The sequence below is a fragment of the Bufo bufo genome, chromosome 4 (assembly GCF_905171765.1).
Source record: "Bufo bufo chromosome 4, aBufBuf1.1, whole genome shotgun sequence".
Taxonomy (NCBI): Eukaryota; Metazoa; Chordata; class Amphibia; order Anura; family Bufonidae; genus Bufo; species Bufo bufo.
The window spans coordinates 319859742-319931830 of NC_053392.1; positions in this window are offsets into that span (position 1 = coordinate 319859742).

Genomic DNA, 72089 nt, shown 5'->3' on the forward strand with positions numbered 1-72089 from the left:
AAAAAAAAGCATGGGGAAGATGTACATGAGGTAAGCATCTACGTGAGCATATCTGTTAAAAACCATAGTAATCCTGGGAAACCCCTTTAAATTCTTGAATAATCTGCATGTTCATGGCAACATCGCGAATATTCTAATCGCCAATTTTTATCGCGAATATCGGCACTTCGAGAATTCACGAAGATGTAGAATTTAGTGATATATATTCGTAATCCTAAACATTCTAGATTTTTCTTCATCAGTACTCTCCCTTCTTGCTTGTGGGCCAATGAGAAGGCTGCAATATCTTTGTCAGAGCTTAGCAACATCCGTAGCAACAATAGGAAAGTTGCCTACCCCTTACTATATAAGAACTGCCCCAGCAGCCATTTTCTGCTTTTTTATGCAGTTGTAAGAGAGAGAGCAGTGTCATTGCTGTGCTCTGTGCTTTTCAGACTCATCTGGATCATTATTCAATTACATTAGATAGTTAGTTAGATAGCTCATATATATAATACAGATAGTTAGTGGGAGATGGTCAGTGTAGGTTAGATAGTGATATAGTGTAGCTGATAGGTTCCAGTGCAGGGTGTTAGGTAGTGTGATAGGAATTACTGTTTCTCTGCTGTCCATATATACATGCTACAGACATAGTGCTGTGATGTCACAATACTTAGTGCACCAATTAGTATTATCTACTCAGACCTGATAAAATGTGAAGTTGCATGTATTGCGCAAAAAATATGCTCATCATTAGTGCTGATTTGTGCAATCGCAAAAATAATGACTGGAGATCACTAATTCTATAATTTGCAAATTTATTGTGAATATTAAGTGAAAAATTTGCAAAATATCGCGAAAACTAATATTACCTATGCCGCTCATCACTAAAGAAAACATTTACAAAAAAAAGTAAGAGAAAGCGTCCTTAAATAGAGAAAGAATTGAGGAACTAATTGAGGAACTATCTGGACATTAAAGATCAAATGTCAGGAGGTGTAAGAGTGATAGACCTTTTAATTATATCCTGTGTAGGATCAGAAAACTGTAGATAGATAATGATGGAAAGCAGTTTGGCACTTACGGTATATATCAGAGCTGGGAAAAGCTCCAACAAACTGGAGTGAGAAAGTATGTTAAGTGGTAAAGACCATTCAGGAGATTATTATAGTAAGTAAGCCAGGATATGACATCTTTCAATATTTTACCAGTACAGTGTATGAGAAAAGAATAGACGCAATAGAACGTAGTCAATAGAAAATCGAAAGCTGTTAAAAGAGCAGCACAGCAGTCAGGTGCAAAACCTGTGTAGCGCTGCTTAGAAATAATGAAAGCTTCAACAAATCAATGACACTGGAACTCAAATAATTGAATATGTTGTCCTAAGCCGTGTAAGTAGAAATGGCAAATGGATGATGAGACATGGTTGTAGGAGGCCGGGTTGTACAAAGACTGGTATGGCATCAGGCAAGATAGCGACAGAAACACTAGAGGAGGTGAGTGTAGTATTTTTTTATTTTTAAAAGTTTCTTTTTACTATTTAGAACCTGTAGATTTTGCAATTTTTTATTTTTTTTTTACCTTGGATTTTGTTTCGTTCACTGAACTCATGGGGAAAATCCATAACAAACCAGTGGAAATTCCGTATCAGAAATTGACAACGCAGTTCATTTTCTGCACAGTGTGTGTTTGTACAAACCTCATTCACTTAGCTGGTTCTATAATCCACTGTGTATTTTCTATCCCCAAATCCAGAGGGAAAATTCACTGAAATTCCATTTAGGATGAACAGACTTTTCTTTAGATGATGGGTGTAACTACCATTATAAGCAGGCACAGCAGCTACTATGGGTTTCAGAAGCCAAATAGGGCCAACTCCACATAAAGGTGAGCAGTAGTTACTAATCACTGATGAATAATGGAAGAGGTAGTGGAAAATCAAATGAAGATTATTAGGAGAGCAAGGAAAAACAATAAGGGACAGATTCAAAGTACCCATAAGTTGTTGATGTCTTGAACTTTTGCTGGTGGTCATGACAGAGTGGGACCTTAGTCTCAGTTTTATTAAGGGGCCATGTATTGTTACACTCCTGCTTGCAATGTGACATGTTCTGATGTCGGGTGTAACAGGGCGCCGAAGGCGCACTTGGTCTCCCATCAGCCGCAGACCTGCTGCTTAGCTTCGGCAGCGAGGATCTGTGTTCAGCTTCGTTCCCAGGGCGGCTTTTGATAGCTGGGAGGCTCCCTGCTTCTAGGTCTGCCTTGAGCGCCGAGCTGATCACTCGGTGCTCGACTTGTTTGTCTGTCAGTCATGTGACGCTGGCCATGTCACATGACCCTCACTCCCCACTATAAATACAGGCAACCTGCTGGCTACAGGTTGCCTGTGAATTTGGTCCCTTAGGCTGTGTTTATATTGTTATTTAACTTACCTTTGGATTTGACCCTTGATCTGCTTCCTGACACCTCTTCTGCCTGCTCCCTGAACCTTGACGCTACCTCTCGGATTTTGACCTCGGCTTGCTTTTGGATTTTGTCTTTGCCTCTTCTCTTGTACTGACGTGACCTCCTGGACTGACCCCGGCTAGTTGACCCGCCTCGCCCTTCTGTTTTTGGTGGTACCTTGCTTGTTCCACCTCTCTGTCCGCTCTAGTGCTACTTCTCATTGGCTGTCCGCTTCCCTGCTATCTCTATCTCTCTGCTTGCACTTACTCAGGTCAGGGACTGTCGCCCAGTTGCGCCCCGTCACCTAGGGCGGGTGGTGCAGGTAGGCAGGGACAGGGGACCAGGTGGCAGCTCAGGGGGTGCACCTCCGCTCTATCTTTATACCCGTGACTCTACCCCGTGACATCGGGAAGCTGAACAGACACAAACTATATGTAAAAAAAACATAAAAAGGTAATATCTATAGTTTGCACATTTTCCACAACTGATAAAGGTTGCTTTGAAAATGAAGTAAAATGACAAAAATCTGTGAAATGGAATTTGAAATACAAAATACCAAAAATGTAGCAAACAATAATAGCAGTTGTTGTAAAGCAAAAGTAAGTGCATATGAAAATGTGGACCCTATTTGAAAAGTTTCGCTTTTGAAAACATAGAAATGAAGGATTGATCGGCCTTTTCTATTTACTGCTCCATGCTTCATTTTCATCCCAAGGTTAGAGCATTCATTCTCTGCATACTTAAAAAAGGCCACCCCAGGATTTGAGGCACCAGTCAGAGGCAGAAAATCAAAATCACAGCATGGGACAAATGTATGAAAGAACACAGGCAATAATAATAACAAAAATATATTGCACTGCTTTGAGAAAGCTACTTAAAAGGCATTAAGAAAAAAGAGGCATGGAGAAGTTGACAGTGATTTTACTCCAAGTATTTTTGGAATCTAGAAACATGGGAGAAATTCTCTCTTTTTCTAAACTTACAAAGAAGATTTACAAAACTGGGGTATGTATATTATGCATAAATGACACTGTCAAAGGACAATGAATCCTGATGAGACATCAATAGACAGGGTGGGGTAAAACGCATCAATTATCTCCATGTAGTCCCAAGTGCATATGCTCAAACATCGTGCAGTACTTGTTCATGAACAGTTTTACCATTCTTTCACATGGAAAGCAAAATGAGAAATATATTTGCAGTGGGTGTAGTATAGTGTAACATGTGCTTCTCTTCCGAGTATTTCAGTGCCAGCTACAGGTACATTCCCATACAGTGTCAACCACAACCCTCTCCATGGTCTTGCGTTCTCCATAGTCTTGCTTTTCTTGCTGTCACGAGGGTGTCAAGAGCCACGTCTGACTCCGTTATACCCGGGGTCAGGAAGTCGCAGCGGGTGCCTGCGTGTTCGATGTACAAAGACAGTGCTGTTTCGTAATGGTAGCTTTCTGGGTTTGCCTTGCAATCCTTTTTGGCTCACTCAGGGATCCGTAGCTTCTCCTCCTCAGCTGTTTCTTGTCCAGCAATCCCAACCTCCTTATATTCCCATCTCCCACTTCTCTGGTTGCCAGATATAGAGCTTCCTGCCTGGACTTCTATACTGACCCACTGGAGCTGAGTAGCTGAGATCCCTGGTTGTTGTTCCAGAGTGTTACCCTCCGGATCCCTGTTGGGCCTTGGTGGTCTGCTGTTGTCACCCACCTGGGATTATATGTTTGTCTGTATTGTCTGTCCTCTCCTTGGTGTTTTCCTCTTAGTGTCAGTGGTGCGGACTAGTGATCCCACCGCCCCGTTCACTACATAGGGCTCATCTTAGGGAAAGCCAGGGTTTAGGCACGTGATCGGCGTACGGGTGAGGAACCCGTCTAGGGACGTCAGGGCAGTCAGGTGCCAGCCGCAAGGTGAGTCAGGGGTCACCACCTTTCCCTCTCCCTTGGACAGGGCCTTCCCATTTCCCTCCCTTTGCGTGATGCCGGTCATTACATTATATTTGGCCCTTATTTTGTGTAAGTAAAAAAAAATTAAAATTTTTTCTTTCTACCTACTTAGAATCCAGTATGGATCCAATTGCTGCTTTGTCAAAGCAACTTCAAGGCCTGTCTTTGGAGGTGGCAGGATTGAAGGCGTCGGTCCTCCAGCAACAGCAGCAATTGCAACAGACCGCAAGCCCAGCGGTTGCTACAGGTAACCAGGTTGTTGCGGAACCCAAGGTTGTTCTTCCTGACAGATTTTCTGGGGGAAGGGACAAATTTGTGACGTTCCGTGAGGCCTGTAAATTATATTTTAAACTGCGCCCTTACTCCTCTGGTAATGAAGAACAGCGGGTGGGGGTTGTTATTTCCCTGCTGCAGGGGGACCCGCAATTCTGGGCGTTCTCTTTACCCACTGATTCCCAGGCTCTCCGGTCAGTGGATGAATTTTTTGGGGCCTTGGGTCTCATATATGACGACCCTGACCGAGTCGCACTGGCTGAATCAAAATTACGGAGACTCCTACAGGGAGAGCGGCCAGTAGAGAAGTATTGCGCAGAGTTCCGTAGGTGGGCTACGGATACCCAGTGGAACGACCCGGCTCTCAGGAGTCAGTTCTGCTCTGGGTTATCCGAAAGGGTTAAGGATGCGCTTGCGCTGTATGAGACTCCCTTTTCCCTTGATGCTGTCCCTTTCTATCAGAATAGATAGACGTCTGAGGGACAGATTGAAAAATCCGGAGCAATTGGTAACCCCTCTCAAGCAGCAGTTAGTCTGTACGGACTTAGACGAGCCTATGCAGCTAGGAGGAACTACTCGTCAGGTCCATCCTCCTGAGGCTCGCCGTAGGCGTGGGGTTTGTTTTTTCTGTGGGGAGAGGGGTCATTTTATTAATGTCTGTCCTTCCTTCCTCAAAAACAAAAGACCGTCGGAAAACTACTAACCCCAGGCTGTGTGGAGGATGTCAGCCGGGGGGTATGCGTTTCCTCCATACGAACATCGCAATTTGTGTTGCCAGCGGTTGTTGTTTTTGGCGTTAAGACGGAGACTATTTCTTTTTTTCTAGACGGGGGAGCAGGAGTAAATTTGATAGATGCCCATTTTGCCCACACTATGGGTTTGTCTCTCTGTACGCTACAGAGACCTATTCCCATATTCGCTATTGATTCTGCTCCTCTGTCTCAGAGAAACCTCACTCACATTGTCCATAACTTACACCTTCGGGTAGGGGACCACCATAATGAGTTGCTTTCATGTTATGTTCTGGAGGGGCTTCCCACTCCGGTGGTGTTGGGTCTTCCCTGGTTGGTAGCGCACAATCCAGTGGTGGATTGGCAGGCCAGGGAGATATTGGAGTGGAGTGAGCAGTGCAGAGAAAATTGCTTAAATAGCAATTGCTTAGTCGCCTCCATAGCTACGCTACCCACATTTGTTTCGGACTTTGAGGACGTTTTTTCTGAAAAGGGTTGTCAGAAGTTATCACCTCACCGTCCTTATGATTGCCCGGTTAACCTGATTCCCGGTGCAAAATTACCCAAGACCAGGTTATATAATCTTTCGGGACCAGAGAGACAAGCCTTGAAAGATTATATCTCCGAGAGCTTGGCTAAGGGACACATCAGACCCTCTTCTTCACCCGTGGCTGCAGGGTTTTTCTTCGTTAAAAAGAAAGATGGGGGCCTGCGTCCTTGCCTAGATTTTCGCGAATTAAACCAGATAACCATCCAAGACCCATACCCTCTTCCTCTCATTCCTGACCTGTTTAATCAGATTGCGGGTGCTAGGTGGTTCTCAAAACTTGATCTTAGGGGGCCTACAATCTGATTCGTATCAAGGAAGGGGATGAGTGGAAGACAGCCTTTAACACCCCTGAGGGGCATTATGAAAATCTAGTCATGCCTTTCGGTCTGACCAATGCTCCTGCTGTCTTCCAACATTTCGTTAATGACATTTTTAGTCATCTTATCGGCCGGTTTGTGGTGATATACCTAGATGATATTTAAATTTATTCGTCGGATCTGAAAACACATGAGGTGCATGTCAGACAGGTACTGCAGTCCTACGGACGAATAAATTATATGCTAAAATTGAAAAGTGTGTTTTCGCCGTTCAGGAAATACAGTTCCTAGGGTATTTATTATCTGCTTCAGGTTTCCGTATGGATCCTAGGAAGGTCCAGGCAATTTTAGATTGGGATCTTCCTGAGAACCTCAAAGCACTGCAACGGTTCTTGGGCTTCGCAAATTTCTATAGAAATTCATTAAAAATTATTCGGTGATTGTAAAACCCCTTACTGACATGACTAGGAAGGGGACTGATTTTTCTAAATGGTCTGACGCCGCTAAAATTGCTTTTTCCTCTCTAAAAGAGAGGTTTACCTCGGCACCTGTACTAATCCAACCTGATGTCTCCCAGTCTTTTATTGTTGAAGTAGATGCGTCAGAGGTGGGAGTGGGGGCTGTGCTGTCTCAGGGTCCGTCTCCTGGCAAATGGCGTCCTTGTGCTTTCTTTTCTAAAAAACTATCTGCAGCAGAGAAGAACTATGATAATGGCAATAGGGAACTATTAGCTATTAAACTAGCGTTTGAAGAATGGCGTCACTTTTTAGAGGGGGCAATCCACCCCGTCACTGTGATTACGGACCACAAAAACCTTCTGTACCTCGAATCAGCTAAGCATCTCACCCCTAGACAAGCTAGGTGGTCGCTATTTTTTACCAGGTTTAACTTTGTTATTACCTATCGTCCTGGGGCAAAAAATACCAAGGCAGATGCATTATCGCGTTGTTTCCCTGGAGGGGGTAATGTGAGTGATCCGGTACCCATTTTACAAAGAGGAGCGGTTGTCTCTGCGGTACACTCTGTTCTGGAGGGGAAGGTGTTAGAGGCCCAGGGGGACACTCCGGTCTCTTGCCCCTCAGAGAAATAGTTTGTACCGTTGAACCTGCATCTCGAATTATTAAAGGAACATCATAATTCGGCACTTGCTGGGCACCCGGGTAGTAAAGCAACCTTGGAGCTATTGTCTCGTCATTTTTGGTGGCCAAGGTTGTGTCAGGATGTAATGGATTTTGTGTCTTCCTGTTCTACTTGTGCACGCGCGAAAGTCTCTCATACACGTCCTGCAGGGTCTTTATTGCCACTTGTCATTCCCAATAGGCCATGGACACATCTGTCAATGGATTTTATCACTGACTTACCTTTGTCTGCTGGTAAAACAGTTATCTTGGTAGTAGTGGACAGGTTTAGCAAAATGGTACACTTCATTGCGTTACCCGCACTACCTAATGCTAAGACTCTTGCTCAGGTATTCATCAGTGAAATCGTGAAGCTTCACGGGGTCCCTTCCGATGTTGTTTCGGATCGGGGAACCCAGTTTATTTCTAAGTTTTGGAAAGCTTTTTGTTCCCGTTTGGGGGTACACTTGTCCTTTTCCTCAGCTTTCCATCCTCTGTCGAATGGACAGACTGAGCGTACCAACCAAAACCTTGAGACATATCTAAGATGTTTTGTGTCTGAAAACCAAGAGGTGTGGTCATCATATTTACCGTTAGCCGAGTTTGCCATAAATAATCGCCGTCAGGAATCTACTGGCAAGTCACCATTTCTTGGTGCATATGGTTTTCATCCCCAATTCTGTACTTTCAAAGAGGGGGGGTCTTCTGGGGTTCCCGAAGAGGAACGGTTTTCGTCGTCTCTTTCATCTGTATGGCAGAAAGTGCAAGCTAATTTGAAAAATATGGGAGGTAAATATAAATGCATGGCTGATAAGAAACGGTCGCCAGGTCCGGACCTAGGAGTGAATGACTATGTGTGGTTATCTACTAGGAATATTAAATTAAAGGTTCCCTCTTGGAAACTGGGTCCTAGGTTTATTGGTCCTTACAAAATAGTAGCCATCATTAACCCCGTGGCTTTTCGCCTGGAGCTACCTCAGACTTTTAAAATTCATAACGTCTTCCATAAATCGTTACTCAAAAAGTATGTTCCACCTCTAGAACCATCACCGCTGCCACCCCCTCCTGTTATTGTGGATGGTAATCTAGAGTTTCAAATATCCAAAATTGTTGATTCTCGTTGGGTCCGCCGTTCTCTTCAATATCTGGTGCATTGGAGGGGTTACGGTCCCAAGGAAAGAATGTGGGTTCCAGCATCTGAGGTAAACGCCGACAGGTTAGTTCGGGTTTTTCATGCCTCTCATCCTGAGAGACCTAGTCCTGAGTGTCCGGAGGCCCCTCGTGGAAGGGGGGTACTGTCACGAGGGTATCAAGAGCCACGTCTGACTCCGTTATACCCGGGGTCAGGAAGTCGCAGCGGGTGGCTGCGCGTTCGATGTACAAAGACAGTGCTGTTTCGTAATGGTAGCTTTCTGGGTTTGTCTTGCAATCCTTTTTGGCTCACTCAGGGATCTGTAGCTTCTCCTCCTCAGCTTTTTCTTGTCCAGCAATCCCAACCTCCTTATATTCCCATCTCCCACCTTCTCTGGTTGCCAGATATAGAGCTTCCTGCCTGGACTTCTATACTGACCCACTGGAGCTGAGTAGCTGAGATCCCTGGTTGTTGTTCCAGAGTGTTACCCTCCGGATCCCTGTTGGGCCTTGGTGGTCTGCTGTTGTCACCCACCTGGGATTATATGTTTGTCTGTATTGTCTGTCCTCTCCTTGGTGTTTTCCTCTTAGTGTCAGTGGTGCGGACTAGTGATCCCACCGCCCTGTTCACTACACAGGGCTCATCTTAGGGAAAGCCAGAGTTTAGGCACGTGATCGGCGTACGGGTGAGGAACCCGTCTAGGGACGTCAGGGCAGTCAGGTGCCAGCCACAAGGTGAGTCAGGGGTCACCACCTTTCCCTCTCCCTTGGACAGGGCCTTCCCATTACCCTCCCTTTGCGTGACGCCGGTCATTACACTTGCCCTCAGTGAGCATCATTCCTATGAGACTCACATTGAGGCTGTCATGGGACTGAATAGAGAAACTGACTCCCTGTCCACAAATAAGGTGCTGTGTCAGTTTAAGAATCAAAATGTTGGTCACATGACACATTTGGAGGCCAGAATTAAGTGGACAACTCACACACTCACTTCACCACAGCTCTAACAGGCTAGAGAATACACATTTTTGTAGGAGTGCTTCTTTAAGGCCTCATGCACACAACCATTGTTCTGGTTCGCATCCGAGCCGCAGTTTTTGCGGCTTGGGTGCGGACCCATTCACTTCAATAGGGCCGCAAAAGATGCGGACAGCTCCGCAAAAAAAAGATAACATGTCCTATTCTTGTCCGTTTTGCGGACAAGAAAAGGCATTTATACAATGGGTCGCCTGTTCCGTTCCGCAAATTGCGGAAGGCACACGATCGGCTTCCGTATTTTGCAGATCCGCAATTTGCGGACCGCAAAAGAACGGAACGGTCAAGTGCATGAGGCCTAAGACTGGGGAAACACAGTGACTTTGGCTCGTGACTAAAGATTGCAGAAATGTGGTACTGTATGTTATTGTGCTGCAACTCGCAAGTGGCCCATGCAACATGACCCCAATTCTCTTTCACTAATTGCAATGTAGCATTGCATTGCTATCATCTGTGGTCATGCAATGTGTGTCACGGGTCAAAGTTGCCATGTAACCCCAGCCTAATGGCATTGATGTATTGATGAGTATCCGTGCATATCAACTAAGTTGTGTAAAGCAAAATGCCTGGCATTAGCCATAAAAGGGACAAGAAGATAAGGTAGAGCATTCTCATTGCTCTGTCCATCAACATCTACGGGAGTTAAGGGGTTTGTCCCACAAAAAATATTCTACATTATTAAAACCAGCATCTGAACCTGAAAATTTTTGTAATTGCACATAATTAAAAATTTAATATAGCTACTGAGTTATTCAATGAAATGTATCTGTATGGCGCCACCTGTTTGCTTTTTTCTAATTTCTCAGTCCTGCTTACTGGCATGGAAGCACATGCTCAGTTCCATCCTTCAACTGCTGCCAGCTGCAGTAGAAAGGGAATGCCCCCTAAGCTGCCAGCTTGAAATAAATCTAGCAAAACAATTGCAGCAACGAATGTGGAGAGCTATGGATTCATGTGAGGTACAGGACTGGTTCTAAATTTGTTAGAAAGAGACTGCTATGTACTATATAATATTGGGATTTCATTTTTTACATTAATCATTGGATAACCCCTTTTAATTGAACAGCCAAGCTGATGTAGACTATGTAAGACTGGAGTCTGGAGATTTGTAGACATGTGTAGAGAATAGAAGATTGAGTTTTATGTTTGTTAATATAAAATATATTGCACCCAGAATTTTCAAATCCACCACTTCATGTCTAATCTGAAATACTATCGACCTCAGCCTAGTTAGTCAGTAGGAATATTGCCTCCTATTATACATATTAATATGCCATATTAAGTGAATAATAAACTTACACTGCATTGTTCAAATATTTCAATTGTTCTTGTCTCAGAAAAGATGTGTGAAGTGTCTAGATTTATTTAGGTAGCATTGTTTTAGAAAAGGCATTCTCACTTCTATAAAAAACGTATTTGTGTTAATGAGTTCAATAAACACCATAACAGTCTGTGATAGCACACTTTACTTTAAGCTGAATTGTGCATGCCCTAGATGCCCGCCTGCAAAGGTTTATTCAAGCTCTGTAGTGCTGGTGGTTAAGAACAAATCGATATAGACAAATATTACTTACATATCTTTAAGTAATTACATATCTTTAAATTATCCAATTTCTAAAAAAATAAAAAATTTGTGATTTAAAATATTTTGATGACTAGACACACCTAGAAATTTCACTTGGGGTAAATTCCTAAGCTACCTACAGCTGCTGTCCTCCTCCAGTGCCCAATAGATTCCCAGTCCATCTCTGTCCAACTCAGCGGCCAGTGCAGTTAGTTAGCAGACCTGGTTCATCTTGCTATTCTTATCTGATAGGATGGGGAGGTTCAGAAGGAGAGCTAGGGATGCACACTGCCGAAGCAGGTTGTACTCTTGTTAGACTCTTTTATTCTCTTTACTACACTCTTCACTAGCATGCTGTCATGAGGGTGTCATGACCTATCGCTGACCCTGTTGTGCCTGGGGTCAGAAGGTGGCTATGCACTTAGTTTCTCAAGGGATTGCTCCATGACCTAATGGAGAAAATTGGATTCCGGTCCAGGTTTTCCTGCTTAGGTTTGCAATCCTTTTTGTCCCATTAGCTTTCCCTTTCAGCTGTTCTCTGTCAGCCACTCCCAGCTACTATATATTCTCACTTTCTGCTTCCCTTGTTGCCAGATATAGACCTTCTTTTCAGATCTTCTATTCTGACCTCAGGTGGACAACTGTTGCTGTGGAGCTGTTGGAACTGGAGCTGTTGGATTTCCGGTTCACTCCTGTTGTTGTCTCCCTTCGGGGATTGTTGATTGTATTTGTGTTGTTTGTCCTTTCCCTGTTGTTACCCTAGGTGTCAGTGATGAGGACTAGTGCTCCCACTGCCCTATTCACTACCTAGGGCTTATTTAAGGGTAAGCCAGGGTCAAGGCACTTGATCGGCGTACAGGTTAGCAGCCCATCTAGGGACGTCAGGGCAGCCAGATGCCAGTGCCAGGTGAGCTAAGGGTCACCACTCCTCCCTCTCCCTAGTGGAAGGGTTCTCCTCTGACCTCCACTCTGCGTCACACGTGTGTTACCTGCCATATCAGACGTGATACATGCATTTCTCCTCTTCAGGCTTTGCTAGCTGGCTGTGCCCCTACTGTGACTTGCAGCTCTCAGGAGACAATTAACCCCTTAGGGATACTGCCTGGTTTTGTGCTTAAGGCAGTGAAATTATAAGTAATATAATAATGTTATTATGTTATAATTTTAGTAATTTTTTTCTGCTTTTGCACAAATAATTTTTTTTTGTGTGTCACTGCATTCAAATATCCATAACATTGTTACCTTAATATTAATGGAGCCGTATGAGTGTTTGTATTTTGAGGGACAAGTATGAGTTTTCATTGGTTCCCAGAGGATTGGCGCATAGCAAATGTGGTGCCAATATTCAAAAAGGGTCCAAAAACAGAGCCTGGAAACTATAGGCCGGTAAGTTTAACATCTGTTGTGGGTAAACAGTTTGAAGGTCTTCTAAGAGATGCTATGTTAGAGCATCTCAACGGAAATAAGCAAATAAGGCCATATCAGCATGGCTTCATGAGGGATCGGTCATGCCAAACTAATTTAATTAGTTTCTATGAGGTGGTAAGTTCTAGACTTGACAGCGGCGAATCAATGGATGTCGTATATCTGGACTTCTCCAAAGCATTTGACACTGTACCACATAAAAGGTTAGTATATAAAATGAGAATGCTCGGACTGGGAGAAAACATCTGCATGTGGGTAAGTAACTGGCTCAGTGATAGAAAACAGAGGGTGGTTATTAACGGTACACACTCAGATTGGGTCACTGTCACTAGTGGGGTACCTCAGGGGTCAGTATTGGGCCCTATTCTCTTCAATATACAGGGAGTGCAGAATTATTAGGCAAGTTGTATTTTTGAGGATTAATTTTATTATTGAACAACAACCATGTTCTCAATGAACCCAAAAAACTCATTAATATCAAAGCTGAATATTTTTGGAAGTAGTTTTTAGTTTGTTTTTAGTTTTAGCTATTTTAGGGGGATATCTGTGTGTGCAGGTGACTATTACTGTGCATAATTATTAGGCAACTTAACAAAAAACAAATATATACCCATTTCAATTATTTATTTTTACCAGTGAAACCAATATAACATCTCAACATTCACAAATATACATTTCTGACATTCAAAAACAAATCAGTGACCAATATAGCCACCTTTCTTTGCAAGGACACTCAAAAGCCTGCCATCCATGGATTCTGTCAGTGTTTTGATCTGTTCACCATCAACATTGCGTGCAGCAGCAACCACAGCCTCCCAGACACTGTTCAGAGAGGTGTACTGTTTTCCCTCCTTGTAAATCTCACATTTGATGATGGACCACAGGTTCTCAATGGGGTTCAGATCAGGTGAACAAGGAGGCCATGTCATTAGATTTTCTTCTTTTATACCCTTTCTTGCCAGCCACGCTGTGGAGTACTTGGACGCGTGTGATGGAGCATTGTCCTGCATGAAAATCATGTTTTTCTTGAAGGATGCAGACTTCTTCCTGTACCACTGCTTGAAGAAGGTGTCTTCCAGAAACTGGCAGTAGGACTGGGAGTTGAGCTTGACTCCATCCTCAACCCGAAAAGGCCCCACAAGCTCATCTTTGATGATACCAGCCCAAACCAGTACTCCACCTCCACCTTGCTGGCGTCTGAGTCGGACTGGAGCTCTCTGCCCTTTACCAATCCAGCCACGGGCCCATCCATCTGGCCCATCAAGACTCACTCTCTATTCATCAGTCCATAAAGCCTTAGAAAAATCAGTCTTGAGATATTTCTTGGCCCAGTCTTGACGTTTCAGCTTGTGTCTTGTTCAGTGGTGGTCGTCTTTCAGCCTTTCTGACCTTGGCCATGTCTCTGAGTATTGCACACCTTGTGCTTTTGGGCACTCCAGTGATGTTGCAGCTCTGAAATATGGCCAAACTGGTGGCAAGTGGCATCTTGGCAGCTGCACGCTTGACTTTTCTCAGTTCATGGGCAGTTATTTTGCGCCTTGGTTTTTCCACACGCTTCTTGTGACCCTGTTGACTATTTTGAATGAAACGCTTGATTGTTCGATGATCACGCTTCAGAAGCTGTGCAATTTTAAGAGTGCTGCATCCCTCTGCAAGATATCTCACTATTTTTGACTTTTCTGAGCCTGTCAAGTCCTTCTTTTGACCCATTTTGCCAAAGGAAAGGAAGTTGCCTAATAATTATGCACACCTGATATAGGGTGTTGATGTCATTAGACCACACCCCTTCTCATTACAGAGATGCACATCACCTAATATGCTTAATTGGTAGTAGGCTTTCGAGCCTATACAGCTTGGAGTAAGACAACATGCATAAAGAGGATGATGTGGTCAAAATACTAATTTGCCTAATAATTCTGCACGCAGTGTATTTATTAATGATCTTGTAGAAGGCTTGCATAGTAAAATATAAATTTTCGCAGATGACACTAAACTGTGTAAAGTAATTTACACTGAAGAGGACAGTATACTGCTACAGAGGGATCTGGATAGATTGGAGGCTTGGGCAGATAAGTGGCAGATGAGGTTTAACACTGACAAATGTAAAGTTATGCACATGGGAAGGAATAAGGCAAGTCACCTGTACATACTAAATGGTAAAACACTCGGTAACACTGACATGGAAAAGGATCTAGGAATTTTAATAAACAGCAAACTAAGCTGTAAAAACCAGTGTCAGGCAGCTGCTGCCAAGGCCAATAAGATAATGGGTTGCATCAAAAGGGGCATAGATGCCCGTGATAAGAACATAGTCCTACCACTTTACAAATCTCTAGTCAGACCACACATGGAGTACTGTGTACAGTTCTGGGCTCCTGTAAACAAGGCAGACATAGCAGAGCTGGAGAGGGTCCAGAGGAGGGCAACTAAAGTAATAACTGGAATGGGGCAACTACAGTACCCTGAAAGATTATCAAAATTAGGGTTATTCACTTTAGAAAAAAGACGACTGAGGGGAGATCTAATTACTATGTATAACTATATCAGCGGTCAGTACAGAGATCTCTCCCATCATCTATTTATGCCCAGGACTGTGACTGTGACGAGGGGACATCCTCTGCGTCTGAAGGAAAGAAGGTTTGAACACAAACATAGAAAAGGATTCTTTACGGTAAGAACAGTGAGACTATGGAACTCTCTGCCTGAGGAGGTGGTGATGGTGAGTACAATAAAGGAATTCAAGAGGGGCCTGGATGTATTTCTGGAGTGTAATAATATTACAGGCTATAGCTAAACTAGAGAGGGGTCGTTGATCCAGGGAGTTATTCTGATTGCCTGATTGAAGTCGTGAAGGAATTTTTTATTCCACTTAAGAGGGGAAAATTGGCTTCTACCTTTTTTTTCTAGTCATCTTTATTAAAATACAGCACAAAACGAGAAATAATATTCAGAATTTAAATTCTTGTTTTCAATATCAAAAATAAATTCCTACCCTACCCAACCACCCACTAGTAATTCCTGGGAGTTTTTGTTTCTTTAACTTGATTTTTGCTGGCATCCCAGCAATGAGGCCTCATGCACAATGCACGGGCAACGTCCGTGCGGCGGCCGGGATGTATCGAGACCCATTCAACTTGAATGGGTCCGTGATCTGTATGCACCGCAAAAAAATAGAACATGTTCTATTTTTTTGCGGTGCGTAGGCACGGACAGAAACACCACAGAAGCACTCCATAGTGCTTCCGTGGGGTTCCGTGCCTCCGTTCCGCAACGCAGCTCCAGATTGCAGACCCATTCAAGTGAATGGGTCCCCATCCGTGATGGAGCTGCATTGCGTGCCGCAATACGGCCACGGCCGGGCGACGGCCGTGTGCATGAGGCTTGACACTGAGATTCCCACTTGTATAATACAGCTGGCTCCCATAAGTGATGATATGGGCATACAGCACCTTACATGTACAGCCGCATAAGTAGGAAATGTAGGATGGGCACTTATGAGATATTAAACCCCATATCAGACACCAAAATGAATACAGATCTTAGACTACACCACTAAATAAACTAAATAAACTTAGATCTCAGACCAGACACTGTGAACTAATAAGACCCTAGACCCAAAAAGGAATTCAGACCACAGACCAAAAGATTAATTAAATAGAGACCTCCAAATAAGACCCCAAAGTAATTTTAGAAACAAGAGCAAATTCTTAAACAAATAGGGACACAGACACCAAAATTAATTCAGACCTCAGGCCATACTCCTAAATAAATCCAGACCTCAAACCAAACCTCTAAAATAGTTATTAATAACTAATACACACCTCAAAGAAGACCTAAAAAACTAAATTATTTCAGACTTTTGACCAGACCCCTTAAACATATTCTGCCATGAATCCCAAAATAAATACAGAACCCAAACCAGGGCAAAAATTTTAAAAAATCAGACTAGAGCACAGCAATTACTTAGCACACCTTGCTACCAGGTTCTCCTTACCTTTAGGGCACCGACAGATTAAGTAGAACATAGACCATGGAATCTTCCTCAAACTTGGGCCTCCCACCCTCTCTACCACATCCTCCTATCTATGCAGTCAGCACCATTTTTCTGTGTTAAGTTTAATTCTTATTGTAGGAAAATTGACAACTGGATGTTACCATTCCTTGATTCCTCTTGACGGATAGAATGGTGATGTACTTGATTGAGTGATAGCTGCAGTCCACAAGATTGTATGCAGTTCATTGTATTACTTGGCACTGCAGCGGTAGTTCCATAGTTAAAATCAGTTATTTGAGCTACGGGAAGTTTCCATTTTTGCCATTCACACATTTCTTATCACAAAAAAAATGAACCTACTTAAAACTTAACTTTTCTATTTAATTCCTAAGATAAATCACACAAAATTTATTGTTATGAATCTTATAAATATACTGCAGGAATAATATCATATTGGAATGGTAGACTGCATATATGGATTGCAAATTCCAATATTAATGCTACATTTGTAGCCACTCACGGTTTTGATGCTGGTTGAGTCAAGAATAAATGGCTCCACGCTCTAAAGTTAGAGAGAAAATAACATCTTTGTGGATCACCCTGTTTTCAATTTTCACCTTGCTGTCGTTCACTTGATTGTTGAGTCGACGCTGTGGAATATGGTGGTTCCAAAGGTTTAGAATACAGGGATCTTTGTCACTAGTACTCCACGTTCCACGTGTCACTTTTACATCTTATAGGATATAAGCTTTTGGCTGGGTGGTGGGAGATGAATCCCTACTTGGACTGTCACATCCTGCCTAAAAGCGGAGGAATCGCCCACCTATATGCAGAGGAATCGCCCCAAAAAGGAATGGCCCCACTTATCAGTGGCTTACCCTGGCAATAACTTTCCCTTCCTAGATGTGATACTCCCAGACAAAATCAATAATATTTTCAAAGCATACCATCCCGACGCGTTTCCCCTGTCAGAATAGAGGACAGGTTCATCAGGGGATATAGATGATAAAGTGAAGCTCGATAGCTGCAGCAATGTGCCGACTGGATGATCAGCAGCCATTCACACATTTCCCAGGGAACTAACAAGGAACAGCACAACACATACAGTAATTTTAAGAATAGTGCTATCTCATAGGCAATACAAGTACTTACTAAAAAGACATGTCGCTACGGTCTCATTGCATCTGGATTGATAAGTATTTAAACTTCCTACATTGGACATTGTACTTTATTAGATACTGGACTTTACTGGTCTGATTTGACTATTTAAAATAGTTAATGTGGATGCTACACAAAATTGTTGAAATGTATAAAACGCATTGTGCTGAATTATGTGTCTTTTTGGCTTGATGTCAGAACACTTGACAGGTCCTCATTAAATCCGGTGACTCAGAGATGATTGGAATAATTATCTTTCCCTTTCTTCCCTATCCAGTCTACACCGATTTGATGACTACTCTTGACCTAAGAGTCTATAGCAACACCAGACAAGTAAATTAATCCAGACCATAGGCCACACCCTTAAATTAATGCAGACCCCAGACCCCTAAATTAATTTGGACCCTATACTAGATTCCTAAATAATTTAGACTTTAGACTGAAACCCTAAATTCAGATCCGATAACAACCCATAAATAAATTCAGGCATATACTAGACTGCTAAATTCAGACTGCAGACCAGACAAGAAAAAATATTTAGAAACGTCATGGCTCTCAGACTTCTCTTCAGATCCAGGAGCCATCAGCATTAGGACATTGTGCCTACCGCAGTACATAATGACATCAGGACCTGGTGCTGTGCTGCTTGGAGATGAAGAGGAACCTAGGAGTATGGTTAAGTATAATTAGCTGTTATCTATTGGATTAATCCAATAGACAATGGCTGAAGGAAAAAAAGACTGCTGCCAAAGCCATCCATATTATAATCCTTCACTGTGTCAGAGCACCACTCTACTAGGTCCTGATGATTCTTCAAAGAAGGACTAGGTAAATAATACTTATGCCACATTCAAGATTTAGGCCAGACAATGAGGCTGTATTTTAGTTTCCGTATTATATTATAGGCTTGGACCTCCTATGGTTAAAGCACTCATTGGGTCACCATAGAATTCTATACTGTTTCTAGTCTCTGATTTTTGTTCATTTGAAATGCAGACAGTTTGGATCTTATAGTCATAATATGAATGCTAAAATGTAACTGCATTATGGTCATTTAAATGTGGCCTTACACTTTGAGGAAGATTTACAAGTGCAAGGAAATACTGGAACAATCATATTCCACCTCTAATTTTTCTGAGGCCTTTGCCTCAAAGCAGTGACCTTAAAATAATTGTTTGGTTTCAGGAGGAAACCAGACAACCCCTGAAATAATGAAGAGGTAAGTACTTACCTCATAGATCCTGCGCTACCACTCAAAGATTTCACGCCACCCCTCCAGTATATCCGGATGCAGATGTGACATCATGTTGACAAAATATGACTGCTGTAGCCAGTGATTGGCTGTTGTGGTCACGTGTTGTCAACATGACATCACTGCTGCAGCTGGGTAAGTAGAGCCCTGCCAGAAGGTTCAGAGCCAGGTAACTACTTACCTCTTATTTATTTTAGGTGGATCCTTGGTTGCTCACTTTCTCCCTGAAACTGGACAACCCCTTTAATGCTTGCTATGGACAACTAAACCATTTGATAAATCTCCATCTCTTGGCTTTAAATTTGAACCAAGAATTGATCCCAAGAGGAAAAGTGTTCATGAGATTTGTCCCTAAGGCCTCCTGCACACGAACGCGTGGTTCCCGTTGCCATTTTGCGGACCGCATTTGCTGATCTGCAATACACGGGCGCCGTTCTGTGGCCATTCCGCATCACCGATGCGGGCCCTTTTACTTCAATGGGTCCGCAAATCCAGAGATGCGGAATGGTGCAGAACGGAAGCACGGAACGGAACCCTACGGGAATGCTTCCGTGGGGTTTCGTCCCGTACTTCCGTTCCGCAAAAAGATAGAACATTACCGGATCCGCTGCGGCTGCCCTGCGGAAGGTGTTCGTGCATTGCGGGCCGCAGCACGACCACGGGCACACACGTTCGCGTACAGGAGGCCTAAGGCTGGGTTCACACGGGCGAGATTTCTGCGCGTGTGCAATGTGTGAGGTGAACGCATTGCACCCGCACTGAATCCGGACCCATTCACTTCTATAGGGCTGTGCACATGAGCGGTGATTTTCACGCATCACTTGTGCATTGCATGGAAATCGTAAAATGCTCTATATTGTGTGTTTATCACGCAACGCAGGCCCTATAGAAGTGAATGGGGCTGCGTGAAAATCGCAAGCATCCGCAAGCAAGTGCGGATGCGGTGCGATTTTCACGCATGGTTGCTAAGATGACAGTCTATTCACTGTATTATTTTCCCTTATAACATGGTTATAAGGGAAAATAATAGCATTCTTTAATACATAATGCTTAGTACAAGGTCAATTGAGGGTTAAAAATGTTTTTTTTTACTCACCCCCTCCTCTTGATCGCATAGTTGCCGATCTCTTCTTACTTCTTTAATCATGAGCTGCCTGCTAAAGGACCTGTGGTGACGTCACATCACATGGTCCAATCACATGGTCCATCACCGTGGCGATGGACCATGTGATTGGACCACGTGATGAGCTCAGTGACGTCACCACAGGTCCTTTTACGTCTACACAAGAAGTTCGGGTCTGGGTACCACATTCAGTTTTTTATCACGCGCGTGCAAAACGCATTGCAACCGCGCGATAAAAGTTGAACAACGGAACGCAATCGCTGTCAAAACTGACTGCAATTGGGTACCTACTCGCGCCGGTTTGCCGCAATGCACCCGGGACGCATCCTGAGCCAAAACATGACGCCCGTGTGAACCCAGCCTAAGTCCCTAAATCACTTCCACAATACATATGTGATATGCCATTTAGCCCCATGTATACCTCACGCACCCATACGTTTAAGAATACTGCTCTTCTATTGATCTCAGAATTGTGCACTTAATTTCTTAAGCATCGGGTCCTGTAAATGCATTAAGGAAATGCTCAAAGGTTGCATATATTCACTTAGGAGAACAAAGAACTATTCTGTTAATTAGTGTGCTTACTTCCACATTCAGTAGTGTATGCAAAAGACAAAAGTTGTCATTTCCTTCACCGGTAATTATGTCAGTTTATTACTGCGGACCTCCAACATGCTAACAAGCTAGGACGCCGTTTTATTAGAATTCACTCTGCTCTGCCGTCCTATGCATATTTATTATGTGAGAGAATGGGATTCTCTTCTTCTATCCTTCACTAATTTAAAAAGAAGATATCCTCGATGAAATGTATTCAAATATTTTGACATTTTGCTTCACCTCACTTACAGAGCAGAAATTGTTTCTGACAGTTATTATACAGTATGGAATCCTGCTGCTTCCTTCTGCTGCAGCACAGGTTCAAAAGACATAGAAATTGCGTTTTGTTCAAAGAGAGAATATCTTGGCCCAGAAATAAGAACACTGTCAGCTGTGATTCACAGAAAGTTTAGATATGATCAGCTTTCAAACTTAACATGTATTTGGTCCTTCAAGCTGAGAAAGAAGCTGAGCGTTGGAAGGTTTGCCATTTTCTTGCTGTTAAACACAAAAGCTTTATTGGGAGAAGGAGGCGTTCAATCATTGCATTCATTTTGGCAAGTATATCATCCAGGCATTTAAAAGGTTAATATCACGCTTCCTTCTCACTGCATGACAGTACTATGTCTTTGTTACTGAACTGGACTTATGTTTGTTAGACGCTAAAGATCTGAGGGCCGTTGCTTTTAAAGCGACTGAAAAAATGATTTAGAACTAGATATCTTTTTGTGAGAAGCCCAAAATACTCCGCGCAGTTATAGGAGAGCCACGGTGCAGCTCAAGGGCCTGACACATAACATGGCACTTACAGTAGAACTAAGTAAAACATCACTGGCAAGAGATTTTAAAAAATCATTTACACTTTTCATGTCATTGTAACTCCAATGGTTCACACTGCATTGATTCATCAGGGCTCATTTTTATTCTCTTTCGAGTGGAAAGCTGTAGATCAGAATTTTAGTGGGACTTGTTATAAATATATTAACATCCAGATTTCATATATTTACATCTGGTGTACAGCAGACTATCCCTAATGTCCATTAACTCCTTCAGCCACAATGACGTACCTGTACCTCATTGTGGCTGAGGGAATGTATGGAGCGCGCTGCTGCGTTCAGCCCACTTCATACATGGCCTGTATTATACAACAGGAACGCGGCCGCAAGGGCCCGGGATTGGCGATGATGCTGAACCCGCACATTCAGCCCCTCAGATGCTGTGGTCAACAGCGATCGAGGTATCTGTGGAGTTAGGCAGAGGGAGGCCAATCGGAGTCCCCGCAGTGAAATTGAGGTGCTCTGATCGGTAAACCATGACAGCCTGGGGCCTTCTGAAGGTTCCCGGACCTTTCAAGGTAAAATGTCTGTAAGGGTACTTTCACACTTGGGGCAGAGAATTCCAGCAGGCAGTTCTGTCGCCTGAACTGCCTGCCGGATCTATCAATCCGGATGCAAACTGATGGCATTTGTCAGACGGATCCGGATGCGGATCTGTCTGACAAATGCATTGCAATAACGGATCCGTCTCTCCGGAGTCATCCAGAAAAACGGTTCCAGTATTAATTATTTTTTTTGCATTTTTAAAGGTCTGCGCATGCTCGCCATTCAGAATGCATTAGGATAAAACTGATCAGTTTTTTTCCGGTATTGAGCTCCTAAGACGGAACTCAATACCGTAAAACAAAAACGCTAGTGTGAAAGTACCCTTAGGCCTCTTTCACACGACCGTAAGGCTTTTTCTGTGTTTTGCGGTCCGTTTTTCATGGATCTGTTCATTGTTTCCGTTGTGTTTCCATTTCTGTTCCGTTTTTCCGTATGCCATATACAGTATACAGTAATTACATAGAAAAAAATGAGCTGGGCATAAAATTTTCAATAGATGCGGAAGACATACAGAGTACATTTCGTATGTGTTCCGTTTTTTTTGCAGACCCATTGACTTGAATGGAGCCACAGAACGTGATTTGCAGGCAATAATAGGACATGTTCTATCTTTCAATGGAACGTAAAAACGGAAACGGAATGCATACGGAGTACATTCCGTTTTTTTTGCGTAACAATTTAAATGAATTGTTCCGAATACGGAACGCAAAAAACGGCCTGTAAACGAAAAAAACGTTTGTGTGCAAGAGGCCTTAAGCTGTGTATGAGACAATGCTCAGCAGGCAAATATATTATTTATTACTAGTGTTGGGCTCGAATATTCGAATCGCGAATATTAATCGCGAATATCGGCACTTCAAGAGTTTGATAAGATGTAGAATATAGTGATATATATTCGTTAATTTCGAATATTCTAGATTTTTTTTTTCACAGTACACATGATCCCTCCCTGCTTCTAGCTTGAGGACCAATGAGAAGGCTGCAATATCTCTGTCACACAACATCCCTAGCAACCAATAGGAAAGTTGCCTACCCCTTACTATATAAGAAACTCCCTAGCAGCCATTTTCTAAAGTTTATTGCAGTTATGAAAGAAACAGCAGTGTCATTGCTGTGCTCTGTGCTTTGTTGTATTACATTAGACAGTTAACTCAGGGGCGGACTGACCGGTCGGGCACTTCGGGCATGGTCCGAGGGCCCGGGCGGGATGGGGGCCCGCCGCAGAATAATATTATTTATTATCAGCAGCGCAGTGGAAGAGTCTCTCCCTCCTCCCTGTGCTGCTGCTGCCGCAGCCAATAGGAAGAGGGACAGGGGGAGGGGCTGTGGCCAATGAAGATAACTGAGCTGTTAATACAAATGCAGGAGGCGGGTGCCGGAATCAAATAGCGGCACCCGACCTCTATGACAGGGAGCTGTACCGGAGGGGTTAACTGCCGCTGATCGCAGCTCCCTGTCATAGAGGTCGGGTGCCGCTATTTGATTCCGGCACCCGCCTCCTGCATTTGTATTAACAGCTCAGTTATCTTCATTGGTGGCGCCCCCCCCCCAGTATAATAAACATTGAGTGCGCCCCCCCCAGTATAATAAACATTGAGTGCGCCCCCCCCAGTATAATAAACATTGAGTGCGCCCCCCCCAGTATAATAAACATTGAGCGCGCCCCCCCAGTATAATTAACATTGGTGGCGCAGTGGGAAGTGCCAATGAGGGTTAAAATAAATAAATAAAAATTAACTCACCTCCTCCAATTGGTCGCGTAGCTGCCGGTCTCCTGTTTTCTTCAGGACCTGTGGTGACGTCACTGAGCTCCATCACATGGTCCATTACCATAGTGATGGATCATGTGATGTATCATGTGATGAGCACAGTGATGTCACCACAGGTCCTGCGTCCTGAAGAAAGTACAGAAGACCGGCTGCTACGCGATCAATTGGAGGAGGTGAGTTAATTTTTATTTATTTTTTTAACCCTCATTGGCACTGCCCACCAATGTTTATATATTTATTATACTAGGGAGGGGGGGGGGCGCACTGCCCACCAATGTTTATATATTTATTATACTAGGGAGGGGGGGGCGCACTGCCCACCAATGTTTATATATTTATTATACTAGGGAGGGGGGGGGCGCACTGCCCACCAATGTTTATATATTTATTATACTAGGGAGGGGGGGGGCGCACTGCCCACCAATGTTTATATATTTATTATACTAGGGAGGGGGGGGGGGGCGCACTGCCCACCGATGTTTATATATTTATTATACTAGGGAGGTGGGGGGGGCGCACTGCCCACCAATGTTTATATGTTTATTATACTGGGGTGTTGGGGGGGGCGCACTGCGCCACCAATGTTTATATGTTTATTATACTAGGGAGGGGGGGCGCACTGCGCCACCAATGTGTATTATGTTGGGGGGGCCCCCCATGCGCCACCAATGTTTATTATACTGGGGTGTTGGGGGGGGCGCACTGCGCCACCAATGTTTATATGTTTATTATACTAGGGAGGGGGGGCGCACTGCGCCACCAATGTTTATTATGTTGGGGGGGACGCACTGCGCCACCAATGTTTATTATACTAGGGAGGGGGGGCGCACTGCGCCACCAATGTTTATTATATTGACCTTCTACTACGCATTTTGCATTAAAGAATGCTATTATTTTCCCTTATAACCATGTTGTTATAAGGGAAAGTAATACAGTGAATAGACTTTCATCCTAGCAACCATACGTGAAAATCGCACGGTTCAACCGGAAGGATGGATCCGGCATTCAGGCAAATCTTCAGTTTTTTTCGCCAGAGATAAAACCGTAGAATGCTGCGGTTTTATCTTTTGCCTGATCAGTCAAAAAGACTGACCTGAAGACATCTTTTCCGGTATAGAGCCCCTGTGACGGAACTCTATGCCGGAAATGAAAAACGCTAGTGTGAAAGTACCCTTAAATATTAAGTTTAAATCCCCCCCTTTCCCAATTTTACATATAAAATATATAAACAATAAATAAACATAATTACATAGCTCTGCGTCCGAAAAGTCCAAACTATTAAATTATTAAAAAATATCTCCTATGCGGTGAGCATTCGCCATTTTTAGTCACCTTGTCACCCCAAAAAATAGGATAGGACTGTTCTATTATGGGCCGAACGTTTCATAAAATGCGAAATGCACGCGGCTTTTTTTGGTGTTTTTTTTTTGCACGGTATTGAGTATCGCAATACTTTTTTATGGTGACGAAAGCGAATCAAAACTTTGGTATCGAAACAACCCTACGCCAATCTGATCGGCGTAGCGTTGTCACGATACCAAAATTTTGATTCAGTTTTGATTTAGAGACTAAAAATGTAATTTGGCTCGTAAATTTTTCAGTTCAGGAGCCAATGGCTACTAGGTATTTTTTTTAGTCTGGAGAACTGTGCCCAGCACCCCGATTCCGAATGTTATGCTGGCCTGGTAATGGCAGCGGGGCCCGTTGCAGTCACTGTATTCTATTACACCGGGCCCCGCTCACTGTAATACTAATATTCATATGTGAACAACTTGAAATCCTCTGCGATCCTCTCCCTCTCTGTACTCACAAACTCAGTAGCAGGCCGGGCGGCAGCGCATCTCACTGATGTCACGCGCCTGCTCCTCCCACTTTATGAATGAAGTAGGAGGAGCAGGCGCGTGACGTCAGTGAGTTGCGCTGCCGCCCGGCCTGCTACTGAGTTTGTGAGTACAGAGAGCTCAGAGGGACAGGATCGCAGAGGATTTCAAGTTGTTCACATATGAATATTAGTATTACAGTGAGCGGGGCCCGGTGTAATAGAATACAGTGACTGCACCGGGCCCTGCTGCCATTACAACACCAGATGCCGGCCCCCAGACCCTGTATTGGGGATCATTCACTCACAGGGACACTGTTATGGGGGGATCTGTGGATGACACATATATAGCATAAGGTGCTATATATGTGTCACCCACAGATCCCCCCCCACAACAGTGCCACCCACAGAGCCCCCACAACAGTGCCACCCACAGAGCCCCCACAACAGTGCCATCCACAGAGCCCCCACAACAGTGCCACCCACAGAGCCCCCACAACAGTGCCACCCACAACAGTGCCACCCACAGAGACCCCACAACAGTGCCACCCACAGAGCCCCCATAACACCTTTTGGTTCAAAATATTTTTTAATTTTTGGCTATTCCCCACCCCTCTTATAATTGTTCCGCTACTTGTGGGCTGCGCGGAAATGAGTTCAGTCGCTTCGGTGCGCAATCCCGTCCTGCAGCGCGTGATCCCGCAAGACCTGCCGCTGTAGGTCACGGGTCTCGTGGGATCACGCGCCGCAGGATGGGATTGCGCACCGAAGTGACTGACATTGAATCAATGCTTTCCTATGGGGAAAAATCTGACCCTGGAGGTCATCATGCAGAGTGTGAGGACGTCCAGCGTCAGATACCGGACCAAAGGTCTGTTTTACTCCAGGAAGCCCTCAGGTGGCTGCCAGCGACTAGAGGCTGACTTATTGCTGGGACGTAAACAATGCAGCTTCTCTAGAACATTGCAGCTCGATTTGCAAAAAGGACACTGTACCCAGACCACGTCAATGAGCTGAAGTGGTCTGGGTGCCTTTTGTGTCGCTTTAACTTTGAAATCTTATTAAAGATTGTGTAGGGTGTGGCTGGAGGCGGGGCATGGAGGCGGGACAAGGGTGGGGCTTGCAGCAGAACATGGGTGGGGCCTGTAAGGGGGCCCTTGATTTATTTTGCCCGGGGGCCCTGAGGGTTCTCAGTCCGCCCCTGAGTTAACTTATATATATATAATTCAGATAGTTAGGGGGAAATAGTCAGTGTAGATTAGATTGATCTATAGTGTAGCTGATAGGTTCCAGTGCAGGGTGTTAGGCAGTGTAATAGGTACTGCTGTCCATATATACATGCTACAGATATAGTGCTGTGATGTCACAAGCTGCAGGTATTGCGAAAAAATATGCGCATCATTGATTGCCTAAAATTTGCAAGAGTGAATATATTGGAGCACTCTCTCTGCATATAAAGCTATTCTAATGTTCTGCCAACCATTTTCTCCAGCCTGAGGAGACTTATATCAGCTTGAAAAATGTAGCATAAGTGACCCACGCCTGTATTTCCCGCGCATTACACGAATATTACATTGTCGATTTTCGCAGTCAAGAATATAATCTCAAATTCTTGAATTCGCGAATATATGACGAATATTCTACAAAATATTTGCGAAATATCGCAAATTAGAATATTGCCCCTGCCGCTCATCACTATTTATTACCTTAGTAATATGGAACCAAAATTTTGGACTTCATAGTATCAAAAAAGGTCCATTTATTCACCCATCGCAAAGCTTTTAGCTCAAAGAGTAGCCTCTATCACTTTAAGATTGGTGAATAAATGGACAGCATTATGTCCGCATGGGATGCTTTTACTAATGAAAATTTGACGTGAACCTGCAGAAAAATCCACATAAGTAAATTCCCCTGCAGATTTATCACAGATAACTCCCTGGACTTTGCAACAGGTGAAATCCAAGACAGAAGTCCGTAGCATAAATTAACGTATGGATGACATTTGGTTGACTCTCCACTACTATGTTGGATCTTCTGTCCTAATTGCTGTGGAAGATCTGTAGTGTATACGCCCCATGTGGATGTACCTTTACATTGAGTGCTGCTTTCATCTGCTTTCAGCTTCTTCGGTTCTATGTTTTGGGACATTTTGGATCAAGTATCTGAGGAATATGTTCCAGCTGTCTGCTGTTTTATTCCACTGTCCTGCTTTTTTATGCATAGTGTCAGACTGGAGTACCTTTAGCCCATTGCCCTTTAGCTATAGGATTTTTTTTTTATGAAACAAGACTCATTGCATATACCAACTATAACATTAATGGGAATTTATAAGTTATGCATTTGTAAAATAACAATAAACAACCCCAGCAGGAGGGCACATTTATGGAATTAAACCCATTGGTCCTCTGATATGTCATCCAGACCCTGAGTATGGGACTTTCCAGACATGCAGTCATGATTAAAACAAAGTGCGCCCTCTTTGAATTCTATGGTTTTACATATCAGGACATAATATAAAAAAATCTGATCTGTAGAAGGTCTTAAAATGAGATAAATACAACCTCACATGAACACCATACAACAGATTCCACCATTTCATTATTTATTGAACAAAAATGAAGCCAAAATGGAAATGCCACATGTGAAAATCTTAGCACAACCCATGAACCAATAGCTTGTAGAGCCACCTTTAGCAAGAAAGAAAGAAGAGGCTGGCAACCCTTCCAAACAAGCCATTCTTGTTCAGTCTTTTTCTAATTGTGCTGTCATGAACTCGAATGGTTAACTTCCTCTAAGGCTACTTTCACACTCGCGTTTGGTGCAGATCCGTCATGGATCTGCACAAACTCATCGGTTCAGATAATACAACCATCTGCATCCGTTCAGAACGGATCCGTTTGTATTATCTTTAACATAGCCAAAACGGACGGATCCGGTGATCGAGAACTAATGTTGGTAAGAACATTTGTGGAGTCAACCATTGGCTTGTGTAAAGGGTCTCAACACTTAGGCACTCTTCTGAATACAACATTTACACACTATTGGTTCAATAGCTAAAGTATATTCATTCTACTAAGGCCGCATGCACAATGGGGGACGGATCCGTTTTCTATTGTGCCATATTGTGTCAGTGAAAATGGATCAGTTTCGTCAAACAGGTTTTGGTGTCCACCTCCAAAGTGGAATGGAGGCAGAACGGAGGCAAACTGATGCATTCTGAGCGGATCCTTATTCATTCAGAATGCATTAAGGGCAAAACTGATCCATTTTGGACCGCTTGTGAGATCCCTCAACGGATCTGACAAACGGAAACCAAAACGCCAGTGTGACAGCTAATTGACAGGGGTGTCGGGAATCAGATCCCCACAAATCTCATACTGGTGACCTATCCTTTGGATAGGTCCTGAATATGTAAATCCTGGAAAACTTCTTTAAAGAGGACCTTTCATGTTTTTTTTTTTTTATTCTAGATAAATACCTTTCCTTGCGGGATACCCCCGCTGATGCTTCCACCCTGCCTGTGTTTTTTTAAAATATCGCTCCTGCACCCCGCTGTGTTCCCCTGTAGTTTTCCCGCTCAGTATGTTAATACTGAGCATCAGAACAGGGGGGAGAAGACGCCAGGGTTTCTCAATGGGCGTATACTTCTCCCTAGCTGTGCAGTGATCCAATCACAGCGGAGAGCGTCACAGCCATGGAGAAAAAAAAGCTCACCTTCTCCCTGGCTGTGACGCTCTCCACTGTGATTGGACCGTGCTATAGCCAGGGAAAAGGAGACGCCCATTGAGAAACCCTGGCGTCTCCTCCTCCCTGTACCGATGCTCAGTATTAACATACTGAGTAGGAAAACAGGGGGGGCACAGTGGGGTGTAGGAGCGATATTTTTAAAAACAGGCAGGTGGCAGCATCAGCGGGGGGTATCCCGCAAATAAAGGTATTTATCTAGAATAAAAAAGCATGATAGGTCCCCTTTAAGACCTTTAAGGATGAGATTTATTACAAATACAGGTGATGATATTTTGGAGAAAATTGACATAAAATGTGATTTATATGAAAATTTATGAAAGTTCTCAGAAGAAAAAAGTAAATCTAATTCAATTTTCTATTATGTAATATATAAGAGTGGATGGTCCTGATCCCAATAAATACCTTTGAACAATACTACTGCTTGGAATCAATATTCTTGTTTAACTGTTCTGAAAAATTACTTATTTCAGTTGGACTTACTGAAAGTTGAAGAAGTTAAAGCTAAGGTTGATAATAACTTCAGTGCTATGGAAATAGAGCTTTGATGGAGTAGGTCTAGCAATGTGGCTGGTTTCAAGGCTTGAATTCTAGATAGGGCAAAGCATTATCCATCTGACTAGAAAAGTCTGGAGCTTTGGTAAAGGTTATTAAACACAGGTTATTAAACACAAATTAAAAACATGGTAAAGAAAACACTAGTTTTGATAAATGTGCCTCATAATATTAATCCACATCCATATATTTTACAGAGAAAAAGACATTGCCTCAAATGTATCTAAATGGCAAACTATAAACAATATGCAAGGTTTACTTGATGCATTTGCAGTTTGTATACATCATTTTGAGTATTTTATCCATGCCCCTTTAAAAGGGTTGTCCAGGATTAGAAAAACACAAGTTGTGTCTGTTATTGCAGCCTGGCCCCATTTACTTCAGTGGAGCTGAGTTACAAAGCAAGGCAAAACCAGTGAACAGATGTGGTTTGTTTTATTTTATAAGGTTGTCATATTCCTTCAAAGCCTTACCTTTCTTCTGGGTTCTATTGAATCACCAAAACTGTAGAGAAATAGGGCCCCAGAATGAAGGTTCATAGGTTATTTCATAACGAAATTGGTGTATTTTACTAGACTAATGCATATGTCAAAATGTTATCACTTGTGGTCTCCATTCTGTATTTCGAAGTAAAATGATTGTGTACGAAGGAGGTCCCCAAAGGTACTCTCACTTGCCAAATGACATTAGCAGCATGCTAGCCATAGACCCGAATCTTAAAGATCAAAAAATGCTTTACTAAATTTTACAAAGCTAACATTAAGGCGCATATGATCATTTGGTAAGTTTGATCATTTCTTTTAGGTCTCCATTTGTGAAGAAGAGAAGAAAAATAAAAGGATGTGTGCTTTAATACATTGTTAGTTTAGCGGTTCCCGGGCTATGTATTCAGATGCATCCTGTGGTGAGATTAGAGACTCAATTTGAGTTGGCCTTAGATTGAGCTACCAAGTGATTTGTCATTTGTGAATTCTCTTTTTACATTTCAGAAATTACATTTAACATAACTTTCAGAAAAGCCTTGAAAAATGTATTTTAACTTCAAACTGTCCTTTTCTAAAAGTTGGTATATTTCAACAAAAGATAGTTTGAGGCTGTGTGGAATAATTTGTAAAGCCAAATACGGCCAACTATATTGTTCGCATTTCTCTTTTAGAAGTTGTACTAAAAAATGTAAGATGGAGAACTAACAGAATTTAAATGACCTGTCTTTCAATTTGAAAAGCTATAAAGATGCTAGTTCTTCACCCCAGTAAGAAGATTCAATTACGAAGCTCTTTATATTCATGCTCCTTCACACAAGTGGATACTTTTTTCCCTTGGTATCATTTTCTCAGCAGGAGTTCTACCTTGACAGAAGTGCTGTGTTTCAGTGCCTTTCTCATTAAAATGAAGCTACATAGTAGGATTTTAGATATAGGTACTAAGTCAGGACCTAGCTATGCCTCTTCCATGTAGGGAGGATTGCAGGCATTCAAAAGTCAGATTCAAAGCACCATTTAGCATCAAACAAGGTCACTTGCCTTCCACATTCATGAATACTGTACTTTGTAGCTTGGCAAAAATACTGACTGACCTGCCCTGCTGGCACATATTATGAAGTCACCCAAACAATCATTCGAAAGGTTAATAGTACAACTGATAATCTACTGGGAGGTCTGGCAGATCCAGATTCAGCTCCAGTGTCTGTGTAGCTGCAACACTGGTGTCAAGAACATGATTAAGTGCATTACATACAGCTACGGCAAAAGCCATATATTAAATGCCAAGAGTGGAATCAGATCCCTTCCTGGGAGATCAGGAAAGCCTTTTGCAAACAAACATTTTCCTCCTCTACCTTAACAGGATTCAGTTCCATACTTGGCACTAAATATATGGTCATGTACATAAACCATAAATGTGATGTGAAAAATATGTATATGACGTAAAGAAACACCACTGAAGTTAAAATATTTGGGTGCTATAGCCTACTCTTTAAAGTTACCATTCCATGTCTAGCTTTACAGGTCTTTTACTAATGCTTTCTACATTAAGCAATTGGTCCAATAGAGTGGTAGGATGCTATTAGTGTTAGTAGAATGAATATACTTTAGCTATTGAACCAATAGTGCAGGGGTGGCCAACCTGTGGCTCTTGAGCCGCATGCGGCTCTTTGCTTCTTCAAGTGAGGCTCTAGCTGTGGAGCCGGGAAGCAGTCAGGCCGGCTCACTCTCCACCCCATGCTCAGATCTCTTTTCCTGATCGGGCACTGTTACTACTTTGCAGCTCCAGCTCACTCTCCACTACGTGATGATGCACACAGTGTAAGAACGTAGTACGTGGAGACACGCACTATGACCTAATGTTGTGCTCATCAGGTCACAGTGGAGAGCGTGTCAGACCTGCAGAGTAGCAGGTGCACGAGCAGTAGCCCAGTGTCTGATAAGGAGAGGGAAGAGATTTTTTTTAAATGATAGAACTGAGCATGGGGGTCTGATCTTAGCATGAGAGGTTCTGATCTGAGCATGGGGGGGGGGGGGTCCTGATCTGGGCAATGGGGGTCTGATCTGAGCATGGGGGGATCCTGATCTGAGCAATGGGGGTCTGCTCTGAGCATGAGGGGAAGATATGAGCATGAGAGTTCAGATTTGAGCATGGGGGGCTTGTTTGAGCATGGGTTGGTCAGGTCTGAGCATGGGGGGGTCAAATCTGAGAAGGGGGAGATCTGAGCACTGAGGGTCTGACACTGGGAGTCTGATTTGTGTTGTCGGATCCGAGCATTGGGGGTCTGATTTGGAGGCCTGATGAGGTTTGGGGATCTTATTGTAGGTCAGATGAGGATTGGGGATCTGATTTAGGAGTCTAATATGAGGTCTTATGAAAAATATATATTTTCTTTTTTTTCTCTGCTAATGAAAAATAAAAAATTTTTTAGCAGACCTTTTTTTTATCGTATTTTTCTTTGTTTAAAACCTAGGTGCATCTTGTAGGGCGAAAAATACGGTGACTCATGTGTAAATGTATAGCTTGTGGCTCCTGGTAGTCATACTTTTTTTTTTTTGGGCTCTTTGTGTCTGTAAGGTTGGCCACCCTTGCAATAGTGTGTAAATGTTGTATTCAAAAGAGTGCCTAAGTGTTGAGACCCTTTACACAAGCCAATGGTTGACTCAACAGCCGGCTGTTAGCCCGAAACGTTGCAACTGATATACAGTCAGGTCCATAAATATTGGGACATCGACACAATTCAATTTTTTTTGACTCTATACACCACCACAATGGATTTGAAATGAAACAAACAAGATGTGCTTTAACTGCAGACTGTCAGCTTTAATTTGAGGGTATTTACATCCAAATCAGGTGAACGGTGTAGGAATTAAAACAGTTTGCATATGTGCCTCCCACTTGTTAAGGGACCAAAAGTAATGGGACAATTGGCTTCTCAGCTGTTCCATGGCCACGTGTGTGTTATTCCCTCATTATCCCAATTACAATGATCAGATAAAAGGTCCAGAGTTCTTTTCAAGTGTGCTATTTGCATTTGGAATCTGTTGCTGTCAACTCTCAAGATGAGATCCAAAGAGCTGTCACTATCAGTGAAGCAAGCCATCATTAGGCTGAAAAAACAAAACAAACCCATCAGAGAGATAGCAAAAACATTAGGCGTGGCCAAAACAACTGTTGTCTTAAAAAGAAGGAACACACCAGTGAGCTCAGCAACACCAAAAGACCCGGAAGACCACGGAAAACAACTGTGGTGAATGACCGAAGAATTCTTTCCCTGGTGAAGAAAACACCCTTCACAACAGTTGGCCAGATCAAGAACACTCTCCAGGAAGTAGGTGTATGTGTGTCAAAGTCAACAATCAAGAGAAGACTTCACCAAAGTGAATACAGAGGGTTCACCACAAGATGTTAACCATTGGTGAGCCTCAAAAACAGGAAGGCCAGATTAGAGTTTGCCAAACGACATCTAAAAAAGCCTTCACAGTTCTGGAACAACATCCTATGGACAGATGAGACCGAGATCAACTTGTACCAGAGTGATGGGAAGAGAAGAGTATGGAAAAGGAAAGGAACTGCTCATGATCTTAAGCATACCACCTCATCAGTGAAGCATGGTGGTGGTAGTGTCATGGCGTGGGCATGTATGGCTGCCAATGGAACTGGTTCTCGTGTTTTTATTGAGGATGTGACTGCTGACAAAAGCAGCAGGATAAATTCTGAAGTGTTTCGGGCAATATTATCTGCTCATATTTAGCCAAATGCTTCAGAACTCATTGGACGGCGCTTCACAGTGCAGATGGAAAATGACCCAAAGCATACTGCAAAAGTAACCAAAGAGTTTTTTAAGGGAAAGAAGTGGAATGTTATTCAATGGCCGAGTCAATCACCTGACCTGAATACGATTGAGCATGCATTTCACTTGCTGAAGACAAAACTGAAGGGAAAATACCCCAAGAACAAGCAGGAACTGAAGACAGTTGCAGTAGAGGCCTGGCAGAGCATCACCAGGGATGAAACCCAGCGTCTGGTGATGTCTATGCGTTCTAGACTTCAGGCTGTAATTGACTGCAAAGGATTTGCAACCAAGTATTAAAAAGTGAAAGTTTGATTTATGATTATTATTCTGTCCCATTACTTTTGGTCCCTTAACAAGTGGGAGGCACATATGCAAACTGTTGTAATTCCTACACCGTTCACCTGATTTGGATGTAAATACCTTTAAATTAAAGCTGTCAGTCTGCAGTTAAAGCACATCTTGTTTGTTTCATTTCAAATCCATTGTGGTGGTGTATAGAGCCAAAAATGTTAGATTTGTGTCGATGTCCCAATATTTATGGACCTGACTGTATCACTTACTCCGGCTGAAATAATATGAAGTGAAATAAAACCATTAATTATCATCACTTAAGGAGTGCTGTCTAAATATTTGTGTGATACCTACAGTTCTTGAGGTGGAGCTACAGAACACAACCCGGACGTGCACCCACCCTTGCCTTTTATTAAAAAGAGTGCTGTGGCCTATTTACTTAAAAAAAAAACACATCGGGGTCAAACAGTAACCCATGAAAACTGCCAAACTGTAAAGGATCCAGTTCCTTTATAAGTAAGGCAAGGGCTATTTCCAAATCTCTTAAGAACTGGCACACACATACGCAGACTAGAGAGCAATTTCATTAAAGTGTATGACATTTATTTATGATCCTATATAGTTATTTAGCATTTTCCTCTATAAAGGCAATTCTTAGTAATTGCCTTAGTGCAAATATAGTATGCAGAAATTAAATGATAGCTTTTTATAGACTGAGCTGTAAAGCTGAACACAAGAATCTTTTTTGTATACTATGTAATTGGAATGGATGTTTTTCATTGTAACTGACTCATTGGAATGTAATAAAGTTCATCTTTAATTGAAAAATGTTACCAGCCAAAATGTAATACCTATGCCCCATTTTGCCTATTTTCTCTTATTTAAAAAAATGTTGTCTTCCTTTGTAATTTCAATGAAAGTACTGTGATAGGGAATGATTTACTTACTTCTACGCCATCAAAGTAAGACTTAGGCCTCATGCACATGACCCTATTTTTGGTACGTGTCCGATTGGCATTTTTTAGGTATCGTACGTGGACCCTTGATTTTTGTGGGGCTGAAAAAAAATTGAACAGCACACAGATGTCATCCATGTGCTGTCCGCATCAGTGCAGCCGTTCCTCAAATTATAGAACATTTCCTATTCTTGTCCATTTTGTGGACAAGAATAGGCATTTCTGTAATAGGGATTGAAGAAAGTGCAGGATGCACATGACCAGTATCAATATTTTGTGGATCCGTGGTTTGTGGACCACAAAATACATATGATTGTGTGGATGAGGCTTAACATGCTAACACATAAAAGTTCATAGTTATTTCTAAGCTTGGCTCAACCCCATATTCGTTATATGACTAATAAATTGAAAAACACCTCTAGATCTAATGTACAGTCGTGGCCAAAAGTTTTGAGAATTACATAAATATTGGAAATTGGAAAATTTGCTGCTTAAGTTTTTATAATAGCAATTTGCATATACTCCAGAATGTTATGAAGAGTGATCAGATGAATTGCATAGTCCTTCTTTGCCATGAAAATTAACTTAATCCCAAAAAAAACTTCCCACTGCATTTCATTGCTGTCATTAAAGGACCTGCTGAGATCATTTCAGTAATCGTCTTGTTAACTCAGGTGAGAATGTTGACGAGCACAAGGCTGGAGATCATTATGTCAGGCTGATTGGGTTAAAATGGCAGACTTGACATGTTAAAAGGAGGGTGATGCTTGAAATCATTGTTCTTCCATTGTTAACCATGGTGACCTGCAAAGAAACGCGTGCAGCCATCATTGCGTTGCATAAAAATGGCTTCACAGGCAAGGATATTGTGGCTACTAAGATTGCACCTCAATCAACAATTTATAGGATCATCAAGAACTTCGAGGAAAGAGGTTCAATTCTTGCTAAGAAGGCTTCAGGGCATCCAAGAAAGTCCAGCAAGCGCCAGGATCGTCTCCTAAAGAGAATTCAGCTGCGGGATGGCCTAGTGTCAAGAAGGCCAGCAAAGAAGCCACTTCTCTCCAAAAAAAACATCAGGGACAGATTGATCTTCTGCAGAAAGTATGGTGAATGGACTACTGAGGACTGGGGCAAAGTCATATTCTCCGATGAAGCCTCTTTCCGATTGTTTGGGGCATCTGAAAAAAGGCTTGTCAGGAGAAGAAAAGGTGAGTGCTACCATCAGTCCTGTGTCATGCCAACAGTAAAGCATCCTGAGACCATTCATGTGTGGGGTTGCTTCTCATCCAAGGGAGTGGGCTCACTCAGAATTTTGCCCAAAAACACAGCCATGAATAAAGAATGGTACCAAAACACCCTCCAACAGCAACTTCTTCCAACAATCCAACAACAGTTTGGTGAAGAACAATGCATTTTCCAGCACGATGGAGCACCGTGCCATAAGGCAAAAGTGATAACTAAGTGGCTTGGGGACCAAAACGTTGACATTTTGGGTCCATGGGCTGGAAACTCCCCAGATCTTAATCCCATTGAGAACTTGTGGTCAATCCTCAAGAGGCGGGTGGACAAACAAAAACCCACAAATTCTGACAAACTCCAAGAAGTGATTATGAAAGAATGGGTTGCTATCAGTCAGGAATTGGCCCAGAAGTTGATTGAGAGCATGCCCAGTCGAATTGCAGAGGTCCTGAAAAAGAAGGGCCAACACTGCAAATACTGACTCTTTGCATAAATGTCATGTAATTGTCGATAAAAGCCTTTGAAACGTATGAAGTGCGTGTAATTATATTTCACTACATCACAGAAACAACTGAAACAAAGATCTAAAAGCAGTTTAGCAGCAAACTTTGTGAAAACTAATATTTGTGTCATTCTCAAAACTTTTGGCCACGACTGTACATTGTACACTAAGTAACAGTATCCTGTTTAATGATATGGCCATCGATGACAACAATGACTACGCAGGATTTTTTCTGCAAACCAGAATCACTATATGGTTATGAGTAGAGATGTCCCGAACTCTTCGCCAGCGAACAGTTCCCAGCGAACATAGTTTGTTCGCGTTCGCCTCAGCGGGCGAACATATGCGATGTTCGGTCCGCCCCCTATACATCATCATTGAGCAAACTTTGACCCTGTACCTCACAGTCAGCAAACACATTCCAGCCAATCAGCATACCCTCCCTCCCAGACCCTCCCACCTCCTATGAAAAAGCAAGGACAGCATCCATCTTAGATTCATTCTGAAGCTGCAGTGTCACAAATTTGACTAAGTTGTAATCGCAATGCGATTAATACAGGTTATATTAATCGCATTGCGAATTCAACTTAGAGCTGGGTTCCTAATGGTTGTATTGCTAGAATATAACGAAGATTGAGAATATAGTGCTATATTCGTTATATTCGTAAATTCTAGCAATACAACCATTAGGAACTCAGATCTAAATTGTAATCGCAATGCGATTAAGGCTGAGTTCACACGGGGGAGATTTCCGCACGGGTGCAATGCGTGAGGTGAACGCATTGCACCCGCACTGAATCCGGACCCATTCACTTCTATGGGGCTGTGCACATGAGCGGTGATTTTCACGCATCACTTATGTGTTGCGTGAAAATCGCAGCATGCTCTATATTGTGCGTTTTTCACGCAACGCAGGCCCCATCAATCAAGTGGGGATGCGGTGCGATTTTCACACACGGTTGAGCTGCCGGCTAAAGGACCTGTGGTGACGTCAGATCACATGGTCCAATCACATGGTCCATCACCACAGTGATGGACCATGTGATTGGACCATGTGATCTGACGTCGTGTGAACTCAGCCTAATACAGGTTATATTAATTGCATTGAGAATTCAACTTAGAGCTGGGTTTCTAATGGTTGTATCGCTAGAATATAACGAAGATTGAGAATATAGTGCTATATTCGTTATATTCATCAATTCTAGCAATACAACCATTGAATTCGCAATGCGATTAATGCAGGTTATATTAATCTCATTGCGAATTCAACTTAACACACTCTGCGTCAACTACGTAATTTTCCATGGGAGTTTTGCCATGGATCCCCCTCCAACATGTCACAGTCCAGTCCAGTATTGTGGCCAGAAAGAGTCCCTGTGGGTTTTAAAATTCGCCTGCCTATTGAAGTCTATGGCGGTTCGCCCGGTTTGCCCGTTTGCGAACATTTGCGGAAATTCGCGTTCGCGAACGGAAAATTTTATGTTCACGACATCTCTAGTTATGAGTAGCTGCACTATTTCCCCAATGTTCTAGAACACATTCTTTAATCCTGCCTTTATGATAATGGTAGGTAATCTGAGCCTGTAGATGTTTTAAACAACTAGATAACAAGGATCTAACCCTAACTGGATCACCAGGGATTACATGCCATTACAGTTGTATCACACTGGACAACTAGGGACTACATGGTATTACCATTTTATTGCATTGAACACCCATGATAAAGTCACTTAAAATAACATCCGGCAGGGGCGGGCTGGGGGGCTGGGGCTAGGGCAGGGAGGCAATTGCCCCCAGTTCGCCCTAAAGTATGTTAAAAACGGCCGCCCGCTGAGCACCAGCGGACCAGGAAGCAGTGAAATGACTTGCGCACCGCCGGTCTCTTCCTAGTATCTCTTCTCTGGGCTCCCGACAAGTTGTTAAGGAGTAAGACCTTTCCCACTTAGCCAATCAGTGGCTGCAGCTGTGTCACGTGTCAGGCCAGTGATTTCCTGCGGAGCCAATCACTGGCCTGACACATGACACAGCTGTGGCCACTGATTGGCTGAGTGGGATAGGTCCTCAACAACTTGTCCGGAGCCCATAGAGAAGATACCAGGACCACACAGAGGAGAAGGGGAGCTGCTGCAGACAGGGCCAGGTGAGGATAATGTTTTTTACACAACATTAATAGAGGGAAGGGGGAGAAATGTGACATGGGGGGGAGAAATGTGACATGGGGGGGAGAAATGTGACATGGGGGAGAAATGTGACATGGGGGGAGAAATGTGAATGGGGGGGTGAAATGTGACATGGGTGGGTGAAATGTCACATGGAGGGGGAGAAATGTGACATGGGGGGAGAAATGTGACATGAAGGGGGTGAAATGTGACATGGGGGTGAAATGTGACATGGAGGGGGTGAAATGTGACATGGAGGGGGAGAAATGTGACATGGGGGGGTGAAATGTGACATGGGGATGATGTGACATGGAGGGGAAGAAATGTCACATTTTTCCCCCTCTATGTCACATTTCTCCCCTCTCTGTGTCACATTTCTCCCCTTCTGTGTCACATTTCTCTCCCCTCCATGTCACATTTCTCCCCCCTCCATGTCACATTTCTCCCCCCTCCGTGTCACATTTCTCCCCCCTCGTGTCACATTTCTCCCCCTCCGTGTCACATTTATCCCCCCTCCGTGTCACATTTCTCCCCCTCCATGTCACATTTCTCCCCCCTCCATGTCACATTTCTCCTTCCTCCGTGTCATATTTCTCATCCCACCCCGTGTCACATTTCTCATCCCACCCTATGTCACATTTCTCCCCCCTCCGTGTCACATTTCTCCCCCCTCGTGTCACATTTCTCCCCCTCCGTGTCACATTTATCCCCCCTCCGTGTCACATTTCTCCCCCCTCCATGTCACATTTCTCCTTCCTCCGTGTCATATTTCTCATCCCACCCCGTGTCATATTTCTCATCCCACCCCGTGTCACATTTCTCATCCCACCCTATGTCACATTTCTCATCCCACCCCATGTCACATTTCTCATCCCACCCCATGTCACATTTCTCCCCCTCCATGTCACATTTCTCCCCCCTCCATGTCACATTTCTCCCCCTTCATGTCACATTTCTCCCCCCTCCATGTCACATTTCTCCCCCTCCGTGTCACATTTCTCCCCCTCCGTGTCACATTTCTCCCCCCTCCGTGTCACATTTCTCATCCCACCCCGTGTCACATTTCTCATCCCACCCTGTGTCACATTTCTCCCCCCTCGTGTCACATTTCTCCCCCTCCGTGTCACATTTATCCCCCCTCCGTGTCACATTTCTCCCCCTCCATGTCACATTTCTCCCCCCTCCATGTCACATTTCTCCTTCCTCCGTGTCATATTTCTCATCCCACCCCGTGTCACATTTCTCATCCCACCCTATGTCACATTTCTCCCCCCTCCGTGTCACATTTCTCCCCCCTCGTGTCACATTTCTCCCCCTCCGTGTCACATTTATCCCCCCTCCGTGTCACATTTCTCCCCCTCCATGTCACATTTCTCCCCCCCTCCATGTCACATTTCTCCTTCCTCCGTGTCATATTTCTCATCCCACCCCGTGTCACATTTCTCATCCCACCCTATGTCACATTTCTCATCCCACCCCATGTCACATTTCTCATCCCACCCCATGTCACATTTCTCCCCCTCCATGTCACATTTCTCCCCCCTCCATGTCACATTTCTCCCCCTTCATGTCACATTTCTCCCCCCTCCATGTCACATTTCTCCCCCTCCGTGTCACATTTCTCCCCCTCCGTGTCACATTTCTCCCCCCTCCGTGTCACATTTCTCATCCCACCCCGTGTCACATTTCTCATCCCACCCTGTGTCACATTTCTCATCCCACCCCATGTCACATTTCTCATCCCACCCCATGTCACATTTCTCCCCCTCCATGTTACATCACCCCCTCCATGTTACATCACTCCCACCAAGTTCTGGTGGTGGTGGTGGTGGGGGCGCCAAAATGTAGCTTTGCTTGTGTTGCCAAAAATCCTTTCACCAGCCCTGGCTGTCAGCTGTGCAGGGCTGCGCACAGGCGTAAGGCGCTCTGTTATGTCACGCTGTGCGCAGCCTTCACAGCATAGCCGACAGCAGGAGGATGCAGATCGCGTTGGAGGAGAGGAGCGGCGGCGTCCAGGAGCAGGAAGGGTAACAGTTTTTTATTTATTTTATATTTATGAGGCTGATGGACACTTCTGGGGGCAGATGAGAGGCACTAGGGGATGATGGAGAGGCTGCTGGGGGCTGAGAAGCTACTGGGGGCTGATGGAGAGGCTGCTGGGGGAGAATTATTACTACTAGGAGATATTATGTGGAGCTTTACTACTACTGGGGAGCTATGAGGAACATGATTACTAGTATGGGCACTATAGGGGCATTATTACTACTAAGTGCGCTCTGGCAGATAATTATTTCTATTGGTGGGATTTTGGGGAGCACTGTTACTTTGGGGGCACACTGGCATAGCATCAGCTTAGCACAATTATTTTTGGGGGACATTATCTTTATACTATTAGTGTCTGGGCGCAGTTATTTTTTAGAGCACTGTGTGCCAATAATTGTTGAAGGGGGCACTATCTGTGTGGTAGTAGTATTTCCAGGGGTACTGTTTCTGCAGTATAGTATTGGGGGTGGCAGGAAAGGGTGTTCAGAAGATGTGAAGATGATGGAAATGTGGGAAACTAATGTCTGTTTGTTAATCTCTACAGAGACGGGAGATGGCTGAAAAATCATCATGGCGGTCTGGTCTGAATGGAGAAGATAAAGAAAGAGAACATCTACAACAAAGGTGACATCACTGGATGTAAGAGGTATGTGGCGCTATGTAGGAGAGGAGATGCTCCGGCTCCTCCCCCTGCCATTTGCATAAGGAGGATTCAGAGCTGGGGGAGGACGGCCAAGGGGGGCAGCAGGCCACGGGCGGGTGGCAGATGGGGGGGAACCACAAGCCATGAGCAGGATCTGGGGAGGGAGGAGTGCGGAGGAGCTTCCTGGCTGTAGCCTGCTGTTTATTGTATAATGTGAAGCAGGCAGTGCAGGACAGACCCTCCCCTCTCCGTATGATGTGTAGAGACAGGCCTCAACAATAGAATTTCAGCTGTACAGTGTTTGCTGGGAGTGGCCTATTATATGTAGGAGGGACTTTTAATAATGGGCGGGGCTAAAATTGGGCCACTTGACTGGATTTTCCCCCTAGGACTAAGGCTGCCAGTGCTCTCCCCTGACATCCAGTATTGTTACCCCCTGGGTGACCAAGAGTCTATATGGCTTGCCTATTCTGATGGATCAACAGTGATCAACTGCATCAGGGATCACTAACCTCTGGCACCCCAGCTGTTCTTAAAGAACACATTCTAGAATCCTCCATTCTCTTCTATGTTAGAACAGCCAAGAAACTGTGCATGCTGGGAGTTGTAGTTTCACAGCAGCTGGAGTGCTGAAGGTTGCTGACCCCTAACCTACACCATAAAGGATAATATACATACTGGATGTCAAGTATTAGGCTAGTTTCACACTAGCGTTAAAATAAACAGATGGGCTGTTCTGACAGCGGGGGTCGGAGCACTGCCAGGCCTCATTGACACTAATGGTACAGGAAGACTGGCTGGTTCTAGCATTAGTGCTGGGATATGACTGGACATAAAATGGTGCTTGCGCCAGGTTCCACTATAGTCAAAGGGCTCCAGCAGGGGAAGGCACTATCTGGCTATGCCAGATATGATGAACTCTAGCAGCCTGTTCCTCTGTCGGATGATTTTAATGCTAGTGTGAAAGTAGCCTTACCAGTGACAGCTGCCCCCCTGACTCTGGTCCACCATAGATTACTAGAAAAAGACTAAGCGGGTCATTTAGCAAACTGGTGTAAATTAGAACTGGCTTAGTTGCCAATAGCAACCAATCAGATTACACCTTTCATTTTGGACAGCTCATTTGGAAAATAAAAGGAGGAATCTGAAGCCAGTTCTATTTTACACCAGTTTGATAAATGACCCCCTAAATCTGATATTAACATTAAAACTGTGACTTATATATGAACAGTACAGAAAATTACTTTTCATAATATCTGTAAACCATTAGTGTCAAAAAGTTACAAGAAAAAGTAGATGAACCCTTTGGAATTACCTGGACTTTTGTATTAATTACGGTACTAATAAAATGGGGTCTGATTGCTATCTAAGGGACTGTTCACATCACGTTTATTTCCCGTGTTTAACATGGGATGCAATACGATTTATTTTATTTTTTTTACAAACGAACCCCCTATGATGACAGATGTCACTGTATGTTATCCGTCAGAGACATCCGTTTTATGTGGACACCATACAGTATATGTTAAATATGGGACCAAAATGTGATGTGAACACAGCCTAATTCACAATTATAGACAAATGCTGAGTATGACTAAACTAAACACTAACAGTTCTCCCATTCATGTCTTTTACTGAGCACATTGAGTAAACATTCATAGTGCAGGGAGGAACAGTAAGTGAATCCTTGAATTTAGGCTGCTTGAAATCAGTGATAAACTGAGAATTTCCTAAATGATAGCCAGTGTATGTTTACTAAATGGAAAAAAAAAAGACATTTGTAGATCATAGTAATTCTTACTTCACATACTAAAACAGGTAGCTACTGATAGGATTGGCGAGTGATAAACTATTTTAGTACTAAAAGCTATGTTCCTTACTGTTATTTTGGCGTCCTGTGTCCATCCCTTCCCCACTACTTTTGCAGTTCAACGGCTGCCTCTAATTGTTACTCAGTTTCTGCTATAAATACTGGATTGCACTCTCACTTATTCCCTGAGCTTAGGTTCATAGTTTACCAGTGAAGATGTGTTATTCTGTCTGCTCATGTATCCAACTTCTGCCTGTTAACCGACTCTGTTAGGCCTCATGCACACGGCTGTTCCGTTTTTTGCGGTCCGCAAAAAAAAACGGAAGCCGCCCGTGTGCCTTCCGCAATTTGCGGAACGGAACGGGCGGCTCATTGTAGAAATGCCTATTCTTGTCCGCAAAACGGACAAGAATAGGACATGCTATATTTTTTTTGCGGGGCCACGGAACGGAGCAAAGGATGCGGACAGCACACGGAGTGCTGTCCGCATCTTTTGCGGCCCCATTGAAGTGAATGGATCCACACCCGATCTGCAAAAACTGCGGCTCGGATGCGGACCTGAACTACGGTCGTGTGCATGAGGCCTTACTCTACTACCTGCCCTTAGCCTGTCTATTGTACTGACCCTTTGCTGCCTGCCCTGACCTCAGATTGTTTCACAAAATGTATATGGCTGTGTCCATATATGGAGTCAGGGCTATGAACATGAAGGGGACACCCTGTGTATTTAAGTTTAATTTAGCCTCTATTTTTGATATGTTTCTGTGGGGATTTGAACTCACAACCATCTACACTAGACGAATGCCTTAACCACTGAGCTATAGAGCTCAATGCCAAACTAATGCCTCATAGAAGGTTCTCCTGCATTAGGTATTCATATACAGCAGTATTTTATTTAATATTTTTTTTAGTAATTTTAAAAAAATGAATGGCACAAAATAAATATGTAATAAAAATATATAAAATGAAACTTCTGATATATATTAATGCATAAGGCTACTTTCACACTAGTGGCAGGACGGATCCGACAGGCTTTTCACCCTGTCGGATCCGTCCTGCCGATATTCCGCCGTGCCGCCGCTCCGTCCCCATTGACTATAATGGGGACGGGGGCAGAGCTCCGGCACAGCACGGCAGAGCACGGTGAGAGGCCGCCGGAATAAAAGTACTGCATGTCCGACTTATTATTCCGGCGGCCTCTCACCGCGCACTGCCGTGCTTTGCCGCAGCTCTGCCCCCGTCCCCATTATAGTCAATAGGGATGGAGCGGCGGTCCAGCTGCACGGCAAAATAGCGGCAGGACGGATCCGACAGGGTGAGCAGCCTGTCGGATCTGTCCTGCCGCTAGTGTGAAAGTACCCTAATGCGTGGAAAACTACTATGAGGATTTGTAGGCATGGTATAGTGACAGCAATTTTATATGGAGCTCTATAGCTCAGTAGTTAAGGTTCTTGCCTTTCTTGTAGATAGTTGTGAGTTCAAATTCCCACAAATACATAGAGGCTAAATAACAACAGTGAAAAGTTTGATTCTATTGAAAAAAAAGGAGCAAAGTAAAAAATTATCAAATAACACCCGTATTAATCCACACCAATCTTTTTAACTTTACCAGTATTTTTTGTTGGGAAAAGTGGCAACCATAGCAGCACCCCCACTCAGGACCTCTATAGGCCCACTTACTGCAGGAAGCCCAGCCTCAGTTAGACTCATCAGGACTCACTTTGCAAAAAATTATATTTTTCTTATCATCAAAATATTCTGACCCTCATAACTTTTTATAGTTATGTCTACGGAGATGTGTGGGGGCTCATTTTTTGCGGGATGGTCTGTCGTTTTTGACAATACCATTTTGGGGTGTGTATGATGATCACTTTTTATTCAATTTTCTTGGGCTATAAAGTGATGAAAAAACTGCGAATCAGCCTTTTTAATTTTTTTTATGGTACTGTATTCACCATATGGGCTAACTTTTTTTACATTTTAATAGTACAGGCGTTTTCGCATGTGGCGATTCCCATAATGTTATTTTCTTTTTTGTGTATTTTTATTTTGGGGAAAGTGGGGTGATTTTACTGTATTTTTAAAAACTTTTTTTTTTTTTTTACTTTTTTTTAATTACTTTTTGTTAGGTCCCCAAGTGGACCACAACTTGCAATCATCAGATTGCAACTGTACTAGGCTTCCAGGCTCATTGTTATTATATCCCAGTTCAGGCCATTAGATGGCAGCACTGAACTGTGATATAGTGATTTCTATAGAGAATAATGGAGCAATTTCCATTATTCTGTATAGAAATCACTATATCACAGTTCAGTGCTGCCATCTAATGGCCTGAACTGGGATATAATAGCAATGAGCCTGGAAACCTAGTACAGGCTGCAGCTCATTTTTAGAACGGGGTGTTTTCCCCGATCTCTGCTGGGGGAAAGGGCACCTGAAGAAGAAGCCTGCGCTTCCGGTTTTTAACACTCTCAGATGCCCTGCAGGACTGATCACTGTATAGTGGTTGAAGTGTGAAAAGGACTCTACCATTAAAGGCCAACACCAGCATGAAAAGTGTTAATGATGAGATGTGCAATCAATGATTAATTGCCTGTCCTCTAAAAATCAATATTTCCTATCTATTTCTCTTTATTGCTGTGATGTAATTTTTATTTTGTCCTAGTTGCCTTCTGTAATCACTTTATCCATATTCTAATAATAGAAAACCTAGGAATTCATTGAGAGCAAATGGTGGTACGCTTTTCAATTCCAGGCACACAGTTATTATTCTCTTCCCTGGACTGTGATGCATCACTGCCATTTTAGCCACTTGCTCGGTGATCCCATTAACTTTGCCACTTGACAGGAAAGGTTATGAGGTCAGTGCAAGAAGTAAATTTAAGGAACATGGATCAAATGAATTATCTATAAATAAAAACAGGACAAAAAGATGGTTTTCTTACTTTTCCTTAACAAAATTCCATTTCTATTGCTTACAAATCTATTGCTTGCTCTGCTACATAGAAAAGCAAGCATGTTAACGGCAGTGGACACAGTTCTAGCTTAGTATTAATACTTCTTGCAGTACATCTCTTCTTAAATACCCATGTACTGTATGTCCTATGTATCTAATATTCGGACATATGTAGAGGACATTTTAATTTGTTACTGGATGAGAAAATCAAAATAAAGTAAAAATAAAAATCACCTTTAGGGTATGGTCACATGGCGCATGGTTTTTCACTTAGAAAGCTGTACACCCGCTCATGTTTCAGTCCTATTAAATGGAGTTAAGCCGCAAGTTGACACATGCCTTGGGTTCCAGTGGCATCAATCTGGACACCACACATGTCCGTTCTTGGTGTGGTTGGCGTTTTAAATAGTGTTGAGCGAACCCGAACTGTAAAGTTCGGGTCTGTACCGAACTTTGTGAGTTTGGGTACCCGATCCTGAACTTTGCCTGAAAAGTTCGGGTTCGGTGTTCAGGCATATAATAAACCTTTTGAAAAGCTGCAGGGCAGCCAATAAATGAGCTTTTAAGCTGTGGGCACTTAGAAGCCATCACAGCCATGCCTAGTAATGGCAAGGCTGTGATTGGCCGGTGCATCATGTGACCCAGCCTCTATACAAGCTGGATCACGTGTAGCACCGCCCATCAGCTCTGAGTAGTGCAGGGACAGGAAGCAGGCAGCTGAAGTGAGGGAGAGTGTTCGGAATCTGGCTATTTGTTTTGTGGGTGACCTATAATGATTTTTGTGGGTGCAATACAGGGAGTGCAGAATTATTAGGCAAGTTGTATTTTTGAGGATTAATTTTATTATTGAACAACAACCATATTCTCAATGAACCCAAAAAACTCATTAATATCAAAGCTGAATATTTTTGGAAGTAGTTTTTAGTTTGTTTTTAGTTTTAGCTATTTTAGGGGGATATCTGTGTGTGCAGGTGACTATTACTGTGCATAATTATTAGGCAACTTAACAAAAAACAAATATATACCCATTTCAATTATTTATTTTTACCAGTGAAACCAATATAACATCTCAACATTCACAAATATACATTTCTGACATTCAAAAACAAAACAAAAACAAATCAGTGACCAATATAGCCACCTTTCTTTGCAAGGACACTCAAAAGCCTGCCATCCATGGATTCTGTCAGTGTTTTGATCTGTTCACCATCAACATTGCGTGCAGCAGCAACCACAGCCTCCCAGACACTGTTCAGAGAGGTGTACTGTTTTCCCTCCTTGTAAATCTCACATTTGATGATGGACCACAGGTTGTCAATGGGGTTCAGATCAGGTGAACAAGGAGGCCATGTCATTAGATTTTCTTCTTTTATACCCTTTCTTGCCAGCCAAGCTGTGGAGTACTTGGACGCGTGTGATGGAGCATTGTCCTGCATGAAAATCATGTTTTTCTTGAAGGATGCAGACTTCTTCCTGTACCACTGCTTGAAGAAGGTGTCTTCCAGAAACTGGCAGTAGGACTGGGAGTTGAGCTTGACTCCATCCTCAACCCGAAAAGGCCCCACAAGCTCATCTTTGATGATACCAGCCCAAACCAGTACTCCACCTCCACCTTGCTGGCGTCTGAGTCGGACTGGAGCTCTCTGCCCTTTACCAATCCAGCCACGGGCCCATCCATCTGGCCCATCAAGACTCACTCTCATTTCATCAGTCCATAAAACCTTAGAAAAATCAGTCTTGAGATATTTCTTGGCCCAGTCTTGACGTTTCAGCTTGTGTGTCTTGTTCAGTGGTGGTCGTCTTTCAGCCTTTCTTACCTTGGCCATGTCTCTGAGTATTGCACACCTTGTGCTTTTGGGCACTCCAGTGATGTTGCAGCTCTGAAATATGGCCAAACTGGTGGCAAGTGGCATCTTGGCAGCTGCACGCTTGACTTTTCTCAGTTCATGGGCAGTTATTTTGCGCCTTGGTTTTTCCACACGCTTCTTGCGACCCTGTTGACTATTTTGAATGAAACGCTTGATTGTTCGATGATCACGCTTCAGAAGCTTTGCAATTTTAAGAGTGCTGCATCCCTCTGCAAGATATCTCACTATGTTTGACTTTTCTGAGCCTGTCAAGTCCTTCTTTTGACCCATTTTGCCAAAGGAAAGGAAGTTGCCTAATAATTATGCACACCTGATATAGGGTGTTGATGTCATTAGACCACACCCCTTCTCATTACAGAGATGCACATCACCTAATATGCTTAATTGGTAGTAGGCTTTCGAGCCTATACAGCTTGGAGTAAGACAACATGCATAAAGAGGATGATGTGGTCAAAATACTCATTTGCCTAATAATTCTGTACAGGGTGTACACCAGCTTTGCACCCCTGACACTGAAATATAATAATAAATCTGGCAGTTAATTCTGTGGGTGACCTATAGCGATATTTTGTGGGTGCAATGCACCATTTTTGTACCCCTGACACAAAAATATAATAGTTAATCCGTCTGTTAGTTTGATGGGTAACATTTACCCATTTTTGCTGTGAGGTACACCTGCACTGCATATGTGACAGGGAAATTTATATAGTTAATCCGTCTATTAGTTCGGTGGGTGACATATTCCCATTTTTGGTGTGAGGTACACCTGCACTGCATACGTGGCAGGGAAATTAATATAGTTAATCCGTCTGTTAGTTCGGTGGGTGACATATACCCAGTTTTGGTGTGAGATACACCTTCACTGCATATGTGACGGAGATTTATATATTTAATCCGTCTGTTAGTTCGGTGGGTGACATATTCCCATTTTTGGTGTGAGGTACACCTGCACTGCATACGTGGCAGGGAAATGAATATAGTTAATTCATCTGTTAGTTTGGTGGGTGACATCAAAGAATGAGGAGAGCATCAAATAAGGGACGTAACCCTGGTCGTGGTGCTGCTGGTGCTGGTGGGAGAGGACGTGGTCGATCTGTGCCAGCTACACGCCGAAATAAAACACCTTCCTCAGGTGCACGTAGGTGACAGGACGTTCTGCGTCATTTTGTAGGCCTGAATACCAGTGTACGAATGGTGAGGCCAGAGTAGTAGTAAAGTAGAGGCGGTAGTAGGTTGGGTGGCTGACAGTGCCTCCAATTCCTTCATATTGTCTCCCACTTGGTCCCCTGCTGAAAGCACAGAGTTTGGACCTGCAGCCCTTGGGCATCTGTCTTTCACCTTACCCCCTTGCAAATCAGCCAAGCAGTCTGAGTCCCAAGTCATGCAGCAGAGACTACATTGTAAACAATATAATTTTGGAGGCTAGGTAGCTTACTACATAAATGGGAGCAATATCTGTAGTACCTTGTAAAGCTCTCGGAAAATTTAATTCCTTACAGTGAAGTTTTTCTGAAACCCTACAAGCAAATTATAAGAAATACAGTACTACCACTTGTAATAACTGCCAATTATAGCAGAAAAACCTTTTTTAAAAGCTTTAAAACAATGTTTTTAAAAATAAAATAAATTATATGCATCTAGTGACCCTCTGATGCTCACATTTTGACACTTCCTGGTCTCCACTGGTCTCTATTATCTAGTCCCTTTTTACACAAAGGAAATGACTGCTTAGCCAATCTTTGGCCTGCTGGAGCCAGTGATTTACTGCATGATGAAATGGACAAGAAAGAAGACCTGGGAAATGAACAGTGAGTTTCAAAATAGGAGCTGTGGGTGATAACTAAGGTGAGTTTCACATACACTATATGTATGAAGGCAGTAGAACAGTTACACATTACACGTACAGGAGCGTTTATCACATCCCATTCTAAATCCATAGGAATTAATATGTAGATGATCTTTGCTTTGCAGCTAAAACAGCCCCCACTCTTCTGCGAAGGTCTTCTACAAGACTTTGGGCTGTGGAATTGTTTCTTATTCATCCTAAAGAGCATTTGTGAGGATAGACACTAATGTCTGATGAAAGCGCCTGGCTCACAATCACCACTCTAATTCATCCCAAAAGTGTTTGATGGGGTTGAGATCATGTCTATGTGTGGGCCAGTCAGGTTCTTCCATCCACACCAAACTCACCCAGCCAGGCCTTTATGGACCTTGCTTTGTGCACTGGGGCACAGTCAGGCTCAATAAGAAAAGGCCTTCCCCAAACTGTTCCCACAAAGTTGGAAGCATACAATTGTCATCAAGATTTCCCTTCACTGGAACTAAGGGGTCAAGGCCAACCCCCGAAAAACACCACCAGCATTATCCCTCCTCTGGACTGGCACAATTCATACAGAAATTCTCCAGGCATTTGTCAAACCCAGAGTTATTCATCAGACTACCAGATACAAAAACATGATCTGTCGCTGCACGGAACATGTTTCCACTGCTGGCGTGCTTTATACCACTCTATCTGACACTTGCCACTGTGCTTGGTGATGCAAGGGCTGCATGCAGCTGCTTGGCCATGAAAAAACCCTTGGAACTCTGCAGTTATTGAGTCAGCAGAACGTTGGGGACTTTTGTGTACTATGTGCATCAGTATACGGTGACTCCGATCTGTAACACTCCATGGCTGAGTTGCTTTCTTTATTAACCACCTCCGGACCGCCTAACGCAGATTCGCGTTCCGGAGGTGGCAGCCCTGCGCACAGTCACGCATATATGCGTCATCTCACGAGATGCGAGATTTCCTGTGAACGCGCGCACACAGGCGCGCGCGTTCACAGGATCGGAAGGTAAGCGAGTGGATCTCCAGCCTGCCAGCGGCGATCGTTCGCTGGCAGGCTGGAGATGTGATTTTTTTAACCCCTAACAGGTATATTAGACGCTGTTTTGATAACGCATACGGACGTCTGAATGGAGCCTTACAGTGGCGTGATCAATGACTGTGGTGATCACCCCATATAGACTCCCTGATCACCCCCCTGTCATTGATTACCCCCCTGTAAAGCTCCATTCAGATGTCCGCATGATTTTTACGGATCCACTGATAGATGGATCGTATCCGCAAAACGCATACGGACGTCTGAATGGAGCCTTACAGGGGCGTGATCAATGACTGTGGTGATCACCCCATATAGACTCCCTGATCACCCCCCTGTCATTGATTACCCCTCTGTCATTGATCACCCCCCTGTAAAGCTCCATTCAGATGTCCGCATGATTTTTACGGATCCACTGATAGATGGATCGGATCCGCAAAACGCATACGGACGTCTGAATGGAGCCTTACAGGGGCGTGATCAATGACTGTGGTCATTAGGGGCCCTAAAGCGTGAGAAGAAGTCTGGGATCCAAATGTCTAAAAATGCCCTCATAAAAGGAATGTGGGCCTCTTTGCGCATCTAGGCTGCAAAAAAGTGTCACACATCTGATATCGCCGTATTCAGGAGAAGTTGGGGAATGTGTTTTGGGGTGTCATTTTACATATACCCATGCTGGGTGAGAGAAATATCTTGGCAAAAGACAACTTTTCCCATTTTTTTTATACAAAGTTGGCATTTGACCAAGATATTTATCTCACCCAGCATGGGTATATGTAAAATGACACGCCAAAACACATTTCCCAACTTCTCCTGAGTACGGCGATACCACATGTGTGGCACTTTTTTACAGCGTAGGTGGGCAAAGGGGCCCACATTCCAAAGAGCACCTTTCGGATTTCACTGGCCATTTTTTACAGAATTTGATTTCAAACTCCTTACCACACATTTGGGCCCCTAGAATGCCAGGGCAGTATAACTACCCCACAAGTGACCCCATTTTGGAAAGAAGACACCCCAAGGTATTCCGTGAGGAGCATGGCGAGTTCCTAGAATTTTTTATTTTTTGTCACAAGTTAGTGGAAAATTATGATTTTTTTTTTTTTTTTTTTCCTTACAAAGTCTCATATTCCACTAACTTGTGACAAAAAATAAAAACTTCCATGAACTCACTATGCCCATCAGCGAATACCTTGGGGTGTCTTCTTTCCAAAATGGGGTCACTTGTGGGGTAGTTATACTGCCCTGGCATTCTAGGGGCCCAAATGTGTGGTAAGGAGTTTGAAATCAAATTCTGTAAAAAATGACCGGTGAAATCCGAAAGGTGCTCTTTGGAATATGGGCCCCTTTGCCCACATAGGCTGCAAAAAAGTGTTACACATCTGGTATCCCCGTATTCAAGAGAAGTTGGGGAATGTGTTTTGGGGTGTCATTTTACATATACCCATGCTGGGTGAGAGAAATATCTTGGCAAAAGACAACTTTTCCCATTTTTTTTATACAAAGTTGGCATTTGACCAAGATATTTATCTCACCCAGCATGGGTATATGTAAAATGACACCCCAAAACACATTCCCCAACTTCTCCTGAATACGGAGATACCACATGTGTGACACTTTTTTACAGCCTAGGTGGGCAAAGGGGCCCACATTCCAAAGAGCACCTTTAGGATTTCACCGGCCATTTTTTACAGAATTTGATTTCAAACTCCTTACCACACATTTGGGCCCCTAGAATGCCAGGGCAGTATAACTACCCCACAAGTGACCCCATTTTGGAAATAAGACACCCCAAGGTATTCACTGATGGGCATAGTGAGTTCATAGAACTTTTTATTTTTTGTCACAAGTTAGTGGAATATGAGACTTTGTAAGAAAAAAAAAAAAAAAATCATCATTTTCCGCTAACTTGTGACAAAAAATAAAAAGTTCTATGAACTCACTATGCCCATCAGCGAATACCTTAGGGTGTCTACTTTCCGAAATGGGGTCATTTGTGGGGTGTTTGTACTGTCTGGGCATTGTAGAACCTCAGGAAACATGACAGGTGCTCAGAAAGTCAGAGCTGCTTCAAAAAGCGGAAATTCACATTTTTGTACCATAGTTTGTAAACGCTATAACTTTTACCCAAACCATTTTTTTTTACCCAAACATTTTTTTTTTAACAAAGACATGTATAACAATAAATTTAGAGCAAAATTTATATATGGATGTCGTTTTTTTTGCAAAATTTTACAACTGAAAGTGAAAAATGTCATTTTTTTGCAAAAAAATCGTTAAATTTAGATTAATAACAAAAAAAGTAAAAATGTCAGCAGCAATGAAATACCACCAAATGAAAGCTCTATTAGTGAGAAGAAAAGGAGGTAAAATTCATTTGGGTGGTAAGTTGCATGACCGAGCAATAAACGGTGAAAGTAGTGTAGGTCAGAAGTGTAAAAAGTGGCCTGGTCTTTCGGGGTGTTTAAGCCATAGGGGCTGAGGTGGTTAAAGGCTTCCCCTTTGCAATTATACTATTCATAGTTGAAAATGGAATATCTAGGAGGGGAAAAAAATTCAGGAACTGACTCACAAACGGTGGCATTCTATTAAAGCACCACACTTGAATTCAGTGAGCTCTTTAGAAAAAACCCATTCTTTAACAAATGTTTTTATAGGCAGACTGCATGAATAGGTGCTGGATTTTATACACCTGTGGCAATGGGACTGAATAAACACCTCAATGATATGATTGTCCATATACTGTAGTATACATAATATTATGGAGGAACACTCTGATCTAGTGATATGGGATATACTATACATTTAGTTAAGTTTAGGTGCTGATAGGCAACAGTGATTTGTAAGTGTTGTGCATTACTTGTTTAAGACATTTGTTAAGGATTTGGTAGGGGTATCTTTAAATCTTTTTTTTTTTTACCAGGGATGTCCCAAGGCTGAAAAGGTTGGACAATGCTGATTTATACTGTTGGGATCCTTTAGGCCTCTTTTACATGAGCTACACATATTGTGTCAGGATTCAATCTTTTTTTTTTCTCCATTGTTTTCCCATCCGGATTGCATACATTTTTCAAACGTGTGAAAAAATCAGAAAAATAACAATCTATATCTACTAGCAACCATCAGTGAAAAATGCATTGCATCCGGGTGCCTTCCATTTTTTCAAGCAAGCCCCGTTCACTTCTATGGGGCCAGAGCTGCGTAAAAAACGCACAATATAGAACATGCTGCAATTTTTCCTCAACACAAAGATGATGCATGAAAAACAACGCTCATGTACACATACCCATTGAAATGAATGGGTCAGGAAAACTCTTTCATGTGAAAGAGTTCTTAACCCTTTACTGTCCTATACAAATGAGGAATTAAGCTCTAACCCATTCACTGCCCTAAACCAGCAGAACTGTTACTTTAATCTTTAAAGGGGTTTTCCCATCACATACAATAGGGGCATATCGCTAGGATATGCCCCCATTGTCTGATAGGTGCAGGTCCCACCTCTGGGACCTGCACCTACACTGACACTGAGAAAGGAGCCCCAAAAGTTTTTGAGGGTGCACTGTGCATGCGCAACCGCCATTCATTCCGTGGGGCCGCCGAAAATAGCCAAGCCCTGGCTCGACTATTTCTGCTGTCCCAATACAAATGAATGGGAGCGGTGTCCGCGCAAGCGTGGTGCGCTCCCATTCATTACTACGGGGAGTGCGCTTGGTGGTGGCCGGAACCAGAAAAAAAACAAGGTCCTCCAGTCACCACCTTCCCCGCTCTGTTCTCGGTATAGGTCCCAGAGGTAGGACCCGCACATATCAGACAATGGGGGCATATCCTAGCGATATACCCCCATTGTCTCAGATGGGAATAACCTTTTAAGTTCTTTTAACACTTTTGCTATCCCAAACCACAAAACATTAATCACCACCCTAGAACATAAGGTATTATCACATCTACCAGTTATTATTGCTCAAAGTCTGCAGCTTCTCTATTTCTGCACTCTCTATTTGTCTATATAATAAAAAGTGTGAGTATTAGATTATTTAGAAAATACCAAAGATTATTACCTCTTTGAACCTGATCAGATTTTTAAAGTAAATGATATTGATGGGGACTGATAATAGTACATGCCTATAAAATTTGGTAAGTGAAACACATTTTTGAACATTTTATACTATACACATATTTACTGGAGTGGCTGTAGTTCAGCGAATATTTTCATGTATGTCTTGTGTCTAGAAACAGGGATGGAAGGTAAGAACACATGATAAAAGATTTATACATAGGGAAACATTCAATGACAAAAATAAATCACCTCTAGATATTCAGCTAAATAGGGCACATATGTCTCTTTAGAAAGTCATGCATAATGGGATTCAGACAGGTAAGAAAAACGATCCCTAGCTTTGACTGTTTATTGTTTGCTAGGTGTTGATTTATGGGCAATGTAGGCTTGAAGTCATGGATTTAGGTTACTTTTTACTTTAAAGCAGAGTGATATAATTTCACCTACGACTTAAAGGGGTTCTCTTAGACCAATAACCTATGGTCAAGGGACCGAGCTGGAGGCAAAAAAACAAAAACAAGTCACTGCTGAGACCATTGATTAGTTGGCAGCGGTGGCATGCATGTAGATGTGACATCACACATCCGATCCAGCAAGCTACAGTCAGGTCCATAAATATTGGGACACCAACACAATTCTAACATTTTGGGCTTTATACACCACCACAATTGATTTGAAATTAAACGAACAATATGTGCTTTAACTGCAGACTGTCAGCTTTAATTTGAGGGTATTTACATCCAAATCAGGTAAACAGTGTAGGAATTACAACAGTTTGCATATGTGCCTTCCACTTGTTAAGGGACCAGAAGTAATGGGACAATTGGCTTCTCAGCTGTTCCATGGCCAGGTGTGTGTTATTCCCTCATTATCCCAATTACAATGAGCAGATAAAAGGTCCAGAGTTCATTTCAAGTGTGCTATTTCCATTTGGAATCTGTTGCTGTCAACTCTCAAGATGAGATCCAAAGAGCTGTCACTATCAGTGAAGCAAGCCATCATTAGGCTGAAAAAAACAAAACAAACCCATCAGAGAGATAGCAAAAACATTAGTCGTGGCCAAAACAACTGTTTGAAACATTCTTAAAAAGAAGGAACGCACCGGTGAGCTCAGCAACACCAAAAGATCCGGAAGACCACGGAAAACAACTGTGGTGGATAACCGAAGAATTCTTTCCCTGGTGAAGAAAACACCCTTCACAACAGTTGGCCAGATCAAGAACACTCTCCAGGAGGTAGGTGTATGTGTGTCTAAGTCGACAATCAAGAGAAGACTTCACCAGAGAGAATACAGAGGGTTCACCACAAGATGTAAACCATTGGTGAGCCTCAAAAACAGGAAAGCCAGATTAGAGTTTGCCAAACGACATCTAAAAAAGCCTTCACAGTTCTGGAACAACATCCTATGGACAGATGAGACTAAGATCAACTTGTACCAGAGTGATGGGAAGAGAAGAGTATGGAGAACGAAAGGAACTGCTCATGATCCTAAATATACCACCTCCTCAGTAAAGCATGGTGGTGGTAGTGTCATGGCGTGGGCATGTATGGCTGCCAATGGAACTGGTTCTCTTGTATTTATTGATGATGTAACTGCTAAAAAAAGCAGCAGGATGAATTCTAAAATGTTTCGGGCAATATTATCTGCTCATATTCAGCCAAATGCTTCAGAACTCATTGGACGGCGCTTCACAGTGCAGATGGACAATGACCCAAAGCATACTGCAAAAGCAACCAAAGAGTTTTTTAAGGGAAATAAGTGTAATGTTATGCAATGGCCAAGTCAATCACCTGATCTGAATCCGATTGAGCATGCATTTCACTTGCTGAAGACAAAACTGAAGGGAAAATGCCCCAAGAACAAGCAGGAACTGAAGACATTTGCAGTAGAGGCCTGACAGAGCATCACCAGGGATGAAACCCTGATGTCTATGCGTCCCAGACTTCAGGCTGTAATTGACTGCAAAGGATTGGCAATCAAGTATTAAAAAGTGAAAGTTTGATTTATGATTATTATTCTGTCCCATTACTTTTGGTCACTTAACAAGTGGGAGGCAAATATGCAAACTGTTGCAATTCCTACACCGTTCACCTGATTTGGATGTAAATACCCTCAAATTAAAGCTGACAGTCTGAAGTTAAAGCACATCTTGTTTGTTTCATTTCAAATGCATTGTGTTGGTGTATAGAGCCAAAAATGTTAGAATTGTGTCAATGTCCCAATATTTATGGACCCGACTGTATGTGCTGGACCTGGAGCACTTGTGACAAATGAGTCCCTTTTTTACCTTTGCACCCTGGGTTCCAGTCTCAGAGAACCCCTTTAAATATACAGTAGATTCTAAATAGATTCTTTCTAGCACTATAAATTGTATACTTTGTTAATACAGTATTTCTTATACCTGTCACATTACCTGAATTCTTACACTATTCACAGACACATGGCAGCCCTTGTGCCAATTGCCATTAATGTATGTGACCTGTTTGATGGTACTGCATTCTCCAGGATGAACTGCCATCAGCTAGACTTTGAACAATAACAGCAAACTGAAAATAATCTATTCCATTTGATTAGAAACCCCTCAACACAGCCAGGGGCAGACTGGGAAATTAAAGTGTCCGTAGAAAAAATAAATAAAAGTGGTCCCATGCTGTACTGACAGAAGGCAGGGTCAACATAAGTAGACAGGGGCAGCAGTACCATAGTGTATCACAAAATACTGCCCTAGAAGAACCAAAGTGCAGCAGTATATGTTGCCCCAGATAAAGCAAATATCACAGTGCAAAAAAAATAAATACTGCCCAGCAGCTCAAAATACCTCCAGAGAAGATGCCCCTCTGTGGTGGCCAGCATCAGCTGTCATGATCTATCGTTCTCCTCCAGATTTCTGTAATTAAGATTTGAAGGAGGAGGCTAAGGCAGTAAGACTCACAACTGCATGCTGCTTGGGTGGGGGTGGGGGGGTTTACCACCATGCTAACCAAGAGATTGGGGCCCCAGCTGATCGTAAGTCGTAAGCTGTAAAAAAATATATATAAATAAATAAAAAAGGGGCAGACACACAGCCTGTGTAATCTATTCAGCTGCTCAAGGACCCAGGGGGGATGTGGTACTTCCCAGCTGTAGAGCAGTATCAGATGTCCTCAGGCTGTACCGCTAAGCCGAGAGTAGGCCTTAGTGGGTCAAGTTGGGTGGACCTTACTGGTGAACCAGGAACCCCCAGGCATAACTTTGCATGGGACTCTAGTGCTAAACCTGCTCCTGCATGCTGCCTTGACATTCAACATTACAAAACATATAGCAGAATGCAGCATTAAATACTTATTACATCCAGTGACATCTTTTCTGATAGACATGTAGACATTCTCTTCCCTCATCTTCTCCAATCAACTCAGATCACCATGATGACTTCTTTCAGCCTCATCTCGTCTCTGCAGAGTTTGCCACACAGACAACTTAGGTTCTTCATTTTTCCATCATCTTACTCTTCCTGCTGCCCAACAGTGTTATCATGCTGCTACCCCCAATACTGTGTCCACTGTCCACTATACTGCATTATAATGCCCACTATAATGCTCCCAGTAATAATAATGCCCCTACAATGCCCGCAGTATTAATAGTGCCCTTATAGTGCCTCCAGGAAAATAATAAAAAATAATGCCTCCTTATTGTGTCCCCAGTAATAATAATGTCCCTATTGCCAGTGTATTAAAAATGCCCCTATAAGGCCCCCAGTATCGCCTACTATAGTGCCCTATTGCGCCCCCAGGAATGCCTACTAAGTAAAAAAAATATTCAACTTCAGTTCCACGCCGCCATCTGCGGTGTAGTCCACAGGCCTGAGACCTGACACAGTAGGTCTCAATGATGCAATCACTTTGCGACCACCTGTGCCATTTCACTGCCACATAGTTTTTTGGTCTAGTGGTTTGTGGCCTATCAGAGTGGGGCCAATGACTCCTGTATCTGGTCTCAGTATTCAATTGTATTGCCGTCCTGAGCGCAGTGATACAATTCAATTCAGGAGGGCACCTGTGGCCATGGGCAGAGTACATAAATAACTGATGCTCCCAGGGTTAATTAACACTGGAAGCGCCAGGTCGTTGAATACCTGACTGGCAGGCGTAAGGATGGTATGGGAGGCCCACTGGGCATTGACCCACTAGGAAGTTTCCCCCAATAGGGTTTATGGCCAGGCTGCCCCTCTACACAGTGCTCATGTTGAGGTGTGTGTTCTTTGGTGCAAAAGCCAATGATTTTGCATTTGGGCAGTTGCCAGGGGATCCCATCACTTCATTAAGGAGTAATGATAGGGAGTTCCTGTGTCTGAGGAGCAAAAGGGCATGAACTGAAGACACAATCCATGTTTTTTCTGCATCTTCTTGTAACAGTCATACAGTGGTTTGTTTCCCTTATATCACTGTTATCACTGGCACATACAGAGAACACACTTTACTGAGCAATTATCCTTCAGCAAAGTTTCTGAAAGTTTGATTTTGTACTTTATTTTATTACAAAACTGAAGTTGTCTTTTAACAGTAAGTTGCTATGGAAAACCCATCTTCACTGTTCAGCACAGTGCAGTACTGTACAGTGAAGATACACAGTTGACAGGCAGAATATACAGGGTGGTCCAAAGGTACAGAGACAACTGAATAAATGGAAAACGATGATTGGGGATAACATCCCATGTCCAACACATCAGCCATTTTGAAAGCCGCCATCTTGGAACCAAGTGGATACCTTCAAATAGGAAGGGCTGCATGTGACATATGTACAGTGGCGGAAATAATTATTTGACCCCTCACTGATTTTGTAAGTTTGTCCAATGACAAAGAAATGAAAAGTCTCAGAACAGTATCATTTCAATGGTAGGTTTATTGTAACAGTGGCAGATAGCACATCAAAAGGAAAATCGAAAAAATAACTTTAAATAAAAGATAGCAACTGATTTGCATTTCATTGAGTGAAATAAGTATTTGAACCCTCTGTGAAGGACTTTTATGCAATTGCCTATATGCTTCAGTTTGATTCTCTCCCTGCTATTTTGAGGACTATATTGTTCGGTTCCAAGTGTCAAGAATGAATGTATTCGTGTACCGGACAATGATGTTGAGATTATGTTTGTATGTGGGATAGAAAGTACTTGTGTGAAATTGTTAAGAATTGTAAATGTTCTGGCCAGCAGATAATTGAGCTGTGTGTATTGGTAAAACTCAATTGTCTAGCCTGGCCCAGAGGAGGAGTTTTAGGATAATTGAGCTGTGTGTATTCTTAAAACTCAATTATCTAGCCTGGCCCAGAGGAGGAGTTTTTGCTGCATAAATTGTGAGTTCTGTGTACCAGTAAATCAGTCTTGTTCCAGCATTAAGTTGACTCATGTGTGGATTATTCGGCGATTCCAGGGATATTCCTACTCGTGGAATATTGGGTGATTTTCTTTTATGGGAAGAAGGGAATGCTTGACGAGGATATTTTCTACTACCGTCACAATTGGTTGGCAGCAGCGGGATTTTCCCTTCTACTTTCCTTTACACCAGGATTCCAAGCAGACACTGGGAACAGTGAATGGAAGGCTGGTACACCTTGCTTAAAAGAAATACACTTAAAGAACTACTGGAAGTCCGTGGAAGGATTGCTAGCAACAAAACCAAGCGGGTCATTATAGCAGAAATTAATGGAGCTAGACCAGGAGAACTTGGTTGCAGCAACGCCAGCAGTACAAGAGATGGGGACACCAGTGATTCAGGAGGAGGAATCACCAGCCAACAAGTCAATGAGAGAGAAGCTAGCATGGTTCGGTCCGAACCCAACGGCGGATGTGGTGCTGAAAGTGATGAACCTGTTAGCGGAGGAGGCTAAACAAATAAGAGACGCAGAGCTACAGTTAAAATTGGCAGCAGTCCAACGAGCAGCCGCACATTCTCCAAACAGTGAGTACAGCACAGCAGACACAAGGAAGATTCCGTTTAGCGCTTTTAAAGCTTTTGATGAAAAAGACTGTGACATTGATAATTACCTGGCAGATTTTGAGCGACAATGTAACCTGCACCGAATAGATAGAGGAGAGTGGGTCGCAATATTGTCAGGCAAACTGTCAGGCAAAGCTTCTGATGCTTTCCGGACCGTGCCAGAGCAGGAGATCCATAGCTACGCCAGGGTTAAAGAAGTGCTCCTGGCTCGTTATGCAGTAACCCCAGAGTCCTACCGACAAAAGTTCAGGGACTCACGCAAAACCACGAAAGACTCTTACGTGGAATGGGCATGCCAGTTATCCCTGTCGGCCTCTAACTGGGTCAACAGCAGCCAGGCCACCTCCGCAGAGGACATTTTACAACTAATGCTCCTGGAACAATTTTACAATCACATCCAGACGGATGTCAAAGACTGGGTGAGAGATCGCAGGCCCATGACTCTACCAGAGGCCGCTAAGTTGGCGGATGAATATGCGGATACTCGCCAGACGAACCCGGTCACACCACGGGTACAACCTCCACGACCAACGGTGCCCTCACACCCACCAGCCGCTAGATACCAACCTCCTAACAGACCGGTGACATCTAGCCCTCGCTATCCACGCCAGGAGGACAATGAACAACGCTGCTTCCGGTGCAAACAGCTGGGTCACTACAAGCAGAATTGCCCCATGGATAACAACACCAGGTCAAATTGGTCTCGACCTGGGTACCGCCCACCAGCAGCAGCCCATTGTGTAGACTCGGCTTGGGATCCCCAGGAACTGGGTCAGGAAGAACCATTGGGCACCCTTTACGAAGCCCTCATGGTACAATCTGTTATTACGGACAACAGGAAACACCATTGTCAGCTGGTCATGGTTAACGGAAAAACCGCCCGGGGATTAAGAGACAGTGGGGCAACCATCACGTTGGTACAAAGACACCTTATTAAGGCATCAGAGAAACCGGGGAAATCAATTGCTGTGAGAGTGGCAGGGGGGGCAGTATACCGTATTCCTACTGCACAGGTACACCTAGACTGGGGTGCGGGAGCTGGCAATGTTCATGTGGGCGTCATGAAAGACTTACCTTCTGAAGTCATCCTGGGCAACGACATTGGCCCCCTGACTTCGGCGTTCGCCTCTACCCCCGCTCAGGAGGCCCACGCAGTAACCACCAGAGCACAAAGTCGCGCTGCCGAGAGCCATCCGCTTCCTACTGAGACCCAGGTAAGCCAACCCAACCTATCCTTGACTGTAGAACCCCTACCCTGGGACACCCCAGAGGATTTTGGGCGGGAGGTGACCGGAGACCCTTCCCTCAGAAAGTATCGAGAGAAAGCCAGGAGGGGCCAAGGGGGGTTAGAGAAGGAGCAATTTATCTGGGAGGAAGGCCGCTTGTACAGGCTCACCGAGACCCGGGGTAATACACCAGGGCCTAAGCAAAAACGCCAGCTGGTAGTTCCCCGGAAATACCGCCAGGAGTTATTGAGGATTGGGCACGACGTACCCTTGGCAGGCCATTTGGGAATACGCAAGACAGGGTATCGGATAACCCAGAACTTCTTCTGGCCTGGGGTGTCCGACGACGTCAGGGCGTATTGTCAAACGTGCGAGGTATGCCAACGTATAGGTAAAAAGGGAGACCACCCAAAGGCTAAACTAGTTTCCATGCCCATTATTGAAGAACCGTTCACAAGGGTAGCCGTGGACATTATAGGGCCCCTGGCCCAACCTAGCCGTTCCGGCAAGCGGTATATACTCACCATAGTAGACTACGCCACCCGTTACCCCGAAGCGGTAGCTCTCTCTAACATACAGGCTGAGACCGTAGCAGAGGCCCTAGTTAAAGTATTTTCCCGAGTAGGCTTTCCCAAGGAGGTTCTGTCCGACCAAGGTACCCAATTTACGGCCGAGGTAACCCAGCAGATATGGAAAACCTGTGGAGTTAAATCCCTGACTAGCTCCCCATACCATCCCCAGACTAACGGCCTGTGCGAGCGCTTCAACGGAACGCTAAAGCAAATGTTGAAGTCGTTCACGGGGGCATACAAGGATTGGGAGCGATTCCTGCCACACCTTCTCTTTGCCTACCGAGAGGTACCGCAGGAATCGACCGGATTCTCACCCTTCGAACTTCTCTATGGGAGGCGGGTGAGGGGGCCCTTAGATCTCATCAAGGATCACTGGGAGGGGCAGACAGAGATTGAGGGGACCCCGGTTGTACCTTATGTCCTGGAGCTGAGGGACCGCATGGAGGAATTAGCCCAGACAGTGCGAGAGAACCTCCGGGCGGCCCAACAGCGCCAGAGGGTATGGTATGACCGACGGGCTAGGCACCGGAGCTTTCAGATAGGCCAAAAGGTCATGGTATTAAGGCCGGTCCGAACAGACAAGCTCCAGGCCGCCTGGCAGGGCCCCTATAAAGTTATAGGACAGATATGCGACACTACCTACACGATAGCCAGCTGCGAGGATGAAGATGTGAAACGAACCTTTCACATCAACATGCTCAAGGCCTATCAGGAACGGGCAGAGGAGGTAGCCGCTATCTGTGCACCAGCAGGAGAAGACACAGAGACCCTACCCCTTCCCGACCTATTGGGCAGTAACGAAGGGATGACCCAGATAAAGAAAGTCCAGCTAGGTGAACAGCTGGAGCCGCAAGAGCGGGATCAAGCTGTCCGCTTACTAGAAACAAAACAGGCCACATTCTCTCAGGAGCCTGGATACACACTCCTAGCCATACACAAGGTAGAGACTCCAGGACAGGCACCCCTGAGACAGCCTCCCTACCGTATCCCCGAAGCAGTCCGGGAAGGGATGCGGAAGGAGATAGATGAGATGCTTCGGCTAGGCGTAATCGAACCCTCAGAAAGTCCTTGGGCCTCGCCGGTAGTCTTAGTGCCAAAGAAGGATGGGACAACCCGCTTCTGTGTAGATTACCGGCGCCTCAATGACAAGACAGTTACAGACGCCTATCCGATGCCACGGATGGACGAGCTGCTTGACCGTATCTCTGCAGGGAAGTATCTGACCACAATAGACCTATGCAAGGGATATTGGCAGATTCCCCTAGCAGAAGATGCCATACCCAAGTCGGCCTTCATCACCCCGTTCGGCCTATACCAATTCCGGGTTATGCCGTTCGGGATGAAGAACGCCCCGGCCACCTTCCAACGGATGGTGGATCAGTTACTTAGGGGTCTCCAGAGCTTTGCATGCGCTTACCTGGATGACATCGCCATCCACAGCGATACCTGGGAAGCGCACCTAGAGCACGTAGGGGTAGTATTAGATAGGATCAGGGGGGCCGGGCTGACCCTGAAACCCGACAAATGTCACTTGGGTATGGCGGAGGTACAATATTTGGGCCACCGAGTAGGATGTGGTAAGCAACGGCCGGAGCCGGCTAAGATCGAGGCCGTTGCCAATTGGCCCACTCCCCACACCAAGACACAAGTCATGGCTTTCTTAGGCACAGCCGGCTATTACAGACGCTTTGTACCCGACTATAGTGCCCTGGCCAAACCCCTGACCGACTTGACCAAAAAGAAGCTACCCCGACAAGTCCTGTGGTCCCCGGAATGCGAGGTGGCTTTCCAAGCACTAAAGACTGCTCTGGTTAATGCTCCGGTGTTGGTTACCCCAGATCCTAACAAAAGATTTATTGTCCATACAGACGCTTCAATGTTTGGACTGGGGGCAGTACTAAGCCAGATCGGGGAGGATGGAGGAGAGCACCCGGTGGCATACCTGAGTCGGAAGCTGTTGCCAAGGGAGGTCAGTTATGCCACCATTGAAAAAGAGTGTTTGGCCTTGGTATGGGCACTCAAAAAGCTCACACCTTACCTTTATGGCCGGGCGTTCACTCTCATCACCGATCACAACCCCTTGGTGTGGCTTAACCGGGTTTCAGGGGACAACGCCCGTTTGCTACGCTGGAGCTTGGCCTTACAGCCCTATGACTTTACGATTCATTATCGCCCAGGCAAGCAAAACGGGAATGCCGATGGATTGTCACGCCAAACGGATTTAACCTCGGACTAAAAGCTCTGAACCCGTCAACCCTACTGGACCAGGAAAGGTCCAACCGAGTTGCCGGAGCAGGGAGAAAAAGGGGGGCCATTGTGAAGGACTTTTATGCAATTGCCTATATGCTTCAGTTTGATTCTCTCCCTGCTATTTTGAGGACTATATTGTTCGGTTCCAAGTGTCAAGAATGAATGTATTCGTGTACCGGACAATGATGTTGAGATTATGTTTGTATGTGGGATAGAAAGTACTTGTGTGAAATTGTTAAGAATTGTAAATGTTCTGGCCAGCAGATAATTGAGCTGTGTGTATTGGTAAAACTCAATTGTCTAGCCTGGCCCAGAGGAGGAGTTTTAGGATAATTGAGCTGTGTGTATTCTTAAAACTCAATTATCTAGCCTGGCCCAGAGGAGGAGTTTTTGCTGCATAAATTGTGAGTTCTGTGTACCAGTAAATCAGTCTTGTTCCAGCATTAAGTTGACTCATGTGTGGATTATTCGGCGATTCCAGGGATATTCCTACTCGTGGAATATTGGGTGATTTTCTTTTATGGGAAGAAGGGAATGCTTGACGAGGATATTTTCTACTACCGTCACACCCTCTAACAAAAAAAGACTCAATACTTGGTGGAAAAACCCTTGTTTGCAAGCATAGAGGTCAAACGTTTCTTGTAATTGATGACCAAGTTTGCGCACATTTTAGGAGGAATGTTGGTCCACTCCTCTTTGCAGATCATCTCTAAATCCCTAAGGTTTCGAGGCTGTCTCTGTGCAACTCTGAGCTTGAGCTCCCTCCATAGGTTTTCGATTGGATTAAGGTCCGGAGACTGACTAGGCCACTCCATGACCTTAATGTGCTTCTTCTTGAGCCACTCCTTTGTTGCCTTTGCTGTATGTTTTGGGTCATTGTCGTGCTGGAACACCCATCCACGACCCATTTTCAGTTTCCTGGCAGAGGGAAGGAGGTTGTCGCTCAGGATTTCATGATACATGGCTCCGTCCATTTTCCCGTTTATGCGAATAAGTTGTCCTGTGCCCTTAGCAGAAAAACACCCCCAAAGCAAAATGTTTCCACCCCCATGCTTGACGGTGGGGACAGTGTTTTGGGGGTCATAGGCAGCATTTTTCTTCCTCCAAACACAGCGAGTTGAGTTAATGCCAAAGAGCTCTATTTTGGTCTCATCAGACCACAGCACCTTCTCCCAGTCACTCTCTGAATCATTCAGGTGTTCATTGGCAAACTTCAGACGGGCCTGCACATGTGCCTTCCTGAGCAGGGGGACCTTGCGAGCCCTGCAGGATTTTAATCCATTGAGGTGTAATGTGTTTCCAATGGTTTTCTTGGTGACTGTGGTCCCTGCTAATTTGAGGTCATTAACTAACTCCTCCCGTGTAGTTCTAGGATGCTTTTTCACCTTTCTCAGAACCATTGACACCCCACGAGGTGAGATCTTGCGTGGAGCCCCAGAGCGAGGTCGATTGATGGTCATTTTGTGCTCCTTCCATTTTCGAACAATCGCACCAACAGTTGTCACCTTCTCTCCCAGCTTCTTGCTAATGGTTTTGTAGCCCATTCCAGCCTTGTGCAGGTCTACAATTTTGTCTCTGACATCCTTGGACAGCTCTTTGGTCTTTCCCATGTTGGAGAGTTTGGAGTCTGCTTGATTGATTGATTCTGTGGACAGGTGTCTTTTATACAGGTGACTAGTTAAGACAGGTGTCCTTAATGAGGGTGACTAATTGAGTAGAAGTGTCTAACCACTCTGTGGGAGCCAGAACTCTTAATGGTTGGTAGGGGTTCAAATACTTATTTCACTCAATGAAATGCAAATCAGTTGCTATCTTTTATTTAAAGTTATTTTTTCGATTTTCCTTTTGATGTGCTATCTGCCACTGTTACAATAAACCTACCATTGAAATGATACTGTTCTGAGACTTTTCATTTCTTTGTCATTGGACAAACTTACAAAATCAGTGAGGGGTCAAATAATTATTTCCGCCACTGTATCTGATAGAGACCTTGAAAAATAAGTGCTTAAATGTGACTTACCTTTATTCCTGCCTAAGTTATTAACAATTTCCTTTTTGCTACAGACACAGATATGGCTGCAAGATTAACACGCAAGGAGAGGACAGAGATTGTGCTGATCTCCGGGTCATTGCAGTGGACTTTAACTCCTGGCACCCTAACAGATCACCCATCTGCCATGGCACATTTGGCAAACTGCTAGCAAAATTTTACCAAACAAGTTCTGTGTGGGACCTGCCAAAAAGTGGATATACAGTAACAAAACGGCCACAGATGAAGCAACAATAGCCGTCCTGACATCCTAAGGCAAGAGCCCTCATCATAGCACTCAGTCATAGGAGAGTGGGGTGAGTTGAACCACCATCAGGGGATACTTACTATGCATGAATGGCATCCATATAAGATCCAGTTGCTGCATCATCCCAAAGAGGACGATCCGGATTGCCATGTTGAATTTTTAGAATGAGTGTCACAGCAATTGCAACAGAACCCACATTTGGCAGGTCCTACACAGAACCTGTTTAGTGAAATTTGGCAAGCAATTTGCCAGCTGGCCATGGCAGATGGGTGGGCATGAGCGCCGAGCATTGAAATCCACTGCAATGACTCAAGTACTGCGCTCCTCAGAGATCAGCACAATCTCTGTGCACTCCTCGTGTGTTAATCTCGCAGCCATATCTGTGTCTGTAACAAAGAGAAAATTGTTAATAACTTTGGCAGAAATAAAGGTAAGTCACAGATTTCGATTCATCATTAAATTCTCTAACAGATACATATGTCACATGCAGCCTTTCCCATTTAAAAATATTGACTTGGTTCCAAGATGCTGGCTTTCAAAATGGCTGGTGTGTTGGACACAACCCCTCACAGATTTGCCCCCTTCCCCTTAGACACACACAAGATAGCGTTCCCAACTTTTTTTTCCATTTATTCAGGTGTCACCATACTTTTTGGACCACCCTGTATATATAAATATATATGTGTGTGTGTGTGTGTGTGTCTATAGTATATGTAAGAGGGAGGCAGTGAGAGCAGCAGTAGTGAGCGAAGAGCATCTTCACTGTGCTGTGAAGATGGATTATGGACAATTTCAGAGGCAGTTTTGTAATGAAAAGGTACAAAACCAACAAATAAAGTAAAGTACAAAAATGATCAGAATCACTTGCCCTACACATTTAAGAAAATAAAATAAATAAATAAATGAAAGTCACACTTTGTCTAAATTCCAAGAATATTTCATATTCAGCTGTAACTGAAAAATTACTGCTACTACCATTGTTTTAGTTAACGTATTTAATCAAGAAAAACATGCAATGCAATATAACTACTGGCATATCTAAACAGCATAAATGTTGACTTTAACAGCCGCCGCTATCTAATTGTTTTATTTGTGTTAGTTGGTAATACTTCTTGTTAAAGGCCCATATATCTGCATAATTAATTAACCTTCCATTCTTTCAGCAGCGCGTGTTCTAGTAACTAATAAGCGACAATAAATTAGCTAGTAATAGCTCAGACGTAGACATGCCTGCTTTGGATAGCTGACAAAATCCTATTTATTGCTACGTGTCTTCTTGACCGATCAATCTTTTGTGTACAGTAGCGTCTGATAAATGATATGAACACGTCTGAAGTCTCTGTGCAGCAGTTCTCAGTAATCTATGTGCACAAACAGGGGACGTAAACGGCTGAAACAAAGGCTATAACAGGAGATCCAGGTAAAGTAGACTCAATTACAGTACCCAAGGTGCTAGTGTGGCATGGTACTCTTCACTTGCAATTAGTAAACATTTTCTTTAAATTATCTCGGATACTCATTTAATATTATCAGCTACTTAGAACCAATAGATAATTAGACTTTAATGAAGCATGTAGCTGCTTGCTCAAGTCTAACATTTGTTTCTCTGCTGGGACTCCATTTTACTTTGCACTTATCCTTCAGCAAAGCTTCTCTACAAAGTCACTTTGGCAATAAGAAGTATTTAATTAGATTAATGAATTCTTATCACCTCTCGTAGGGACTAAGCTTGTTAATTCCTGGCGACAACAGAACAACAGATTTATATTACTAAATGTTTAGGGATGCTTGTGTTGTCGAACTGTAGCCGTCCTCATAAGTCAGGCAGCTCTGGGCAGATCCACCTCATATCCCAAGGTAGGCCTAAAATATTTTGCAGGGACAACCTGTGCCTTGAGTTAATTTGCACAAGTCAGAATACAAATACTTGTGTTTTCTTTTACACATGCTGTTTTATTTACAGCCTCCTCCTTTAGTATTCTACTAAATTTATTACAGTAGAATTATTCCTCTAATAGAAAAAATAATTCAATCCAAGAGTTTCTCATGACTAAATGTAGGCGCCAAGAAGGCGAAATATATTATTGTTGTACATTTACTGCTTCACGATATAGAATGGTAAAAATATATGCATTTTACTAACCTTCCCCAATTATAGGTCACATACAAACATCACTAATTACAAAAAATAATGAAATATGCGTTCCCCTGCCAAAAATCATCAATGTTATGCGATATTCAAACTAGTGTTAGGATGGGTTCACGTTAGGGATTCCGTTATGGCTTTCCATTATAACATGGTTATAACGGAAAATAACGGAATGCCCAGACAGAATGCAAAATGGAAGCCTTTAAAAGCCATTCTGTTTGCTTTCCGTCCTAATAGAAGTCTATGGGAAAACATAACGGATCCGCCTAGGTCCCGTTATGCAAGACGGAAAACAAAGTTCTGTCTACAGGACTTTGTTTTCCGTCTTACATAACGGGACCCAGACGGATCCGTTTTGATTCCCATAGACTTCTATTAGGATGGAAAGCAAACAGAATGACTTTTAAGGGGTTCCGTCTTGCATTCCGTCATAATACAAGTCTATAGGCAGAAGAACGAATCTGTCCTTCCGTCTTATGGATTCCGTTATTTTCCATTATAACCATGTTATAGCGGAAAGCCATAATGGAATCCCTAACACTAGTGTGAACCGACCCTTAGATAGGTCTGAGTTATATTCTGTTTTTATTTGCCTAATTAAAGATAGGTGGAAACTCACAAAAATGTGTCTAAATAATTTAAATGTTTTTTCCTTCCCTTGATTATGTTTAAGAATTAGAATATTTTTAATGCTAAATCAATACTACAAATATTAGGGCATAAGTCTCATTTTGTACAGAGCTATAATAAGCTATTCATCGAGTTGCATTTTACCTCTGTTTAACTGCAATTTCAAACAGAGGCAAAACAGATATTTTTGTTAGGTTAATGATATGCTCAGTCAGATGCCACAATACAAATTAAATAAAACAGGGAAAAATAGTATTTCACAGTACAAGATGCAACTAAAATATTTTTTTTTATTATGTTCTGTAACAGTCATTTTTGAGTGGTGTGTAGTGGTGGTTTTTATTATTTATTATTTTGTCTTTTTTTTTTCATCTTACACTTTGTGCCCCCATAAGTTTATGCAAGACTTTTGGAACACATATAATATCACATTTATTTTTTATTTCTAATTTCTCTATGGGGAGCCCTGCTGTCATTGACAATGGACTCCATGCACCCGCTACTGTGCTATTAGCATGTAGCTGTGGTCTGGGTGCAGAGATAAATGCCATCCTCCCAGATGTACAGGTGAAACTCGAAAAATTAGAATATCGTGCAAAGTTCATTTATTTCAGTAATGCAACTTAAAAGGTGAAACTAATATATAAGATAGACTCATTACATGCAAAGCGAGATATTTCAAGCCTTTATTTGTTATAATTTGGATGATTAATGCTTGCAGCTTATGAAACCCCAAAGTCTCAATTTTCAGGTACCCTTTGCTCAGGGGGTATGGATTAATTAGCTGACTAGAGTGTGACACTTTGAGCCTAGAATATTGAACCTTTTCACAAAATTAAAATTTTAAGATGCATTAATGCAATTCCTTTTAATTAGCATTTCTGAAATAAATGAACTTTTGCACGATATTCTAATTTTTCGAGTTTCACCTGTATATAGTCAACGAATGCTTGGCAAGGAGCTAAAGACTCCATTTGCGCAGGGAAAGTTTCTTTCCTCATGGAGTGCTTTCCCTTTCCATGGAGAGAACTGTGTGGCTGTTCAATTACAGCTGCACAGTCCTCTTTATTTCCTCCCTGCACTGATCTCTATAATTTCTATGACTAGTGCAAGGAGGAAACAGGAAGCTGAGTGATCAGTTTTCAGTTTACTTTTATAGGAACAATGCTGGTAACCATGAGAATCACACTGGACAACATAATGCAACATTAACCAATCCAGTGCCCTAGTCTAGCAAGAATACTGCCATTAACCCATTTACTGCCTTATACTGCAACGTGCCGCCCCCCAGGGTCGATCACGTCCCAGATTTTTGGGAATGTCGAGTGGTGATGCGGCCCTATTAGTTTTGTGCTCAGGTTCCATAGCAATAAAGGGGAGAGTGATAGTTGGTGGAGTAAGAGTCCAGACTTGGTATAGTTCAA